This window comes from Siniperca chuatsi, linkage group LG12 (assembly GCF_020085105.1).
Source record: "Siniperca chuatsi isolate FFG_IHB_CAS linkage group LG12, ASM2008510v1, whole genome shotgun sequence".
NCBI lineage: Eukaryota > Metazoa > Chordata > Actinopteri > Centrarchiformes > Sinipercidae > Siniperca > Siniperca chuatsi.
The window spans coordinates 11,969,067-12,030,471 of record NC_058053.1 but is presented as its reverse complement, the minus strand read 5'-3'; the positions used below and the strand labels follow the sequence as shown (position 1 = coordinate 12,030,471).

At 39.1% G+C, this 61,405-nt stretch overlaps 1 protein-coding gene across 5 annotated transcripts; it reads right to left on the bottom strand.

The window, feature by feature from the left end:
- Positions 1 to 729: 729 nt before the first annotated feature.
- vwc2l (von Willebrand factor C domain containing 2 like) lies at positions 730 to 23,712 on the bottom strand. 5 transcript variants are annotated; one of them, XM_044217285.1, is made up of 5 exons: positions 22,996 to 23,712; positions 21,615 to 22,151; positions 16,592 to 16,708; positions 10,322 to 10,451; positions 730 to 4,818 (listed from the first exon to the last, which is right to left on the bottom strand). In XM_044217285.1, the coding sequence occupies exons 2-5, from the start codon at positions 22,026 to 22,028 to the stop codon at positions 4,667 to 4,669; spliced, it is 813 nt and encodes a 270-aa protein (XP_044073220.1). In that variant the 5' UTR covers positions 22,029 to 22,151; positions 22,996 to 23,712; the 3' UTR covers positions 730 to 4,666. The 5 variants fall into 5 exon arrangements, with proteins under 5 accessions (XP_044073220.1, XP_044073221.1, XP_044073223.1 ...); XM_044217286.1 differs by having other exon boundaries at positions 23,288 to 23,712; XM_044217288.1 differs by having other exon boundaries at positions 16,592 to 16,693; positions 22,996 to 23,711.
- Between the last annotated feature and the right edge of the window lie 37,693 nt (positions 23,713 to 61,405).

The following is a 61,405-nucleotide window of genomic DNA, read 5'->3' as shown; positions in this document are numbered from 1 at the left end:
GAAGAGATGATTATCTCATTATTTAATTGAAAATGCCTGTTTGATATAAATGGAGAGAGTGGGTCCCCAGAAAAGATCGATGGAGATTCGACATAAAGTGTAGAACAGGAAAAACAAAGCAATTCATTGTTCCATCAAGGCGCTTGCTGTGTCCACCGTTTGTGTGTGTGTGTGTTCCCCACCACCAAAGCTGGGGTGGAGGTATGCGTGCTTTAGGAGGTCTTCTACTGGCCATCTCCCAAGATGCCATTTTCAGTGGGATTAGTCAGAGATGCACCTAATTGCTATTGATTGCTATGTGCTGCATAAAATTGCTTCCCTTTTCTTGTCCACGGTGGGAGGTGGGAGAAGGCAATTAGTAATGCGGACGAGACAGAAGCCCAGACTGACTTGCAATGAAAAAGAACGGAGGAATGAACCTGTGAGTAATGCCCTTGAACTCACTGAGCATAACAAAACCATTAAGCACTGGCATCTTCTTATTTTCTCTCTCACACAGCCTTGAGCCAGGAAAATACTGTACTTTTATTTATTCTGAAATGTTCCGCTTATGGAATGGTTACCTGTTTCATAGTTTCGTATCGTGTATTGTTTGTTGTTTCTTGTATGGTTTTAGAACATAGAAAATGTGGCTAAATTCAAAGAGATTTGTCCAGCAGCATCCTCTAGGGTTCAATTGAATTTCACCTCACATGCTGCACCCACCACACATTCAGCTGCAAAGAAAGCTGTGCTTTTCGCAGTTAGGAATTTCACATTTTTCTTTAGTTGTTAATGTGTTTTCATGCCATCTCAAGTGATCTTGTGTCCAGAAACATCCACATAATCCTGAGTGAACAAAAAGGACAAACATAAAATATTAATCCACACTCACTTTTGCCGAATAACAGACTTCTTTTCAAGTCTATTAAACAAAATAGTTTTTGTCTCGATGAATGATACACATTTTCATATTTCGTATGTCTTTTTTTTACTCCACCTCAGATTTCAGAATACACATTATACGTTTGAAGATATTTACATATGAACAACACGGGGAACACCAAGGGCTGTTTAACTTTTTAAAATTTGGACCCTTTATTTCTTGTAGAGCTTAGGGTGAACCTGTGCGAGCATGTAGTCATATACAATCAAAGATGCTCTTAATTTTAAACAAATTAAACACAAATTTCTTATAGAAATGATACTATGCCACATTTGAGTCCCTCATGAACAGACCCTTGGTGCCCCAAAAACTAATACAATTGATTGTATAATAACAGTGTTTCTCTTTTCATATTCCAGATAGTTGGTTTTCAGGCACACTTTATGTAACAGTTTTGTTGCTGAAAAAAAGGTAAGGGGAAAAAAAAATCTTTCATAGTTTCCAGCTACAGTAAATCGGTGTCTCATGGAAAGGGGTGAATGGTATACCTTTACAAAATGCCTATGTACAAGCCTGTGGTTTGAATGATGAGAGTACAGATGGGGTCATTTGAATAGATGTTCACAGACAGACAGAAAGACTTGCGTTTCTTGGCAGAAAATGAACAAAGGCAGACTGCTGCTGATCTGTCCTTGAAACTGCAGCTTCACGTATTTGAAAAGATAAATGTAATTTCCGCTGGTTTGCCCAGGCAGAGGCTCTCTCTGAGATGCGTATAGTGGATGTGTGCCACATAAATGCCTTTTTTTAAATTGTGTTTTTAAATGCGGCCTATTCTTTCAAACTGCACACATAGGAATCTACTGCATGTTAATCCACATGGCTCCAAACTCATACTGTGTAGTTGTCAATGAGCGCTATAAAAGGAATTTTCATGACTACTGTCAACCTATTTACAGTGCAGAGCAACATATGCACCGCATCTCATTTGCTGGGTTGAAAAAAAATATCTTCTACCTGCTCTAAATATATGATTTCCTTATTTGATTTAATCCCTGTCTTTATTTATTTATTTATTTTTTGCTTCCCACTAGCAGCTTGGATCAAAACTCAGCTCTTACGTATAGGGACGGTTGAGCATGATCTTGGTCTGGATGGTTTGAACACTTCACCCACTGCCTTCCTACCTCTACACCGAGTTGATGACGGCAGCTTATAGCTTGCAAATTAAGGAGACGAGCAGCCATGACACCCCAGTTTAGTTTAACAAATACAGAGCACCTCAGAACCATGGAAGGAAACCGTATCAGAACAATCAAACACTACAATGAGTTGCAATGTCACATTATTGTAAGGATCCTTAAGGATACTTCTATCTGCCATTTTTGCTGCTTCTAGATTTACTTGTATGAAAAAACACTGTATTTTTTTAGCAATCTGTGAATTCAACTCCATATATTTTTAGCTGTGATTAAACTGTCTTCATCCATTCCCTTGTACTCCTGCTAATTCACCCTGCTGGAATGTCGAAGGGTAAAACAATAACTAATTTGGGATAATACATAATGGTAAACCATTGCACAGAGGAGTGCCAACAAAGTAGCACTTAAAGCAGTCTGGGCTGTTCATACTTTATGAAGCCAAAGGCCATGCTTTGTGAATCTTATCTGGAACAGTAGCACTAAGGCATCAGCGGTGGCAGCAATGCCTCTGAGCCCTGTCAACTGGCATACTCATTTCAGTCTTTCTTTGTTGCTACCCAGTAAAGTAATTCCAATATATTTTTGGATAGATGTATAGGCTGAATAATTATTTGGCATTTAAAGTAATTAAGATGAATGAAGCTCCTTTATTAAACCTAAAATGTCTGGAGCAGTGCGGCTGTGATTGATAAACCATAGATGTCAGTTTTGTTTTATGAGTCTGCAGACCACAAGCCAGATAGATGAGGTCTGTCTTTTCACATTGAAAGACACTAAATCACTGTAGCTTAATGATGAAAATGACCCAAGCTCCATTGTTGCACCTAAGATTGAACTCCACCCACATTCTCTCCTTTCTGTGATTCCTCCATCACGCATTTGCTGCAACTTAAGACTGTGCAGCAGACTTTGCAGACTCTTCCAAAAATTAGTTTTAGTACCTCTTAAGGGAATATACCTCTTTAGTCATCGGTCTTTATCCTATGTTTCTGTGTGCTGGGAGCTGCTATTAAGCAGCCCATCCATCACCACCCAGGAATAGGGTCTAAAAGGTTAACAGGAACGGATTTTCTGGAAATGGAAAAAATTCTAGTGATGAATGGCATGAGCTTATTGGAATTCACCTTTGAATTAATGACTGGTATTTATCATCTCAAAAAATATCGTGTTTTGGGCCTTGGTTGGGTGCTTTTTCTTTCAGACTGGACCACTTGAGGACCACTCTGCTCTGGGAAAATATCAAGGCAATGCATTAGCTTGTCTCTATGTTATAGCCCTGGCCGTAGCCACGCCACATTGGATGAGCTATTCTAACATATCGGGGAGGGGAGGAACTAAAAATCTGTTACATAATCTATAGCAGTGGGATAATGTAACAGCTTTGTATCTTAAGAAGCCTTATATGTTTTAAGTGCTTCACCGTGCAGATCAACATACTGTGGCTGTGAGATTGTGGATGAATGGTGTGCTTGTGTATGCTCACATGGACGATGTGCACGTGAATGCTGCTTAAAAGCATTTAGACATATGCAGATTCCCTCCTTTTGTCTGCTGGTTCTTGTTGAGAGTGCCCAGCATGCAGGCTGCGGCAGTGCCAAGCATCCAGCTGGATGATTTATCACAGAATACTCCTTGATTAAGGGAAATTAAAGCAGGCTGCTCTTGGCTTGCTAATTGCTTTGATAACAAGTTCAAGCAGTTAGTTAGTGGGAATATTTTGGAGGATATGGACCTCTGAGAGAAAACAATAACGACAATTAAGCTGGAAGGGGGGCTGCCGAAAGTTGTTGCTTTGATGCAGTACTGCAGAATTTTACATCTACCCTTCTCATAGTTGCTGGCTACCGCCTTTCCTGCCCTTCAGCTAATTCTACAGTACCAACTTGCCCTGCCTTTGCTGCTACTATATATAGACATGACTCAGAACTGTGGTATGTTGATCAATGAAATCAGCGTTTTGGGGTTTTATAAAATTGACAGTAGCATCATCTTAGTGTTAGAGGCGTGTTCCTGCCATAGCGATAAAAAGTCTTAAAGTCTTATGAAGACACAAACATTTATGTGTGATGTACATCTTGTAAACAAGCTCTTAGAGTGAAGTTGTGAAACTCACACAATTGCAGTGCTTTCACCAGTGTGAATCCTCGTATGACGGGGGGAACAAAGCGCCGTTAAGTGTGCTTACGGTTTGTTTTTCCTGCTGTTGGAATTTTACAACACCTGCGTGATTGTGACAGACAAGTACAACAAGCAGATGACATACATACAGAAATAAACATGAGCAATTCAACATTGTCAGTGGTTAGGAAAGAGTTCAAGGAGCTTAGAAACTTTTCGTGTGAGAGCAGCAAGTTGAGCAAGTCAACTTCTGAAAATGTATAGGACGATTAAAACTGGAGGGTGGAAACAGCCATGAGACAAGTTCTGTCTTCTTCTCAGTGGCTAAATTTGTATTTGTGTGAAGCTTGTGAGAGCATCTCTTCGATGCTATGCTGTCTTAGGTTGCTTAGGAATTGTGCTCCTGCCCTGTCAATCATACAAAATGGTGCAGTAGGCAGGGCCTTGCCTGAGCTTTTCCACCATCCCCGGTGGAGTCTCTCTATGACAACGACTGGCCGTTGAGGCACTCCCGCCGCAAGCACTGCGCAGGTTTCCACCAGTCTCCGTTGTGGCAGCGGCAGATGGTGCAATCGTCCACCTTTACTTCAATTCCGGCTGGGATGATCGTTGTTCCAGCAAAGCAATTTGGACCTGCCGCATGGGAAGGGAAAGAGGGAGAAAGACAGAAAAGAAGGAATAAGAACGACAAGAAATGGATGTGGCTCTCCTGAGAGCTTCTCTTTTCGGAGGGGTGGTAGAGTGATGCAGAGAACTGCAGGGAGTTAGGGGAGTCAGAGCAGACGTACAGATCTTTTCACGGGCATGCACCGATGGGCTTGTTTTTGCAACACTAAAGCGCTTTTGTTAGTCTCCCCTTCTCCCTCGACATGGAGCGCTTTGCATCCTAATGCGCCGCGAGCAGAGAAGCTTGCCAGGCGCTGGCATGGCAGTACAGAGAGGCTGGAGTACTGAGAGAGACAGAGGAAGAGAGAGAGAGAGAGAGAAAGCTGCTTTGAGAGGCAGTAGGGAGGATGGTGTTAATCACTTCAGTCTGTATGAAAAGGCCACAGAACTGCTTAGCAATTCCTTACATGGTTTCTTTCCACACACACACTCGTACTCTGTACTGACTTCCAAAACAAAAAAGAACTCGGATTAATTTTGACGTCTGATTTATCCTTTTAAAACACTGTAGGATTTTCTTGTGTGGATTCCTTTTTGTTGAAAGGAAAGATTCCTTTAATTCTAAAACATGTTTGATTGTGTACCACTGGAACACCCCATGTATTTGATAATCTCAGCAGATAGAGAGACTGATAAGCCTGGGTACATTTTAGGATCTGTACTTGAGGAAGCCAAAAATGCTCTTACCTTTATGGAAATAACAGTGCTTTCATTTTTGGTAAATACCACACAAAATTATTATATCTAATTTGTTCCTCCCTGCCTCTGGGGGATTTGAGGCGGTGTATCTCTTCCTTTACTTCTTGTGACAGAGGAGCAAGAAGGTGCCAGGAATCCGCACCAGTTTTAATCATTTAAATGAAGCAATCAGCAGCTCAATTGGTGTGACGGTGACTTTGCTTTGGATTGCTGTCAGTATTCAGCTCTGTAAAACCTACTAGATTCAAGACTCCTCTATGAGTACTCATAAAAACCTTGTATGTCTCATAACTCTTGAAGACACAGTAGCTTTCACGGCTAATATTCATGGACATCTTAGTGTCCCAGTGAATTTGATTTAGTAAGTCAGGCCAACTTAATGCTAGCAATGTAAATGTGAAACAGTATTGTTAGTCTACCTGAAGAGCCTAGTTACACTGGGTACATTTGGGGACACAGGCCAGCTGCATGCATATCTGCACAATTACTCAGCTTGAGCACAGAGCACAGTAGGCCTTTTTCATGGAAGACATTTTGACATGTCATAGTAGAAAAGGCACGGGTGTAATTAATAACATTAATAATGGCTGAATTCCATTTAGCTGCTTTGATTTCAGGGTCCTGGTATTGTGCATGCTGGCTCGCTGTCATGACTTACTGGGACACTTAAATAGAACAGAGCCATTGTTAATTTTATTTGTAACACCTGTGCTTTTTCTACTTTTGACAGGTCAAAATGTCTGCTGTGAAAAAGGCCTATCTGAGCTTCTAAGACACCCTGTTTGGAGGCTTATATAATTTTTAGCAGCTCTGCTTTGCATTCTCTTTGTTTTTGCAGTTGACCCAAGTCAACACTACAGATTTGCACAAAGAACAGAGCTTTTTCAAAAACACCACTCAGCCACAATTTCTGCAGCCCCATTAACTCTGTCTTCTAAAAAGAGTTTTGTGGGAAACATGAGCATGATAGGTCTTTTTTCATGGAAAAAAAAACCCCAGGTGTAAATTAATGATGTCTTAATTCCATTCAGCTGCTTCAGTTACAGGGTCCTGGTATTGTGCATCACACTGTCATGACTTACTAGGACACTTGAATAGAACTGAGCCATTGTTGATGTTATTAGTAACATCTGTGCTTTTCCAACTGTGACAAGTCAAAATATGTTTAGGCAACTCAAAGCACTTGATCAAGGTCAGGTAAAGATCATGGTCTCGGTTAAATATTGAAAAAGTCACATTGACTCAAAGCATGAGACAGGGCGTGCTCACTTTTTCAGTATTTAACCAAGGCCATGACTTTTAACCTTAACCAAGTGTTTTGAAAGCCTAAAGATAGGCAAATAGGGCCAGTAACTCCAATGTTTCACAAGCTTTTGCTTCAGATGTCTAAGGGATTTTGTTCAATTTACTGCAGTGTTTATGAGTGAAAAAAGGATGCAGGAGGCCATAAATATCCATGTGACACTGACAAAGGGAGCTGTTGGCTACCTAGTATCCCCATCCTTTACCTCAGCATAGATGACTCCCATGCTCTATTCGGACCTGATAAAAGCCCTTTGATCTGAGCTTAGAGGAGACATTGAGAGTGCCTGCCAAGTCTTAACTCTCATTGATCTGCCTCTGGACAGCTGGCACAGGTTACAGGACAAACTCAGTAGAGGTTGATGAGGGAAGAGGGCGACTGGTGCTGCTGCCAAGTGTGATTGTTTATAGCCAGATAGATTTGGAGCCACAAGGACACAGTTTCAGCTACCTGTCACTATTTGAAGGACACACTGTCACCCATCTGAGCCTGTGATCAATTCATGGCCAATAAAATTTGGTGACGTTAGAAAATGTTTGTCTTGTGTCAAAAGTGTCTCAGCACATCGTACTTTCCCAGCTTTAAGGAATGAATGCATATTAGGACTCATTAAAGTCTATAATACGATAGACAGTTCTTGCCTAGAGGTAAGAAATGCTTCCATACAAACTCACCCTTCCAAAAACTTCTTATTCACAAAAAACTGCAGCTTGTCCATAGGCAATCTGAATATGTTGCTAACTGTAGCCAGCTCTGTGGCACTGCTACTCTATGATATGTCTGTTAAAAAACCCACAATGACAGGCTTCAGACAGATAAGACCTGGCAGATCTATAAATGGTTTAATCTTATCATACTGAAGAACACTGACCATTTTCAGACTACTTTTAATTTTCTTCATGAGAATTATATAATTACATGTATCACCTGATTAATTTACAGTATATAATTCATGATAAAGATTAGAGCTGAATCAGTCGGACTCAATGAATGTGGAGCTCAGAGATAAGTACTCCCACTGGCTGACGATTCCATTGTGCTGCCTCCTCTCTCTTGCTGTTTTCAGGGTGAACCACCAAGAAGCAGAGGAGCTAAAAAGCTACATTGTAATAATGGAAAGCTTTGACAAAAGGTTGGCAGCCATAAGCACTGATTTGGTGATTTGCAGGTTAAAAAAAACATCCACACATCAAGGTTACAACCAGAATACATTTAGCTGAAATGTTTTTTTGATGCTGAAAGGTAGTTAGGACCTGCCTTAAATTGAAATATAGTCATTAATCCTCTTAAAAATGTTAAGTAATCAACCACATTTAGCCCCATTTTAAACCAAGTATCAAGGTGTATTTTAAACCTCAAAAATCAATGACTAATGGGAGCTAATGCCATGTGCAAAAACATTAGCAATTAGGCCAGCCCTTGACAAAGTTTGAAAGTTTTTGTTTAACTATCTCAGAATAAGTGGGTTCAGCCAGACCTTTCAGTGCTGGAACAGTGCAAATGCAGTGTGGCGATACTACAGTTGAACTTCCTACACAGTAGAGTTTGTCTGCAGATGCAACCACCCCTTCAACGGCAACACTGTGTCTAACGTGAATAACCCAGCAGACATACAATAATCCATATAGAGCTTATATATGCTTCTTTGTCTCTGGAATTAGACAGCCACATCAAATTTTGTGAAATGAGCATGATCTCTAAAACGCACATTTTGTTTTTTGGATGTATATTCCTCCACCATAAGAGAATGATCTGACAATAAAGCTAGAAACAAGACTTCTTTAAAAAAAATAAAAACGAATGGTTAACTACTGGCATTTAAAGGAAAATTTTCTGTGTTTAATTTGTCCAATACTTTGGTTTATGGCTGTACTTTGTGTTTAGTGCTAATTAGCAAATGTTAGCATGCTAACACACTTAACTAAGAAGGTGAACATGGTACACATCATACCTGCTTAACATCAGCATGTTATGTCACTGCAAGCATGTTAGCATGCAAATGTTAGCATTTAGCTCAAAGCACCGCTTTGCTGCTAGCAACTGCCCAGACGTTACAGCGCTACATGTTGCTATTCATGTCTGTGTCTCATAATCCTTCCCTGGTGAGAAAAGGTGGTGCACAAAACACACTGACATTTTAAAAGGGTTGTGCTCATTTCACACAATTATTTGAAATGCTTGCAGCACGTAAAGTAAAAGACAAATGTCTGACTGTCTTCCACTGATTGCATGTCTAACTGGAGCACATAAGTGGAAGTCTTCCTTTCACAGGCCCTTGTCCAAAAAATGAGAGCTAAACAGCATCCTTCATTGTCCTCTCCCCACAGCCCTCAGCCATCCACTCCCATAGAGATTTATCTGGCTGCCAGAGCCTGACCAGGCACCCTTGGGGAGCCCAGAAACGGCAGGCCTACCCTGAAATGCCAAGGGTGTCACTGTGTCCTGTCAGCCTGGATTAGCTCTCTCCTAGCAGCTTCCGCAGCCTTGTTAGTGTGGGTGTTTGTGTGTGTGTGTTGAAATAAAAAAAGAAAGCAAGGGGGATGAAGAGAAAATGAGAGAAAGTGTGAAAGAAAATGTGGGTAGTTGTGGTAAAATAGCCATTTAGCATCTGCCTCAAACTAAACTCCTCTCTTCACATTTATAGGTCAACCGCTGCTCGAAAGGCAAAGAAAAATATTTCAGGATATTTGTTTTGCCTTCTTTCATCAGGAATACATATAAACAATTTCTCCATTTTCGGCGTGACACTCAACATAATGAGAAGACTGAATGCAATAACAAGGCATATAAATCATGAGAATACATCTTGCTGTTTATCAGGTTCTCATTTGAGTTCAGGACAACTTTCTTTGCCAGCGCTTTCAGCTCTCAAATGATCTGAAGCTTACATTTGAGCTGTGTAAAATGACGAACTAAAAATCTTTGATTAGAGAATGCAGCATTCTGTTGTGACTGTGCATTTAATATTACCCACAGGCACTCTTTGCTATTGATCATTCCAGCCAGGATCACATTGCAGATGAGCAGTTACTGTACTTTGGTCATCTGTCCCCCAGGATTGGTGCTGGCAAAGGGAAATCTCCCACCTTGCCTTGTAAATACCCAATGAACCATTGGAATCCTATAATTCTAATTTAGGGATTGTCTGTGTGTGACAAGGGCGTCGGGGCACTGGGAGATAAAAGGCTCTCTGAGGACCCATTAGTCCCTCCTACCATGCCTTTAATCAATGGGCTAATGTTTACTCTGCTTAGTGTGTCATTTATAATTAAAACTAGTACTGCTCATTAGTGTCCAACGGGCCCAAGGTAATAATTTTAATTCATAAAACATCAATTACATCCTCATCCTCTAAAGGCACAGCCATCAAATGGTGATACCACAGATAAACTTGCCGTCATTGGTTTAATGAAAATTTAATGACTTCTGAGGAGTGTGCGTTGAATTCCAGAGGAGATGAGTGTTTACCGTTTTTACAGATGGGGCAGCATTGCTCCGGCTCGTACACAGGGTTGACACACTCTGGGACGGCGCAGTCGGACACCACACAGTGCACCTCATTATTTGGTTCGCAGCGGCACCATTCACAGGGTGACGGCTGTGGGCAGAGGGGGGAAGAGAAATGGGGAATCTGGGTTAGATGATTCAGTAGGTTTCACCTATATGAGTGTGCGTGCTCAACATGATTACTACTGGTCAGTTGAAGAAACAGCCTGCCCATTTTTGCTGATATTTCCCAATTAAAAAGGTTCCTATTATATGCATCTCATACTGTCTTCATAAACAAAGAAACAAGTTAATAAATTATTCACAAAGCCAGTTTTATTAGGCTTATTGCATCTTAACAAACAAAGCCTGTAGATGACTTTGAATAAAATCACTAGAAATAACTAATAAGGGAGTCTATAAGGTGGTGTTCATGATATTTAGTATTTTGCTGTATTTTGCTGCATTCTGCTGCGGCCTGCCTCAGGAAACAGTTCAGAGGCTTATCTTACCACCTCTGCAACGTGTAAATCAGTGCTATGCAGCTCTCTGTGCTGCTGCCTCTTACTTGACTCTATCTTTACTATGTCTCTTGACCGGAAAATGAACTGTAATGCAATTACATGGAGTGGAAAAATACAAACTGTTTCCAAATCACGAAAGGTCAACTGTTCCTCATATTAGATTTTCTTTCTGCTCATCACAGTAAACAGTCTTTTGAGGGCCTCTCTGTACAGGGTCTGCTCTATCAGCGACATGGTACTCTATAACCTTAGACACTACAAATGTTTCATATTTGATAACCCTTTTGCAGTTTACATTTGATGAAATATAGATTTTTTTTGGTAGATAGGTCAATATATGTGGCGAGCAGTAACTGCAACCAAACAAAATGGTTTGGATGAGTCAAAATAAACTGGGTGAGTTATCTATTTGAAGGATTCATAGTCCAAAACTTTCCCAAATTGCAGCAGTCAATATTTTAATGCATATCAATTTAGATTCAAAACCAGTTACTTTGTGAGCAAATGTTCACTCTTGAATGACACTGAGGTGACTAAAAATGTACTTTACCTTTGGGTATAAAATATCGATATGTACTGTATGCATTTTTAGAGAAAATATGCTTATTCACTTTCTTGCTGAGGGTTAAATGAGAAGACTGATACCACTCTCGTAAATACAGTATCTAGCTGGAGCCAGCAGCCGTAAAATGGCAAATTGACATTTTTACAGTTTCGTTTTTGTAGAGATTAAACAAACGAGATAATGGGTTAATTATTGAGGTTTAGAGGTGCTGGTAGGCGGATTTTGTCACCTTTGGACAGAGCCAGACTAACTTTTCCCCCTTGTTTCCAGTCTTTATGCTAAGCTAAGATAACCAGCTGCTGGATTATGGGAGTGGTATCAAACTTCTCCTTTAACTCTGCAAGAAAGCAACTAAGTCTATTTTCCAAAATGTCAAACTGTTCCTTTAAATGTTTGATGTTCTGCTTTGGAATTAATGATTTTTGTTGTCATTGTGCCATCAACTATCCCAAATGCATTACTTTCAGAAAGTTTGCTATATTTCCATTTTCTACAATTGTAGGAACAACAACAACAACAACAACAGTTCCACTGTGCATAATCCAGTTTTGTGTAGAGATAAGTGAAAGGGCTGTGGTAATGCTGGATACTTTAATCTGACTTTTAGCAGCCAATTTTGCCAGGATGCAGTAAGTAGCACACAATGGGAAGTGGTCCAGCTTGTATTTTTATTGGAATTTATGGCAGTCTGGATGCAGCCACAGACTGAATATGAGCAATACTAAGAGATGGAGAAGGGGAAACAATAGAAAGGAAAGCAAATGCATAATCCATTCTCTGATTGTGGCCATACTTCCTGAACCATCGTAGAAAAGAACACTCCTGGACGAATGAGGGACTACACCGTCCCATGCTTCCTGAACTTAAACCAATATATATGTAGAATGAAATCTGTCGTGTTTAAATGAAACATTTAGCTGTAGCCAAGGATGAGAGCAGAGATAATTCAGACTGCTTCACCTTCCTATTATTCTACTTTCCCAAAATTTACCAAACTGTCTCAACTGTTTATCAGATATACTTCCCCTGATATGTCAGACAACTGGATTAAAAAATCTATAGTCTATAAGTCTAAACTATCTATTAGATATGGTTTTTATAGGGTGGAAATGTCTGTAACGTGTTTGTGTCCTGGTATAAAAAGCTATGTTCTATAACTTTAAAAGATTGAGTCTCTTAGTGATGTTAATTATGATAGATTTCATCTGCTCGTTCATTGTGTCTTTTGCATATTTTAGAGCTGCCACTCACTGATGTAAAAGCACATCTCAAGGCCTTTGCTTTGGCTGCACTGAAATGATAAAAGCTTTTAAGAAATACACACATAGATGGTACCTGAACATTTATAACTCTCTTCTCATATCTTACCCACACAAGTAGACACCAGTAGACTCACGTAAACAAACTACGGCAAAAATATTTCTCTTTCACAGAGATAAACACCCCTACAGTTATCTGCCCCTCTGTCAGTTTGAGTGCTCACACAGAAATGTACCAATTAAACAGCAAGATGCTGTCCCATACATATGGAAGACTACATTTTCTCGACCTGACAGACTTATTCTGTGGGGGCCGGCAAGGTGGGATTCAGCAGTCAGCAGTGGTGCATATAGGGCTGTGTCTTGAATCATGATGTCATGGCTGCATTCCAGGTTTATGATGCTGCAAGTGTCTCCAACAGGAATATCTGGCTTCGTCTTGTGACTATTAGTTATATATATAAAGCTCACTTAGCTTTGTTGTCCATGAGCTTTCTGGGTTGGATGAAGATGTGGTACCTAAACCTTGGACAACATATAAAAGCAATTACACCGTACTTTAAATTGACACTGCTAGCAGCAGAAACCCAGGTTCAGTCAAGATTATGTTCGTACTGTGCATTTATTACAGTCTTTAAATTGAGGTTCTAACTCACAGTGTGTTTACATGCACACAAATATTTACAATAATATGTTATGATTTTGTAGAATCCTGGTTATGTCTTTTTGCATGTAAACACAAAAGAGGAGGTGCTCTAGGAACTACGTGGTGCAAGAAAGTCTGAAACCCTAACACAGAGGATAAACTGTATTGTTGCTCTCGTCCTTTATTGCTGCTGATAAGATGGAGAAACTAAAACCAGAATGCAGCAGAGTCCTGGCAGCCAGAAACAAAAATTGTCTCACTCTTAAATGCTGAAAGAGCTTGGTTGGTAACGACATGGTACAGAGTGGCTGGATGTGGTAGAGTCAGACAGAACTGCATTGACCCAGACAATCAGAAACCTGAATATTGTTGAAATAATATATAAAAGGATATGAATAACCTTATGTTAGATGTAAATTCCATATCCAAAATATGTTCATTAAGACTTCAAACCTGTCTGTGTAAATGTGCAACTAATCTGATCTCTCGGCACAGTACAGGTCAGCTGACCTTCATAACAAAAGCAGCTACGAACAAGATCAACACAAAAACATGCATCTAATAGTTATCACTGCTTGATTCTGGTAATAAGCATTTACTTAGCAGTGCAAGGTCGATTACATGTTAGTTTGAAGTATCTGATCATGGGTAAAAGCAAAAACATGAATTCACTGTAGGGGCGAGACAATTAGTTAAGTGGATGGTAAGGATCCAGCTAGCACCAATTTTGATTAATATATTTGATCAGCTGCCAAACATACAGAAGGGAAATGACTCAAAAACATAACAATGGGAACAGTTAGACACAGTTTCACTAAAGTATGCATCTGGCACAGATACAGTTGTGTGTGTGTCCCCCCCCCCAAGGCATATTACTATCTTTAGAGGATAGAAAATGAGACTATTAGACATCATATAGTAGTCCGTAAAGTACACATTAGAAATGCATGACTAAATCTTTTTTTTTCTTAGCAAATGCATTGTCTCAAACAGTGTCTGCTGGTAAATTGTAGGAATAAATTGGAATTAAATTCAACATAAGAATTAACATATATTATTCATTTGGTTTGAGGCGATGCAATCAATATTTTTGAAAATGAATGTGTGTGCCAGAAACAACAAAACTAAGATTTGTTGTTTATGTCTTGCATTCATTTTTATCATTGTTGAACTGACACAATATGGGCAGCTGGCTTCTCGACGTACTGTATGCAGTGCTGAGAGTTTTCTCACCCAAAGGTGTGTCTTGATCTCACTTCATCCATGTTGTATTACAGTTTGTTTTTTTTACAGTTGTTAACACGCATTTCTCAATACTTTTTCAAATCTCTTCACACAGTCGGCACAACAGAAGTCACATGTAAAATCTTGATCTGAAAAGTAACTAGTATCTATAGCTGTCAGATAAATATGATGGAGTAAAAAGTACAATACTTACTACCCTCTGAAATGTAGTGAAGTAGAAGTATCAAATAGCATAAAATGGAACTACTCATTTAAAGTACAAGTACCTAAAATTTTACTTGAGTAGAGAACTTGAGTAAATGTACTTAGTTACATTCCACCACTGGATCCTGAGATGTGTATGAAGTGTTTTGGTTGCATTAGTGCATTTTGGGTGTGAGATTAACTCTTGTTGTTGAGCTGCATGTTGGTAAAGAGAACTGTTTTGAAAAAGTGAACTCAGTATGGAGAAATGTGTGTTACCAATTGGCTATGAGATACAGTGGTGTTTATTCACTATCACAATTGGCCTTTAAAAAGAAAGCATTTCAAACAGAAGTGGCATTTCTCTGTTGGTTAATCTGGCAGATTGACCTGAAAAGCAGCTCAGATGGAAGCCTGCCAGTGCAGATGTTTCATAGGCATAGGTATATTAAAAATGTAATTTGAAAAAGAAAATAACTCCATGTACCTATGACACATCGCAGAAACGTTAAATGTATTCAGTGGTGCCTGGTGCTTTCAGTGCATCCTTTTGTGTGAGGTCTAGCCTGAAGAGGATCAGTCGTGCCTTAGCCCAGACTTACAAAGAAAATGGAGCACCAAACTTAGACATGCTGGCACATGTTTTGGTGAAGAAAAGTCTCCTGTTGTCCCCGGCTTACTGGCTCGGTATTAAATTGGATTGGCTGCCATGCTTTTCATTCCCACTCTGAGACAAATGGAGACGGGGCAGGGAAGCAATGAATAGTCAAATAACCTTCAGCGGGGCATATGGTAATGTAAAATACTTTGAGGCTGGACAACAGGGTCACAGGAATCTCACCCATGCGTTTAATAGGAGTGACGGGAATGGGTTGACAGTCAAACTGCATGCTGCTGTTGTCCAGGTCAAAACAATATTTTACCAGTGGTCAGGGAATACAGAGAGAGACATGAGGACTTGTGGATGAGGGGAGTTGGATGCTAAAAACACCCTTGAACAGGGGTACTTTAAGTGTAAGGAAGTTGATGCCAGAAAAACTTGTATGAGAATTCTTTGTGGCCCAATTGTTTGCACTTAATACTTTATTCTAATTAGGACCATTGTTGCCTCTGGCAAATTGGATAGGAAAATCAATTTGAGCAATAATTTTTACAACTGTTATGGCTGTTTTGTCTCATAGGTGTCAGTGCTGAAAAGTGGAGTCACTAATTACTATTTTGTGTAATGTGTAGGCAGCACCGTGAGTATGTGTCTATGTTATTTTAGATTAATTGTGATTGTCTGTACATGTGCTTTCTCTATAATTATGGTACATCAAGTTCTCTAAAGACTTCTTTTAAACAATTAAAAGTTATGAGAAACAGATAGAAATCACACAAAATCCTCAGCATTTTCTATCATTTGTAGCTATTATAGGTGCAGAGTGGTAAAAAGCAATATGTTTTTCTCTGAAAATGAAATTGCCTCAACATTTAAGCCCTACTCAGTAGTAGACCTTAACTCTACTGCACTGGATCGATTAGTACCTGTCTCATGGGGATTTAAGGAAAGGTGAGTAGAAATGATGTATTAAGGCTGCATGTTTCAGCTGTTATATTACTTGAAAATTAATCACTTAACATTACTTGCCTCTAAATGAGAAATTATTCAAGATAGTCAGATGATTGAAATCTACTGTGTGTACCTTTGTCACTGAAAATGTTGGAGCCCGCCCCCCCTTTTCAACTCTGCATCCCTTCCCTAGGGGGATCGCAGGAAGCACGGACGGGATTGTTCACATTTGAGTTCACATCCCAGCCCTAGCCTGTCGATCTGGGATCTGAACTCACCCTATATCTCCTGGTTCTTGATTGCAGTTGTGCTGGGGGCAGAGGCACGCCGGCAGCCATGCTGGGCTGGGGACTGGTCCCTTCCTCATCTGATGGGGAACCCTGTAGGTGAAACACCTACTAAGGTTGAGTGGCATGACTCTATCACAGGGCAACAAAACAAAAGAGTAGAAAATACACCCAGTGGTAGTAAATCTACACCTACAGAATCTACATTGTATTAAATACTATATAGCGAACAGTAAATATTTAAGTGGACAAATTGGTACTGGGAAATGTACTTTAGACTTATTTGTGAGGTTGCTGATGCATGAGTTATACCAGCATTGGATTCAACAAATGACTGATTAGCTAACTTTGCACTGCTTTTCAGCGTTAAGTGTTGAATGAATGCCCGATACCACTTGCACGACAATGACTGCATACTCTACTTACATGGGACTTAATGACTGACCTATTGCATTATGGGATTTTCAGCATAATGAAACTGGAAAATTAAATTAAATTATGCTGGTTGGTGCCAAACTACGTATACTTATATCAATTCTTCATTCAAACTTAAATCCGAGCATCTCTGATGCTCCAAACTGACCACATCTCTCCTGTTATCATTCTGAGATGCTGTGTCTCTGCATTTGTTCTCCATCATCTGCTACTGAATATAAATGAAAATGTCTGCACAATGTAGCACGACTACCGCAAAGGAAATGCCAATGAAGCCCACACCAAAGGTTAACCTGTCGGCGCCTCTAAACAGGGGTCTGTATACCAGATACTGACGCCCTTTGATTTCCTTGAACACTGCAGGGTTCCAAAGCTTTCATGTCCTCACTGAAGAGACCCAACCTTCACACAGGATGTGGACTAAAACATTAGAGTGACTTGTGTGGTCTTAGACAGGGGAGTGGGATCATCCTGCACCACAAATTTCCTGTATCCTTATTACCGTCATATCATTATCACTGAGATAATCAAAAAGAACAAATGGATTTTTTTTTCTCCCTCAAGTACGAGGAAATGTCCTTCCCTCGTTGGGCCCTCCAGTCAAGGTTGAGGGTGAGCTGCACTATTGATGGATTTGATCTCACATCAAACTGCGAGGCTTATGCACTCACAGCAGCCCTTACAAAATCTGTGGGCTTGCATCCCAAAGCATGACTGAGCTTGATGCTGCCTGACGTGCAAACACACCAATCAGTACAGATTAGGTACATAGGTTTTAAATGGGCTGATCTAACACATGCCTTACTAGCAGCAACACCATGTCACTTTCATGCTGATGTGCCAGCACATAATGTAGGGTTGCTAACAATTATTTTCATTATCAATGTCTTGTTTGTTATTTTTTGATTAATTGACTAATCATTTAATATAAGACATGTCAAAAATGGTGAAAAATGCCAATAACAATTTTCCAGAGCCCTAGGTAACATCTTCAAATTGCTTGTTTTGTCCAATTAATGATTTAAATCCCAAACACATTCAATTTACAATCATGTAAAAGACAAAAAAAACAGCAGGCTGACTGGTTGGAACCAGAAATATTTGACATTTTTGCTTGATTAATGCCCTACATGATTAATTACATATCTAAATCGTTGTTGATGAATGTCAGTTATATCAGTTAATCAGCTAATTGTGTCAGCACTAGCATAATGGCCTCTATAGAGGCATAAAAATCTTTGTTAACAATGGAAAACCAGAATGCTATGCCTCCTCGCTAATCTGAATGTACTAGAGGCAGATACATGGCAGTGAAAATGAAAAGCAACTAAAGAGGTTTTACCTTAATAAATGAAAGAAAATTGCTAGCCACTGTTTTTTCCCCTTTCTGGTTCTTTCGGTTTTGTCTGATTTTTCAAAAATTGCATTACCACAGATAAACTGTAGCGTGATGATTAATAATGATGCTTGTCTACATTTTGTTTGGCTTAACTCACTGTGTAGCCCCCTGCCTGCTTCAGTTTGTTTCAGTGTCATGTCATGCTAATATCCACAGGTGCAACAACATCTCCCAGCACAGGTTTCTTTGCTTTGCCATGAAGTCATTATGTAAACCAAACTGAAACAAACATCCTACAGGTTACAAAACATTCTGCTGAAGCCTGGCAGGGCAGGTAAAGCGAAGTAGACGACAAGACATACAGTGTTTCTTCATACTGATGACTAACTTAATCAGGTTGTGATTTTTATGTAAAGCACAATTTACTATGGATTCCCTTAAGGGTTCCCCTCAGCACTACAGAACATTTTAGCATCTTTGAGCTAATTGTTTTGTTTTTCCCCCTGCAACTTTAATGTTTTGGTTCACTGTCAGTGCTCTCATCAACCTCATCTCAAGTCACATCACACAACAGTTTATAGCGAAAAAGCTCTGTTAAACCAACGGTATGCTACTTGTGAAACTTCAAACAGCAGACAGACAAAGTTAGCAACTAGCTGATGAACATAGCGTAGCATTTAGCAGCTAAAGAGTCAGATATTTCCCCAGGGATTGGTAGAGACCACAAACAGAGCTAAAAGAATGGGAATATTGGACTTATATTCATCAGGTGACTAGAAACACAACTCAAATGAATGCTAATGCTGCTCTGTGGCTGCTGAATTTGTAAATAGGCAACTGTTTGCTAACACATTCACCATAACGACTTCACAAGGTGATAATATGTGAATGTTGTTTTTACGGTTTCTTCTGCTGCCTCCAAGTGGCCCCAAAAAAAGGACAAAAAGAAGCAATTGACACTGCTTTAACTGAGTGGTTTTAGTCTTAAGACTTTAACCATACCATAATGAGTTGCTACTCGTATACAGTATATTGTTGCAGTATCCAGTTGTAAAATGTTGGCTATGAATGTTTTGCAGATATGAATAAAATGTATGTTATGTCTGATACTTTGAGGACATTTTTGAATCCAGTGTTTTTTCTTACAAAAAATGTTCTTACAAATTTCTATGCTTTTAATAGCTCAGAAGAAGGCGTGCTCAGACTCGTTCTTTGGGTTTTGAATACATGTTAGGAGATTCAACTAGCATGAAGATGAGTAATTGCTTACAAATTTAGTCTGTTGTTGTTTTTAGGCGATATTTTTTGTCAAATTTTGATGTGAAAAGGTTTTTGTCAAAGCTCTGAAATGGTTCTAGACATGCATGAATTAGATGTTTCCTGAATAGATGTAATATTGCGTATCTGTTTCATTTGTTTCTTATTTGGACTGACACATTGTTTGATCAGTGGTATCTCTGTAATGTTTACCAATACTGCTGAACACTCTGCTAATCTGCCACTGACAATGCCAATTAATCTTGGAGATGCTTTTTAAAGCTTAGTTTCAAGTGTTCATTTAGTTCTGAAGTGCCGATCGTTTCAAGTTGGCTGCACAAAATAGATGATTGAGAAGTGCTCTTCTTCACTGACATACATATTAACCTAAATCTTGTGCCTTAAAATGGTGCATCCAGTGGAAAAAAATCCACAAAAATCAGTTTCTGAATAAACCTGAGGTAAGAAATAGGCCATGCAGTTTTAGAAAAAGTCAGAGTTTGAAAAATCAAGAGGAAATTGGCGATGTCATCACACTACCAGTTTGCTGACTTGTCTCAAATGTTGGGCTCACTAGAGGTAGGTTTTCTACCTCTAATATTATGTCTTAACACGTAATTGTTAAATCCAGAAAAGGATAAATTCAGGCATTATGATAGATATGAAAAAATATGAACTACAGTAGATCCAAAATATAAGGAAGTTTATAACATTTGACTGACACAACTATAATGGACGCACTAATGCTAACTTGTTAATGATATACTTGCACAGAGAGGAACAAGTGCCATAGAGCTATACTGTTGTTTAGGCCGCATTGTGTCATTTTACATTTCAGTCACTTACAGCCCCAATCCACATGTGAGGGATTTTAAATGAGAAGGTTTCCTCATGGGCAGCAACAGTTTAAACAGACTGTAATTGTCATGCTCGTATAGTGTCATTTCAGATCAGGCAGTACTGTCATGCTCTATGCTGAGACAATGGTCTGATGGGTAAAAACAGTGCAGGAGACAGGAAAACTGAATCTGCGAGCAATGACTCAGTGTCCACAAATCAAAGCATTAAAATACTGCTATAGCATCTGTCACTTTAGTAATGCTGGGTGAATGTTCACTTGATGGTGCAGAGAGGGAGTGGGGGTGACATCACTCTGGCAGCCATCTTTGTGCCCTTGGCCAATAAACACATTTTAATGATACTTTTACAGTATGCCAAGAACCGATATATACTCACACCAAAAGCCTCGCTAACCCAAACCCTAACCCCCAACACAGGTGTTGAGCTGTATTATGCATTTTTTTAAACAATAAATAGAATTTAGGTCGATTGCTGTCAACAAGTTGCAAGACCAAAAGCATTGTGTAGGTCTTTAATCCACTGTACTTAATATTCCTTAAGACTGGCCTTTGTTCCCAGGAGACATAGTTGCTGCTACCAAAAATGACACCATCATGACATTAGATGTTTGAATTGATTGATGTCTATGACCTGTCAAGAACATGCAAATCTAGGATGGGGTGTTCATATTATTGTACGTGCAATTTAAAACAACTGATTAGCCCATACAGACTGCCATGTAAGATGGCTGCTTTAGTGGCATCCAGACTTTTGACTGTGACTGACTGAAACAACCTGGCAAGATGGAACCAACTCATGATCATCAGTTAGGCACTATAGCTCTTAAAGACGTTTAAATTTGATCTTGTATAAACTAGTTTATCATTATACTGAAAGACAAGATCAAACACAATACCAGCAATTAGACTGGAAAGAGTATCTTGATAAATGCTCCTTCAGCTGTATGACACGGAAAGTTTATTGCATATTGGAAATGTTGAAGGCACATTTTCTCAAGTGCTAGAAATATGCCACAACTTTGGTTTTTGTACGCTGACTCACCTGAACCAACTGTTTTTAATGTAAAAATGTAAGAAATACATTGAGGATGACCCAGGTTGGATCTTAGAACTCAGATCTTACCTTGAATTCTTCCAGTATTTTATACGTTTTCCCCCGGTACTCGCAAAAGTTTTTAACCTCCTTGCACTCGGGGCAGCATCCATTGTGCTCCACTTTGGTGCACTTGGGGTGCAGTTTGGGGCACTCGGGCTGGTCGCACACAGGCCCGTCCTCCGTGCACACGCACGGACAGTTCGAGTGTCCCGGGTAGAAGCGCTCCCCGAGTTTGTAGACGAAGCCACTGTCGTCCACGCATCCTTTCCCCCGGTAGTCATCGAAGACGATGTTTTCACTGGCGGTCCGCTCCGCCTCGTCCGCGGCGTAATCCTCGGGGTTACCCACCGAGGCCGGAGACACGGCGCGCAGGGCCAGCAGGAGCACGAAGGCGGCCGAGAGGAGAGGGCCCATCCTTCGCCGCGGCATCGATATCCACATTCAACAAGATTGTGTGGATGTCATCCCTAGGCTCCCGGTATCCTCTCCGGATCCGTCCTGCGCTTCATTATCATCATCATCATCATCATCATCACCATCATCATCATCACTTGAGGAAATGGGCTGCAGTGGAAAAAATAAGAGATGATATGGTGGCTGATGCTTCCACTGCTGTTGTTTTGCACAACCTCAAACCAGTAAACCTCACATTCCAAATACTTTTTTTTTTTTTGCTTAGGCCTGTGTATTTGTCCCACTGCTGCAACCAGTTGTCTTTATAGGAATCATTCAAGTTTCTTTAATTGTTATTCTGTCTCCAGAGACAAATGGGATTCCCTAATGCAGCTTACTCAACAGGTTAATGCCATTATTCCTGAAAGAAAAACCTTTGTTAACATAAGAAGCGTGCAGTCTATATGTGCGCTTGTGTGGTGATGGTGGATGTGCGGGTGCGGGTGGTGTTCAGATTCAAATGATTCTCTTCGTGCAAAATCTCAGCAATAGCTGAACGTCCAACAACAGAGGGAACGGTTAAAACATCAATTATCTGAAGTGGGTGGAGTGGGCTCTTCACAGTATTCTTCTCCACATTCAAAAACCCCCAACCCATTAGCTATCTTTGTACAATTTCAAACTCTATGAGAGCGCCAACAGACAACAGGTAGCTATTAGTCTAGTTCAAATTCCCTTGAATAATTATACAAATTACTGCTCAGACATTGTACTTACAGTGAGCTGTTCTTACTCAGTCAGCCATGTAACATGCAAATGCCCCGAATCATAAATGTGCAATGATTTAACCCAAGCCACAGAGCAGAATCCAGACAGTTAAGCAATATATAGCGGGAAAAAACCCCATTCCCCCTTGTCTTGGAATCGTTTGGTTTCTAAGTGCTGCGTGTCTTGACAGATCAATTGAAACGCCAGTGACAACGGGGATGTATATTAAACGAGAGGGCAAACTCACCGCGTTGAAATTGCTTGATATCCACTTAGTGTGAAGCCAGAGAGCCCAACAAATAGAGGGCTAGAGCAGATTTAATGATAGTCGCCTAGCCTATTGGAAACTTCACTTTATCCACAGGGTAAATTCTCCAGACTCCACAAGATACTATAATCCTCCCTCTCGGTCGTGATGGTGGGTTTAAAAGCAATTAAACACCAGCGTTTTGGAGGTATGGTCCCCCCCTCTCCAGAGCAAAGAAAATGACATCCACGTAAAAGTAGGTCTGCTTCATGAACATCCTCATCGGACTCACCTTTTTGAGACAATATCACAGTTCACGTCCGAAGGCATGCGGTACGGAGAGAGAGGCAGAGACCGAGAAAAACAGCTCGAAAAATCCTCTGTAGCGTTCCCTGAGAATCCGGAGTCAATTCAATATTTCCCAACGATGCAGGTGAATATGAGAAAGCGGCAGTCAGTCTTGTTGCACATGTGTGTGTATACATCCAGCGGTTGAATGAAAAATAAAAATCCAGAAGGGTAGAAGTTTAGAGTATTAAAAAAAAAATAAACCAAACGGGATTCAAGCCAGTCAGTATTTGATTTTTGGTCGCATTCATCGTCAGTAGGGGAGAGTGAGGAGGGAGCGCTCCGACTTTCAGCACCTTGGAGAGCGACTGTCTCCTGCGTCCTGCACTGAGCAGAGCAGAGCGCCCCCTGTCCCCCTCTGTCCCCCCTCTGTCCCCCTCTGTCACCCACAGACACAACAACGCTCACATCCCACGATCCGAGGACAACTCCCACTGCATTTCTTGAACCGGTCCAGCAAGAGTTAAAGACTAAAATCAAGTCAAATGACGAAATAAGTGGTCAGTTGTCAGAGAGGTTCCTAGAGGTATGCTACATCTGTCAAATGTGTGTGAGTGCCTTTTTGTGTTTGTTAACGGTTGCGCCCGTGTGCATGTTTTTGTCATTACGGGACTGTGCATGTGTTTGTCTGCGTATGTGTGCGTGTGTGCCCGTGCGCGCCAGAGTGTCTTCACACATGACCTGCAGCACAGTTTACCCATTTGTATTCCACGGTGCAACGCAAAAAGGGAGTCTGACTTCTCGGCCCCCTTGACAAGATAAAAATACAGTATGGCTTTGCAGAGCAGCATCAGCTTTGTTTTACAGATGGTAGCCCGTAGGGGCCACTGCCTGACTACATTCAGTCTCAGAACAGATGACTGAGTGAGACCCCAAAGACCATCACTTAATTAGTTACTCCGGTGAGGGATTGTACACGTTATCAACGACAACCTTATGGCCTGTCTTGTTCAAATATAACTGTGTTCATGGCCTTTATCTGAGTATTGATTAAAACCTATTTTATAGGAGCTAGTTTACTTAAAACAGCTGTCAGTCCTCAATGTAACTCAGCCCAAAGCTCACCTTTATAAAGTATTTAAAATGATACAGTTACATCTGCTGCTACTTGAGGGTATTTTCCACACCATTTTCTACCTGACTGAAAACTAGCTTTAAAAAAATGTAAAAAAATATATATATAAAAATATAAGTATAAGTATAAGTATATGGCTATCCGCTTACAGAGTCATATACACAGGTCAATAACACAGCGCAGGTATGGTTTCAGGCACTCTGACATGACAATAAACATCATCTCATTATGCACATAGAATGTAAAAAAAAAGTAAGAGGGGCATTGCATCAACTGATGAGGTGAATTGAGTTAAAACCCACCATCCCACCTTGACTTCCCTAATTAGATCTTCACTAATCACAGAGGAGATGGACATGAAGAGACGCAGACACATTAGAGACAGTCTTTAAATGTTTGAGACAGCTAAGATGTGGATTGTGCAAAAACGGCTGCAGCTCAACATCAAGAAGATGTCCTAAATATATCAAGTGTATATGAATATGAACATGATTCTGGGCTGCAAACAGCAAGCCTGGTCTCTGGTAACATTTGTCAAGTAAATTTAGCATCAAGCTCAGGCTTGATGACATTCAACCTCCATAACTAACACTCTATCTAAAGAGCAACGTGTTAGCCAGTTCCTGTCAGCTACACTCTGCTAATTATTTTCCTAATCCCAGAGCGTCTAAAGGGCTCATAAAACTGAATCATAATAAGTATATGATCTCTATAATTAGACTAAATATAAAGCATATAACATCTGAGTGCAGTGCTAAGTCACTCAGGTTATGAGACAGTGCAGCCAGTGCTATTAACAGGAATCATGCAGGGGTTGGTTATCTCTAAAAGGTGGCAGGTGTTTGAAATTCAGATGCCGGCAAAGCTGCAATCACAACAAAACCTGTGGCAAGCGGGGGTTTGTCAAACTCCTGGTAACACCACAAAGTGCATAATTACTGTGTCAGCTGAAACATTTAGCAGGCAAACACATGAGGGCAAATTGAGGTTGCACTGTTAACTTTTCTCCTCGACTGAATACAGAAATTTGGAAGGCACATTTTCATTACATTTTCATATAGTGTTTGCTGTGCTCTTGTTGGCTGCTGTCCTCTCATCATTTAAAATCTGCATTTGACTTCATCAAGTTGCATTTCCCACCTCACTCTAACAAGACTTGGTTTCTCTTTCTGACTTTGTTTCCCCTTCAAATCATGCCTCCTCCACAAACAGATGTGTTTTGTGTCAGATTAGGAAACTGTTAATGACACCAAACGAAATAACTTATGGTTTCTAAAGCCCTGTCTTTCTCCCGGTGCATGTCTGTCGCTCAGATTCTGTCCAAGACATGCATGTTTGTCTGGAATAAAAACATGCATTTTCAAGCCTGCACTACACTGTGTGCTTCACTATTCACCACAACCCCCCTACCCACATCCCTTCTCTGACTGTCTGTACAGAAACATCTTGGCTGTTGACCTGGTTACAAAGACAAGGAACACTTATGGTTCTTAAAACCTTTCATCTTCCTACTACTTCTCACACCACTTTCCGCAATGGAGCTAGAACAAGTATATATATCATTTATTAAATCTGACATTGCACTTGGGTAAATGTTGGATCCTAATGTGAGATGTGTTGTCTACTGCAGCACGCCATGGTCCATTAGGTCTTCACTCTGGCTCACGAAAAACATGGGGTGGATGATATAACAACACCGGTACTGAGAAATGAACTAGAGTAGCCACCTCTATTAACAGACTGACTGTGCCTTACTGCTGGGTGGTGAAGTAGTCTTATTGGTTTGACAATGCTTTCATATGACATTTTCCTGACATTTTCATATGACATTTTCCTGAGCCCACTAACAGAGGTGTTTACATCTCAGTTGTGTTTGATGTGAGGCAAACAATTCCCAGCCCACAGGACTGGGTTCCACTTCAATCAGCTAATGGAAAAGGAGCTCTTCATCCCCCTGCCTCCTGGCTTCCACCACCTCCGTTTTCCTGCAGCAACACATTCACTGCGGCAGAGTCTGTACCAAATATTATAATGGTTTAGCCATTAGGGCTACATTTATAGCCTGCTAGCAGGTCTTAGGCATTATATTCGGTCACAGCTATTCATGCTAACTTATTAAACTGAATGCCAGAGAGGGAGAAAGCAGAGTGAGCTGAAGCAAGCGAGAGAGAGCAGAAAGAGAAGAAACAGATAGTAGGATGGGAGGTGGGCCTCAGGCGAATCAAGACTTTTGTGTTAGTGAAGCATACATTTTCCCTCTTCCATGGAAATGGGTTACGCTTAATAAAGCGAAGGCTTTGTGCTAATGTCTCTAGCAGTGAAATTCACGTTTAACAACACAGTTATGCCTCTCACTTGCTAAGTATTCTGTTCGTGCCTTTAAATTAACACTAGTAGTACAATTTTACTGTGACAAATTTAATCCTTGGCTTGAGCTCCTGCAATCCCCTGCTGATTTGACAACGTAACAATGTGAATTCATGTCTCTGACTGATCCACACACTATTTAAGAAGTCTTGCAGATTCTGCTTTGAGTCACTAAAGTAATTTAGTCATCTTATTATGATTAACGTATTATCAATGAAATTATCTTGATTTTATAGACACAAAAGTAACTGTGAGGATGGGGATACACTGGTTTGCGTTGGACTACTATGACTACTATGAAGAAAATGATTTGGCCAGAGAATTGGTTCCTAGAGGATGCTTCTCTGAAGGGACCCTCATGTGACCACCATGTTGTCTTGGGGACAGGGTGGCATGGTTGAAGGATGCTGGGAGGGAAGATAATTAACATTATTACTGTCCAAATGCGCTACCCAATATGGCTCAAAGGACCAATGTGAGGATGGGGACATCGGGGATACACTGGGTTGGACTTCTGTGAAGAAAATGATTCCTGCCAGAGAATCGGTTCCGAGAGGATGCTTTAGTTAAAAAGTGTTAATGTGGAGCATTAACACTTTTTAACTAAAGCATCCTCTCTAAACTAAAGCATCCTCTCGGAATCAGATTATGTCGTGGAACATACAGCACAATTCTTTTTCAAATTACAGTGTAATTTTTTCACAACAGTGTATCAGGTATCCATTCCAATATTAAAGATTGCAGTATGATCATTACTGAGGAACAAAGCTAGAAGTTTGAGGGAAGATGGGGTAATTAGTTCTGTTGCATTTTATAAATCTGCTGTGATTTATTTCAAAATTACCATATGCTACTTACATGGTAGGGATACGGACAATAACAAAAATAGGATAGGCAAACCACATTTACTCTGGAACAAACAGAGGTCCAGGGAAAAGACTATTGTCAGGAACATACTGTAGGCCTATTGCCTACATGTTACTGTATATGTTGAATGTTAAAGTAGGTCTGCTTACAATACGGTACAACATTTTACAGAAGCCTGAGGTGGTTCAGGTTCATGTAGATTGATACTGTTGATACACAACATGCTGTTCATTATTGTTATGGAGTACAGAAAGTAGAAAAGCTTTTTTATGATGAGGCAGTTACAGAAGGTGATCAATTTTATGTCTTGTCACAGTGTAACTGTCATGAACAGTAAAGGATATGAACATTACAGTCATTGCAAAACTTTAATGAGAGTCATTGCGCAATATCAAAATTAAAACATGGCACAAAAAGCTATGGATTATTTCATAACTTTCAAACTCAGCCCGTCTCTTCTAATGGTAAACGAACTTCAAGCTACTTGTTTCCAAAACTGAGCAGACCCAATGCCAAAACCATAGGCAAACATCTCTCTCCATACAAAACATATCTCTAGTATCCCTTAACAACAGCTCCATGGAACACAGTCACAGCTGCCACACTCTTCACCAGCAAACGTTGATGGTGGACGCTCATTTGTGACCTGTGTGCAGCTCTAAAGGATGGCCTGGCTCATACTCATATAGGAGCATGACCATCCTAATATTCAAAAAATAGGGGAATAGGTAGTTAAATCATTAAATTATTACCCCCTTATTCCCTAACTTCACCTTTTGTTCCCTAGTACCTACATGTGTTTATTGGTATGTATTGTATTGGTATACTGTTAGTACAAATAATAACATTGTAAATTGGAAAGAATTACGCTGTACATCACGAGCCGTAATCTAAAATGTTATTGACACTTCCCACATTATTCTACACATGGTATATGAAGTATGGTATCAATATAAAGAGGCATAATGGAAAATCAGACATTTGTTACAGTAGTCAGAGAATAAAAACAGTTCCTTAAGATTGTTTGATTTCTTGATTCCAAAGTTTTCCAAAGTATAAAATGATGCACAAGACATAAAAAACATGGGTTTGAATTTTTCACTCATGTAAACATCATATAGATACAGAATATATAATATGATACTGTCAGACAGTGAGGAATAAGATTACTTTAACATCCTTAAAGCTATGTAATGGGAAACAAAAAGGTAAACTGTGTGTGTTGAGTGGTTAAGAAAAGTATAAAACAGTGTAATACATTCAAAATGGAAGCTTTTTGTACTCTGTGTGCTATGTGGATTGTATGCCTAAGTATTTCAATTCAAGCCTGTCTTCCAGAGAGTGCATCTCATAGCCCCACACTGTTTCACCCCATCCACTTTCCCCTGTGGTCCTATAAGCCGCATCCTGTATTACATGGCATACTGATTCAGACATTCAAATGGCCCTCTAAAGCAAGGTTGAAAGACATTCATTGGCTTTTGGCTTGGATGAGTCTGCTTGGTGGCAATGGTGAATAGGAAAGAAATCCACGCTCTGGTCTCAGTTTGCTGGTGGATCGTGGGTCTCCCTGTGATACTTATTATCCCAGCTGTGTGTAACGGTGCCCCTGGGGGTGCTGGCATTTTCCACCAAGTTAGAATAAGAGCTCTCTTCTCCTCCCATAGGGGACCTGTAGAGACTCTCTGATTCGCTTTCTCCAAAGGCTGACAATGCTTCAGCAGCTCCAGAGAAGCACTGCGCGCTGAGACTGTCTCGCTGTGGTTGGTTGCCTCTTAATGACTCTGCTGCTTTAGACATGCAAATAGAGTTGAAGTGGAGAGAAGGCCCGGAGGGACAGTTGAAGACAGTGGCATATGAATCAAATGTATTATACTGGATTTACAGTGTAATATGTGACAAAGTTACGTGTGTGAATGAATGAATGAATTTTGGAATACCAATAACATCATCAACAACAGTGTGTGACAAACCCTCTGCTGTTTCTGTTTCTGTGCCCTAAAAGCTGCCAAGTTGTTGTCTATGTTCTGGAGCAAATTGTTGGACAGGCCAACTGATATCACCATCCTTAGGTTTGGGTATAAATTACTGACTTTGTATTCCACAATTCAGAATTCAGTGTGGTGGTTGTCACTTGTTTGTTGTGTAAAAGACATTAGAATACAAAGTGTTACTTTCATCCTGGTCCTCTCCTACATGTTGCTATTCTTGAGCATACATTTGTTCCACTCCTTAGAGAACACTTGGCCACACAACAACATGAGGATCCTGTTTTCAGTTTGAAAACCATTTGCCACTTCCTCATGTAAACAGTTGTCCAGATGTGTACATTCATCTTTGTTTAATCTTTAGCAATGCAAATATTGGAATGAAAACAGTGTATGCTAAATGTCTCAGCACCATGTACAATAACTCATTATAAATTGAAGCAATGACAATCATTATAAAATTAACTTCTAGGACTTTAATTGCTCCTGTCAACATACAAGACTGAGGAGAATTTTATTGTTGTAAAATATTTATCTGTAACTTGTAGAGTTGATGTGACAAAACCTCTGACAGACTTATAGTATTGTCACTAAATGTCACAATCAGCCCTCTTTCACTTTGTACACTTTCCTTCATGATACTTAAATTACATGCAATCAGTGTGGGTGTAGCATCATTCTAATCACATGTGACAATCATTCAAATTTATTTGCATATGTGACACCCCTATCCACTTACTGTACAGTCTGAGCGCTACAGCTCAGGGATAAGTTATAATGATTACTGGTATTGACTGCTTTGAGTTGGCTTTGCACAGTGACATGGCATGGACTTCCTAAGATTTGACAATACTCATAAGGCATGAGGGGGGTGTAAAGCTTCCCAGAATCTGGCAGCCAATTAGATTGATTGTCACTACATACAAAGGCTGTCAAAGGGTGTCAGTCATGAGCGTAATGTATTCAACGGTAATCATCTACAATTACACTAACCCCTGGGGATGTGAACTACTAAATTGTGGCCTTTGCTGTCTCAGACAGAATTCTCAAGGTTGTTGTCACAAAAACTTACAGTGCCTGTAATCAGGATCCATGTAAATCCATCCATGTAAATCTCATTGCTAGGCTATGATTGAAGATATTATTATTTTATTCTTTTTTATATGTTTTATTAACCACCAGTGTTATAAACCACCAATATTAATGCCTCCATATGACAACTTTGGTGGGGACCTTTGAATGAAACACTCACAAACAGTTTTTTATTCACTCTAAAGTACTCACTTCCTATGAATGTGACCACAATGATACTAGAATTAGATATCGACAAATCTGCAGAGAACCAACAGTAAATCAGTTGTAGTGGTAATCTCACACTACTGATCCCAGATCAACTTTGCATTATGATTGTTGAGGCGTACCTTAACATGCTGTGAAAATCTTGTACAGTCGAAATATGATGAAAAGTACATATGAATCATGCAAACATTATACAGAACATTTGGATCACTGACTGAACATTCTATTAGACCTTTAATTACAGATGTGTGTTCACAAGCATATACAGTAATGACAAAAACATACTAATTCAATAGAAACAATGTTCTTTGTCCTTGTAATGAGTCTGCTTATATTTCCACTTCTCCACAACAGAATGATACAACAAAATAGGTGTTGTCTGAGAAAAAGACAGCCCATCTAGTGACCATAATGCTCTTAGATAATGATCAGGGGCTGCTGCCACATCTCTGATCATCCCTCTTGTTTTCACGTTTGTCCACGTGCAGTCCTCATGGGGACAGGTATGCTGTGCTTGAAGAGAGAAAGTTGAACATATGGAAGTGTTTTCTTTCATACTAAGTGTAATGTCTGACCCTCATTAAAGCCGACCAAAGGCGAGAGGGAGGACAGCAAGCTGCTGCTGTGGCAACAGAGCAACAGTCAAAACAAATAAAAATCAAAACTCATCAACAGAATATATTGAAAGAAAACTGTGAATACATTAAATGTGAAGCCTACACTTACTTATCCTGTGTATTTTGACTTTATGTTTGGTCTGAATTTCAATGACTTTTCCTTATTATCTCAATAAATTAATAATTACCTGCTACCCACATTAAAGCATCTTTTCCCTTTGATTATAGTGTAATTTGAATAAATAATAAAGAAGAATGTTAAAGAAAGAATGAGTCATACTGTTTAATGTATTGTTTTGAACAAGTATTACATGTCTTTCTTTAATCCAATACATGCAATATGGGACTGTTAGTAACCTCCCAGTGAACTGACATCTGATCAATTTGCAAGTCCATATGAGTCCTCTAATAAGATGACAGCATTAAACATGTGCTTTCTGCTATTTGACCAATACTGCACAAACTACAGTTAGTGGTTGGCCATAGCGGCTACATTTACTATTTCCCAGCAATGTAAATACAAAATCAAAAGCCATCTACATTTATTTGAAAAACAGGGACTTATTTTAATCCATGATTAATGTTGCATTAAAAAAAAAAACAGGCTTAACCATAACTTTCACTGGTTATTCACTTTTCATAGCAAAACATTAGCTGGAGTTCTGGTCATCATGTTCAGTGGCTGCCCTCGTGTATTTCATTCCAGGAGTGAATCAGGTTGGAACCAGAGCTGATGGGAATGATGTGGACTTGCAATGCTGTTTAACTCAGAGATATTTTAAGTTATCTGCTGGCTTAGGGACTGGCAAAATATGTGCATTCCTCACAAAACACTTCAGGATAGCCTAATACTGATAGGTGAGCACAATTTCTGCACACACTTGCGTCATTTACCTCATATCTACAACACGTCCTGTAAGACTGATGATAACGTGAGCTATTCCAAACTTTGTGTTGAAATCTTAAAACGCCCACCCAAAGGTGACAAAGCTTTTTGTAGTTATCTGTGTTTCTCAGAGATTACCCATGCCTCAGTCATAAGGCTGCTAAAATGTTTTTAGCATGTGAAAGTACCACAATGAGTTTTATTAAGGGCCATATTCATGGAATATAATTTACAGGATGATTCTGAGCAGTCATTTAAATGCTGAAATAGACGATGCACCAGAAAACTGTAACTGACAACCTTATTCACCATGTGTGTATCACAAAGAAGTATATTCAGGATGCCACTTTGATTTGTGTTGTTAAAACAAGAGAAGGAATATCTTACCTAAGCCTCTCTTCAAGATATGTAATATAAATGTACCCATCAGTTGTTATGAATGCTTCTCCTTTCTGAGATGGCAGGTGACTATTCCTCATCCTAATGCGTGATATTAGTCTAATAGTGTGTGGTGGATGTGAACAGCTGGTTGTTCCTTGTTGAGTTGATAATTAGCAAGTATACAGAAGAGTTACTGCACATGGCCCTTCTCCATCCTCCCCATCCCTGCTGCTCACACACTGTTTCTCAAGGCAGCGCTGGCTTGTTGCAGAATCAAACCCCTCTCTCTGCAGGGATTTTCATCTCCTCCATCTCTCATTCTGCTCATCCTTCCCCCTTCATCAGCTTTCTTTCTTCCATCCAATGTCACTGATTCTGGGAGATGTAGAGGTGGGAATAGTTACCCACTGAGGTGCTGACATCACTGCTGCAGATGGCAGCATGTGGATTTGTGCACTATACTAATAAGACCAGGTGTTCCACCACAAGAGACACTGCATTTCAAATGGGCCTGCAAATGAAATGCAAACCCATTTAACTGTTAAGTGCGTGTAAGGTGCAGCAAGCATCTGGAATGCTTTCAATTATCATGCCCTTTTCCGTTTATGAAAGTACTTTCCAAACATACACACCCACTGATTCCTGATTTGCTGACTAATTGTTCAGTGAATAGAGCGATGACAAGAACTAGAGAGCAAACTGTGACAAATAGATTTTCGGCAGACACAGCATACTCTATCCACATAATCAACAAGGTCAACAGGCATCCTGATTTATCTGTTATTATACAAGTAGAGTTAATTGTGGACTAGTCTACACTGCTGTAAGTTATCACATAATATACTGTACATGGAACAACCTGCTGCTGTCACAGTGGCACAGTGTCAATATATGTAGTTAGTCAGTATAGTGTCAGTATGTTGTTGTTGTAAAAATGTTGTTTATTATGGTGTATACTTTAGAATGATTCATTCATTTCTTTTCGTGTTTCACTCTACAAGCTCAAGTCCAGCTTTCTTGTGCACGGACCTCAGTTTCACTACATGTCTCCCACTGTGCTTGCTAGAAGTCCATTGTAAGTATTTTTATAAAACGTACTCATGAAATTGAAAGTACTTTAGAGTGAGACTTCAAACTTTTGTAGAAGCCTACAGTGCTGTGGCCAATAACAGGACCCTTGAAACTTTGATTGTTGAGCTACAACAAACATAAGAGGTTGGCTATCAGCCAATGGCTGGGGGTCAAAATTCAAGATTTGCCTCTGTGTTTGTCCATTAGGCCACAGCAGCACATTGCTGCTATCATGACAAAAAAGAAAAAAAAGGACAGGTCAGTTTCTTGAAAAAAAATCAAGGTCAGTGTCTCATTATAATGAAAACATGGTTATACAAGATCCTTTTCTCATATACTAATCTGCATTCATTCTATTATTGCTGGATTTTTTGCATTTTAGATTTGTTAATGAGATTTACAGTGGATGCTTTGGTTAAGTCTCAATGGGAGGCACATCACAGTGCTTCATGATGATGCATACAATGATTCCACTAGTCATTAACTGAAAATAAACAGCTGCACTTTCACATAACCCAGGGCTAAAAATAATCTTCAATGTAGAATAACCTTCTCTTCTTTTGACAGTGTACTTTTCTCCATCTGTGTCCCTCCAACTGAAAAACCAGAATTGACACCACCTCTGCGAGGTCAGACTGATTCTTTCTACTGCGCAGGCCCCTTATTTAAAAATTCTTCTTATTGTATGCATGCTTGGATCAATACTGTGCTCAGTGATAGCAAACTCTTACCATGTCTCATCCCACGCATGAAGTAAAACTCAATCAATTTGTGCAAGCGATAATTGTCCATTTCTCTTACACAGACTTCAGTGTCTGCTCTTTAATTTCATCTTTCTGCTGTTATAACAAGAAATTTTCCTCGTTAGAGTGAGAAACTCAGCACTTTTTTTCCCCTCATGGAAAAAGTAATACGCCCCTTTAGTCTGTTCTTTGCTTTGATTTTACTGGTCAGTGCTGGCCTACAAAGCCAATTCATTTTTAATAATTGAGAGACCAGAATCAGATTTTTTTACATTTATTTTCCCTTATAAACTGTATTATGCCCTAGAGAAGTAGGATTTAAATGTGCAATAAGTACAAAACTACTGTACTTTACTGTAGTTTCCTGTAATTGCATTTTGATAATTAAGTTTGTTATTCCACACTAATAAGGCACTCAAATCCAATCTGAAGGGAGAATGACAGTAACACCAGCTAAACTGAAGCTAAAGTTCCTGCTGAAAGTTCCTGCCTGGCTTAGCAGAGTAGCAGTAACTGCCATCGAAGAAATTCACACACTTTGTTGTGGTTAAGCTACCTTTTAATTACATATTAAATTTTATATTAATTTATTCTGTCAATTTCAATATAAGTATTAATATTACAAATGGTAGATGGAAAGAAACATGGCAAAACATAGATATTTTTAAACTAGTTTAACATGACTTGTTTGTGTATACTGCATTTTCCCCTTATTTTACTGCTCTGTTCCCTTGTAAGGCAACATACTACTTCACTTCCTTGACCTTTTACTCTGCTATTGAGAGGGCAACGTGGGGATAGTTTTGTGTGTTCTTAAAGTTTTGGATGGCACATACACAGGAGCCTCAACGTTAGCTTCCAAAGGTTCAATCTTTGCTTGTTGATATGCACATTTATAATTAATCAGAATTTGGGAGACATCTGCTACCAGATTCCTGATTTTGTTCATTCATCAGCAACCATTCCTAATCATCCATATACAGTTTACAAAATACATGTTCCAGTTAGATTACCACCCAACGCAGACACACAGATTGATGTTGTTTGCTTAATAAATGTGCACCCATTAATATAACAGCTAATAGAGTGGACATGGAGTTTAATTTTTCACTTGGCCGTACAATATGCTCCTAATGCTGTTTCCTGTGGTGTATCTTTTACGCATGACATGAATACTAATACCATGTGAGAAAGACCTTCTCTCAAATTAAGAATATTATCTGGGAAGTCCACCTCAAAATATATTTGATATACTTCTGTGGTTATCTGAGCTCTGAGGAATCTGTAATACTGTTTATCAGTCAAAGCAACATTTTCCAGTCTGGAACTGATCCATTCCACTAAATGCTCACAAATATCCCAAATAATCACCACTGGTACTGTCAGAGCGCATGTGATGTTTTTATCAGTTATAAACTGTATCGCTCTTTGCAATTGGGATACTGCCCCAAGATCACAAGAATAGCAAATGTGAAATTCGTTTTGGGGTAGACATCTGCTTTCATTTGCATCACAATTACCCTACAAATTAATTCTTAATTCCTATTTTGGCATTCCACAGCTCTTGTGTTTGTTCTGAATAATTTGATGCAGAACCATTCACAGGGTTCTAATAAGAGGTCTGCCCGTGAATAGGGCCAGTCTAATGTTTTGAAGTCAGTTGAAATGAGTCTGCATGTTATAAAAGCCAGACTGGCTGCTTAATTATTCACAACTTTATCGCCTTAATGAAATAAAGCTCTCAGTGCTCCTTCTATATAGTAGTAATGAAAAGGAAATTAATACATTTTTCTCTTTAGAAACATTTTAAGAAGAATATCAATATAACTGCCTACATGAGTAGAAAAAATTTAACAAAACAATTGCAACATGTTTATGAGGCAGCCTATACTAAATTAAATGCAATAAATCATCATTTGACAAGAAAACTTTGGTGTAAAGAATATGCAGGTCCTCAAAATTTGAGACAGGAGCGTAGCTACCTGGGACCAGAAGAATGCGCCAATGCACGTCCTGTTGCAAATGACCCCAAAGGACACCATAAGTTGTCAGAGCAGTCAAAATTGTAAATAATAATAATATAACTATTTAACTATAATATAATAAAAATGGAATGATTCATTCTGTATCCATGACAACTGAAAGATTACAGTATGAATCACATGATCAGTCCACTGGGAAAAGATAATATGCTTTCTTCCTAGACAGAGTGACTTGTTATTTGAGATGGATTTTTTTTAGGTATGCCATCACACATCCCAGTGGCATAGCTTTCCTCTGTTTTTATTGACGCAGATAAAACATTAAGATCAGACAGATGACGATGACCAAAATGAGAGCGCTGCTGATCTGCAGTCACAGAACAGAGTGAGCCCACAACACAAGCAACAGGCTCATCAAAACAACAAACAGAAAGAGAAGATTGGCTCTTCTTCTGAACAATCCCTTAATGACAGACTGGCTGGTTTATTGCTGCTTTTATTCTCAACAAGCTTCTTTGGGACATGGCCCGTTCTGCAAATAAATGCAGATCAGTTGAAGGGCTATTTATTATATAAATTTGATGCCAAGTTGCTCAATTGGAAGGATTTCAGAAAGTGTTTATTGATGGAAGCCAACCAAGAGCAAGTACAGGCAAGTTAGAAAAATGCAGATGTTTCATAATAATATGTAAAAGCTCTTTGGCACTGATCTCATCCATGAAATCAATGTGTAAAATGCAGACAATTCAGAGATTCCTGAGAGATAAGCAGGGCTTTGACATTGGTGTCTTTAAGGTGGTAGAATGCAAGGACAGCAAAAAGGAGTAACAGGAAGGTGGTTTAGATGTCCTTCAGAGGATCACTGGTTGACAGAAAACCCTGCAAACATACAGCGTTCACTAAATAACTGCGGAAGAGACTCAGTGTGATGAGGAAATTCAATGACTGACTTAACTGCGAAATATCTACTATTTTACATAATGTTTATCGATATGTGCACTGGCCTCAGGTTCATACCGTCTCTCTACATGCCTATTTGCTTCCAATGTGCATAAATAGCACAGCGTTTACATTTTTTGAATTTTAAAGAGCTCACAACCAGAAGTCTTTCTTAATGTAGTACATGGACATGTTTTGTATTATTTATTTTGTGAATACATTTTTTAAAACACATACTAACATTTTTTAGATTGCAGGATGAGTAAAATACATTCAGTTGATGGTGCTTGTGCATTTAGCTTAATCATTCATTTGGAGTAAATGCTGTTAAAAGTGGTTAAGAAACCACAAAAAAGCACTTAAACTCAGCAACTTCAAGTGATGATATTTAACTTCTATTGACAAAAGCAATAGGAAGAGATCGCATGCAGCCTCGAAACAAAAGAAAATTAGAACATAAACATCTGGGGTGTCCTGGTGATCTAATGGTCGACATAACCACAATGTCCTCATTTTGAACCTGTCCACGGAACTTTGTTGCATGTTACCCCCTCTCTCTCCTCATGTTTACTGTCTCGCTATGCTGTGTACTAATAAAAAAATAAAAATACAAGTTTCTGAAAAAAATAAGTAATCAATGTGTATGCAATGACAATAAAAATAACAGCAAGAATAATGGAATAATAATAATAATTTGCAAGATTGGCGATTCAATCCCCCAGCTCCAAGTGCCCTTGGGCAAGACACTGAGCCCCAAATTGCTCCTTGCTCAGGCCGGCACCTTTCATGATAGCTTGCTGCCATCTGTGTGTGTGTGTGAGTGGTGACAACTGAAACACTTTAAATGTTCCAGAATATTGTTCCTGCAAAAAAAAAAAGCCTGAAACCTTCTGTCTAGAGCATTGAATGTAAGAGCTGTCCTGAACCTCTATAAATTGGACCCCTTTTAATATTTATTAGTGACAAAAGAGTATTGCAAATTAATTTTTAAGATTTTGCGAATTATTAAATAACCAAAACATATAGAAGTGTTCCTTGCAGTGTTCCATGGGACTCAACTCTACCACCTACAGTAGATCAGTCTATATTTGTGAAGGGAGAAGACAGGCCGGTGTGTTGCCCTGTGAAAGTCACTTGGCTTGTTAGTGCAGATGCCTGCCTCCCCTGCATTCACATGCATAATACATCTCAGCCTCATCTTTCATTCCCTTGTCTAAATAGTAGGCTTGCCCCCCGCAACACACAGAGCAGCATGGAAACAGGCTGAGCTGACAGGCCCTGGCAGTGGACATCTTGGACCCATCTCATATCTGCCTGAACTGTGATCCTGTCAACTCCACTAAGTCTCCCAGGTAGGGGATACAATACATCAAGAAACTGACCCTCACCACTGTAAACCTGCAGTACATATGGAGAGAGTCCAGGATAGAAATACAGAACATTTACATGTACATAATTGTCAGTGTTAAAGCACGTAATGACTAGAATTATGATAAACTAAGGAGGTAATGATGATTATCTCCTTACCATAGCTGTGACACTTTCTATGTCTTTCATGCCAATAACCGTTATTGCCAAGACACAAGACAGAACTGGGGTTAGTGTCATTTTAAACTGACAGTAGAGTAGCACATAGTGGACTGTTGGCCAAGCTACACACTTATGAAATAACTCAGCCTAAGCATTGAGCTATTAAGGAAGCACTGTCCTTAATGAGATGAAGACATAAACTCTTTAGATGAGTCGATAAGAAGGAGCCGCCTAATGTGATCTCCAGCAGATTGAAAAGCATTTAAGGTAAAGTACCAGTGACTGCTCAAATGGGATTGTGGCCACTGCTTTGGTCCCATCAGCATTCATCTGCTTTACCCCCACCAATGTGGCTGACCCAGGGAAAAAAGGACATGCACACAGAAGGGCTTTCAATAACTGGGTAGGTATTCCTTACAAAATTTCCTGTGCAAGAAGGGCGGAAGGCAGAACACTCAACTCAACTGAAAATCTTAGCACTCTTTTTTAAAGTCAACGCAATTATACCTCAATAAAAAATACAGCTACAACATATTGTGCTTTAGTAGTGTGTAACTCACTCTCTGGAGCTTTCTGGAAAAACGTATGTCTTTTCATGAGGTAAATTAGAAACTGCTCTATCACTGTGTCTGTGTCACTGTGTATATGAATGAACACAGCTATAATTATCACAGGGATTCATTTATGCTATCTAAAATAGTACTAAGTAGATGTATGGCGTGTTGAATTATTGTGATTACTGTGAAGTGTTACTTAACCTGCCAGCAAAGAAGGGTCTACAGCCATGCTGGCGGCTCTGTGAGGCTGTACTTAGGCACAGCGTGTTAACATGCTCACAATGACAATGCAAACATGCTGTAGGTATACTGTTTACCATGTTCTGCACCTTGGTTTAGTGTGTTAGCATGCTAACATTTGCTAAGTAGCACTAAACACAAAGTACAGTTGAGGCTGACGGGTCAGTATTGGACAAATTTTGACCTGATGATGGTGGTCGATATAAAGTCAGAAGATCACAAAAGTTATTACAGTTCATTCTGAAGGGCACATGAATGTCCAGAAAGGCCAGATTTTATGGCAATCCATCCAATAGTTGTTGAGATATTTCAGTCTGGAGCAAAGTGGCGGACCGACTTACAAATTGACATTGCTTTCCCTAGAAAAATGCAATGAAATGGTGGCCTGGCAACAGTCAAAGGAGCTTGGAGTCGAGGATAAAATCTAACATTCAACACAGAAATCCCAATAAATGACTAAGAAATGAATATATTTGCAATACACCAAGCTGAAATTGCTAGTACATCATGAGTCAAATACTACACAAATGTTTCAGTAAAATTAAATGACAAAGCCAGGAGAGAAATCTCATCAGTGATATTAGCAGCATGACAAATGATTGATTTGCATGCTTGTTTATCCATTTACAGGAAACAACACAGGCCTCCTGAGAATCTCTGTCTGACAGCTTTGTAGCCTGTCATGTGGACCATGCAATAGTGACCCTCTGCAGATACACAGTTGTAACCCAATCTACTAATAGTTCAAGCCACAGTTACAAAGCACTGACTCCACATAACTGAACACACCTCAGCATTAATCAAAAATGCCACACTTATCTTATAGCAGATAAATGTTTCCAATAGTAAGAATTCATTATTTTTCCATCACCATTTCAAATGAACCTGAGCAATCATTTTATATTTTAGGAATGAATTGAAAAGTCGCCAGCATGCCATGTTAGGGAATACCAACTCATGATGGAAAAGGAATAAGGGCTCTCAACTGTGTCCAAATTGCTTAATATTCTCTATATACTGCCTTATCTTATCTGCAGTGTTTCCTAAATTGGAATATGAGTCTTGGACAATTTGAATCAGTTTAATCTCAGACTGAAAAAAAACCCACACAAAACATTTCATTATCAAACAGCATGGATGATGAAGTGTTGTGAGGGCTGCTGAGTGGTTCTGATACAATTGGAGTGGCAGCTCACAAAAATACAAACACATTTTCATTTTGCGTGGTGCCAGAGATAAATCAGAGATACAATATATCAGGTAGATTTGATACATTATAGAAACCAAGGCATATTCCCTCAACTTCAGCCTAATGGCAGTTAAAAAAAAATACTTCATTAAATTCAGAGTGGAAGGACAGAGAGTAGTGAGAGAAGGACATTTTAAAGACCACAATTGTATTCATCAGGCATGCAGTTTTTGCTGTTCTTATGATGTTAAGATGAGCACTATATTGCATGGGGCTTTTTCAAGTGTAACATGGTGGGCTATGTAAGAGAGTCACTTTTCAGATTATTTTCCTGTGCAAACATGGATGATGATTGGATGCATTTCTGACAGCTTTCATTCTCTCCCATCCCTGCCAAGAGTTTTTGTCTAGTGTTTTTTTTTAACTAAATTGACAGTACTGTTATAATATTTATTAGAATGTTAGAGAAGCCATGCAATATCAATAAAGATGGTGAGACTGATCTACAGCGTGAGTAGCTCTAGATTCCATTATTGTTAGGCCAATGCTATTTCATCGGTATGAGTGATGGAGAGTGCCATAGTAATTGTTTGGGGATGTAGTTTTGGTGCAACAGCTTCTCACCACAAGGGAGTGTGGGATAATATTTTCTCCTCCTGGATCAGGGATGTACACTCCTCCATGCTACGTTGCCTTCTCTGCCGGAGCTCAATAATAAGCCTGTCAGCTTGATTTAAAAGCCTGTGGCAGTATTATGAGAGACACCATCAGATTTACAATAATTCATAAATCTCAAGCAATAAAGGATAAATCAATAGAGGTGTGAGTTTAAACTGTTTTCACTCTCCTTTCTCTCCATGTCATAGCTCAAAGGAGAGACACAATTCAATTGCAGAGGCAGTGCTGCACATTGCACAATATACTTATATTGTTGGCAGTGCAATGAGACATATCACCTTTGTGCATAAATTGGCAGCATAAAACATTCAAATCTCTGGATGCGATTGGAAAGAGTTTATGATATAATTCAGTTAATTATAGTCCAGTTAATTTAATAAATTGTGGGAACCATAGTGCATTTGTCACTCCTCAATTAAAGAAAAGTGGATCTTTACATTTAGTATTCTACATGTATATTTATTTTTATTATTATGGTCCTATAACATGAAAATGGTTATATGGCATATTTTTAAAAATTATAATAAAGGTATTAATGGGTACAGTAATGTAGTTTTGATGTATTGTAGGAAGGTTCCCAGGGTAGCACCCACAGTAAATACTGAACAGAAATCACCTGTGTCCATCTGATATGCCTGATCAGAGTCCTCACTTCTCACAAAGTGGTGAATGAATCTGTAGAATCTTGGATTCCTGACAAGTTGTAGGGGGTTTAAGCCATGGAAGGTTAGTGATGTGTGCTAGCATCTACAGTATGTGATTATGAATGCTATATTTCATTGCCTGGTAATTGCTGGGAAAGAGAAGCCATATCATAGTCTGTCTTTTGTTTATTTCATGCATCAGTTGATTTTTTAATTCCAGAGGTGCAGTTAGCACACTTATCAAACACATACACGATTACTACTCATGCTGATGAACAACCCACACTGCAGAAAGACAGACAAAAGAAGAAAAGCAAATGACTTTCTTAGCTCACAATCAGCTCATGCTAAATGATTTCCTTGATTTAGCAGCATGCAATAAGTAAGCTTTGCACAACACAGGTTTGGTCACATTTGGAACCATGCTATTGGACAAATATCCTTCTAGACTCCACTTACTACCAAACATGTTCAACTTTACCATCTTACAAACCATATCCTTGGAATTTGTGAAAACACATATTGCAATACAAAATGGAAATAAACAACAAAAGAGGCATTACAGGGGAATGCAGTACTTGTATGGCAAAGGTCTTCCCTGTGCTCTGATATGTGACTCCTATAGTAAGTACAAAGCTTGCCTTCATTTTAAGTCAGTAGAGCTGGTTTGCTGACCTAGAGAGGTCATAACAATAACACTAGTTCTGCTAAATAGGCTGGTGATTTACACAAACAAATGTATACTTTCTTGGCTTTTTTCTATATTTAAAGAAGCCACAAATGTATTAATGCCTCTGTACCTTTTCAGATAAGAGTACAGTAATCTATTAAATGTGTGTACAAAAGAATATGATGCTTACAGGGATTATCAACAGTGTAAATAAATGCAGTTCTGACTTTGCCCACTGCTACTCCAAAATCGGCACAGCACTGTTCCTGGGGGTTTGTCTCCAGCCTACAGCTGTACTATAGCCACAGCTGCCTATCACCCCCAAAGCAGTGGCCAGAAGTAAACTTCTGGGTGTTTGTGACCCTCTGATGTGAAAAGGAACATTAGTGCTTTGTTAGCACTTTCTTCACTTTTTTAAACTTGTAGTAATGGAGAAATAGTGCAGTTTTGGATTAAAATGGGGCTTTACCACATCCAGGAGAGTAATATGCAGTTCATGCAGCTATGCATTTTGGTCTAACAGAAAGAAAATCAATAAAGTTACAATAGATGTGCCAACTGACTACCCCTAAAATATTTTGCTTTTTATCAGGCAGCTGTCATTGTTAAACAGCCTACAAAGCCGTCTATTATAACTGGCAGGCGGCCACCTTGCAGACCATCCGTTGCTTGAGGCTATTGCTGCTAAATACCCAGTCCTCATTTCCCAAACCTCTTTTGCTTAAAAACAAAAACAAACATAGACAGAAAACACCAAAAATATTTCCTCCAAGAGACTGTTGACTGTTCATAACAGTTAAAAATCTCCTTTGATTAATATCACTGTTGTATTATATCAGAGCTAGAGAAGAAATAAATCCACCCTGTGGTGGACAATGGACATAGAACGTGAATCGCAGTCAAGTGGTGAACTATGACTCAACTTTAAGTTGAAATTGCTCATTATACTGAAAGTACTGGAATACTGCTGTTAAACATTATACACATTCAACAGTACATTTACTTACATAGTTACAATTTCCAGGTACTGTTCCATGGGTTATCATTGTCACCTTAATATGAAGACCAGAAAAAAGGACTGCCTTTCTTTTTTTTTAATCAGAAAGGAAACTAATTAAGAATTATATCTCCTATCCATTTTCTCTGTCAATCAAGTTGAAAACGCAGTCCCTTTCTATTACCAAAGACAACAATGTGGGCTTTGTCTCACTTGTGTGTGTGTGTTAAAATAATGAGATGTCTTCATAAACTTTAAGTGGATTCTCTCTCCGTGTGAATAAATTATGATCCACTGTTGATTGGATTTCTGTCAAGAGATTGAACAGGAAATGGAAGCCTTTGCTTGGGAAGGGGTTACAGTAGGAGAGAAAATTGTATGCTGTGATTAATGGTTTTGTGCAATTTATGCAGCCATTTTCTGGCTTATGAATACAGGAAGTAAACAAGGCTATGGCAGAGACAGCTAATCCTCTGCATCATTCAGTTCATGGTATCTGTCTGAAAGGGTCAATGATTGACTCTGATTTAGCCTGTACCCAGTTCAGAGGAAATGAATAGATGCCAATCACACTCCTGCAATTCTGTCAGCAGGACTGCCCAGCTATGAATAGATGGTGCACAATGCCTTCTTTATACCAGTCCTAAGTTATAATTATATGCTACAGTCAGTGGTGGAGGAAATATTCAGATCCTTTACTTACTACTTAAGTAAAAGTACTAATACCACACTGTGAAAATACTCCATTACAAGTAAAAGTCCTGCATTGAAAATGTTGAAGGTTGAAGTGGAGCTAATTTGTAACTATTTTGTATGGGACTGCAACTAATGATTTTCATTCTAGAATGATTTATTGACATTACTGTATTCTATATTATACTCCCAATCAAACAGAGCTCAAAGTGACGCCTTCAAGTGTCTTGTTTTGTCTGACCAACAGTTCAAACCTCAAAATGATTCTGTTTACTGCAATTTAAGACAAGAAAAGCAGCAAATCTCAGAAACCATTAAATGTTTCAGGCGTTTCTGCATGACAAATGACTATTAATCAGTTATCAAAACAGTTGCTAACTAATTTTTTTGATAATTGACAAATCAACTAATTGATTAATCAATTAATTGTTTAAGCTCAATTTTTACATTTATATTTTTTTATATACTGTGGGGTAGTTTAATTTTTTACAGTACAATGGAAATACTCAAGTAATGTATAGATACCTCAAATGTGTACATTACATGTACATGTCATTGCAGAATATACAAACCATATGAGTGTGCTGTAATGTAACACAATACAGGAATAATATGAAAACTGAATGTTAGGTGCAGCATCAACTGGATTGTGTGGAGCATGTCCACTCCAGAGCATGAGTCATGATGATGAGGTAATCTAGGTAAAAGAAGATTCACAGGAATCACAGGAGCCCTGGAACATTTACCAAAGGGCACAGGGCCAGGGTTTAGCTGAATGAAAATGTATTGTATTCAAAAGCCTAAAAAAGCAGATAAACTTCTGTGTCTCGGAGTCACTAGAAGATAAAAGCATCTATCAAATCTATTGTGGCTACACGCGGCCATGCAACCATTCACAGGTACGTAGGTCTATTTTATAAAAAATGTTGGACAGTGCTGTTTGTACATCACCATTGTGTGTACATCACCTTTTGAATTAAATGTCTTTAAATATATTAGGTCTTTAAAGTCAATTTCCGAACCTGCTTTAAAGATAAATCGTATAAAGATGAAAATCACTTTGTTTATTTTGTGTCAGAGCCACTTTGTCTCATTATGCGACATCTCTGCAGAGTGTGAGGAGCTGACTTCATATAGTCCTTTTTAGAAGTCTCATCACTGTGTCGGCAACTGCTCCATCCCACTGTGATTTTCACTGAAGACCTTTGTGTTCCAAGTAATCCAATATTTTGTATTCTGGTCCTGCCAAAGCACCTCATACATACATTATGCCCAGACAATTGCAGGCATACATATTAGGATGAATAAAATATGGAGCCTAAGGTAATATAAAATGCTCTTTTCAGTCTGATAATAAAAAAATTAACAAACTTTGACGCTGGAGGTACATAGCGTTGTTTCTGGGTGCACCCGTCTAGCGCCAATCAAAGTCAGGTGATGTAGTATAAGGAGCAAAAAAGTACATGTAGGGAGGAGGTCAGGGTGGTTGGATTTAGACTTGATACCACCTGACGAAGATCACTATTAGATCGGAACATTGCTCAATAAGCATTGATGGTAGCTATTAGTATAGTGTGCAGATCTTTTGTTTGATCCTTGCCTTTAGATTGCTTTTTGATCTAGCACCTGTAAATGTTTTTTTGGATGTGCATACCCTACACCCTTTTTGTCTTGTGGTCGGATGGGTCACACACAGGACTTTCACCCAGGTGGCCGCTGTTTGTTTCCTATGTGAAACCAATAGTCAACGTTGACTTCTTATTAACTTAGGTACATAACGTAAATTACGTAACTTAACTTAAGTAACTAACGTACTTATTTTAACCCAAACCATGATCTTTTCCAAAACCTAACCAAGTAGTTTTGGTGCCTAAACCTAACCAAACTGTGACCATTTCACAACGTTAACCATGTGTGATAAAATGTTTCTCAGCAAGCTTTATTTTGAAAGTCTAACTGGACGTTCCATTTTTTAAAATTTAATTATGCTAACTTGACCATGGAGCCCTGCACGTGCTGATGCTAACCGTGTGCTCACACCAGAAGCTTCATGAGCTACAATACCTTCATTTTCAGTGGGAGCTGGTGACAAGAGGCGTCCGACGCCGTGGCAGCAGTGAGTGGCGCAAAGCTAGCGACCAGAACGATGAGTTGAAGTGAACTTTATGCAAATTAGCAGCGACACACTGGAGCAGCAACCAATTGCAGATCAGGGATTTGATTTTCTTCCCCCTGTAAATGTCTCCCTACGTACTGAAGTTCCTAGTAAATGTTTGTTCCATGCTCACAATGGTCGTAGGTTTCCTGGAATTTCCCACCCCGCGCCCAGCAGTTCTCACGAAGCTTTTTGTGTGAACGCACTATAAGGGGTACCCACGGCGTCATAGTTTGAAGCGTACGGCCACCAGCCAAGCAGCCATATTTGACGAGTTGGGAGTGAGAACGGGTTGGTTTAATTCTCCAAAGCTTTATTCCTCCAGTAGACATTTTGATAACCTACGAAGAAAAGATCTGCAACCCCTGAAATTTACTGTTAAGAGCCCACACACTGTGATGGCCAAAATGTACAACATTTTCTTTTTTAAGTCAGAATAATGGCATTTATTAGGCTTTGCTGGTAGCTGAATGAAATCACTGAATGGGTCGCTTTCATAAGCCCCATGTGTGTTCAACCAAGCCTATTACCTTTTGGTCCCGAAAATGTGTTTTAGACCAGTTAAAAACAGGGTAGCACTGCTGTTTGGAGGTTCACTAAATGGTTTCCATGAATCGCTGCACCCTTTCTTCTTCTCCCTTCATTATCATGTACTGATCAAAACCCTAATGAGAGGGATCTAAGGATGAAATTGCTGCCATTCATGTCTTTTTTTAAAATCATTAAAAATTCTATTGTTATTATGGGACTTGCTCTGTGCTGAGGAAATTACACAGGTTTATATAAACAATCAGTGGCTTAAATAATAATGCAGAGAATGTAGTAAATATCTAAAACATATAAAGAATCAATATGCTGCAATTGCACCTCATAATGATGGAAAACAAACACAAAGCTAAAACGAGATTTCAGCATTCCCTTTAAAGATGGTTGGTCTTAAACTGCAGGGTAAATCTGAAAGCAGGGCAAGCATTACAAAAAAGATTTTATGAGCAATATTTGTATGGCAACACTCCTCACATCTGATTCTTCTGAGAATGAATTTTCTAGATCTGGTCTGTATTGCTGCTCCATTGATGCTGCATCTCAGTTTGCTTGTGATGTGAGAAATTTCTTTCATTTTCTTTTGGGTCAGGATTTTTTTTGTCTCATCCTGAAATATGTGTAGTGGTTTGGGGGTTGTTTTTGTCAAAGCCTTGAGAACAATGCATCGCAGTTGTTTCATCTGCATATTTCAGAATTCAGGGAGACTGCCCTCCCAGAGAAGGGACATCAGATCAGAAGAAAACATTCTTGAGGGCTTTATTTCAGGAAAATAGACAAGAATGATTTGTGGTCGGTATTGAGTAAAAATAATAACAGAATTTTCTACTTGTTCTGCAATGCTGGTCGAACCATGTCAGTATAACTTTAAGAAATCACTTTAAATGTGTATTTTTCAGGGCTGTGCTTGTGTATACAGCTTTACCTCACCTTTCAAAGTGTGCTAAGCGAGCTGATGATCTAGCCATGGGGTGTGTAGACACAGTAGGACTTTGTTTTCCTTCATTCTAAAATCCTTGACAATCCACAACAGCTATGTGTACTGGGCATCACAAAAGGGGCATATGAATGCAAAGGTTAAAGTCCCTCTTAGAAGTGCTGGGTGATTCATTCACCCTGTCGTTTACTTGTTCTTTGTGTTGTTGATGTCAGCAAGACCTTCACACCTCTGCTGGAGCTAAATCATTGGTTGATTTTGACACAGTAGACTTCCAAGAGAATTTATTTAAGGAGGTTATGCTAGTTGAATTTAAAAAAATCCTGAAACTTTTCTTGCCTTTCCTTACACTGTCTCTGATGAAGCTATTCTGCAGCAATTTAGGGTGGATGCCTTGGACACTGAGGATGCACATATTTTTCTAATCTTTTATCCATTGCTGGGCAACATAAAATAGATGTATGTGTGAGAGCGTTTGGTAAGGATGAGTGATTACGGGAGTAGGTACAGTCCTTGATTAGTTCTTATTTCCCATAAACACTGTCAGAGGCTGGAGTTTGGGAATGCTGAAGGAAGTCTTCTAACTTCTTGTTATGTTTATAATTTCTCTTAGGTGTCTTCTTTTGGTGATTATTTAAGTGGTCCCAACAGCTGTTGCAAAAAATATCTAATTTTAAAATTGACTTAATTGTCTTATTGGAACTAGAAAAGCCTACTGGTTTATCCAAAAAAAGTTATTAGTGTTTGAGCTACTGCAGAGTTGCAGCTAAAGGACATACAGCAAACTATATTTTTTCATTCTTTTACCCCTTCACCCAGCCAAAATAAGTTAATTTTTTTAAGCTTTGGAGAGCCAGCATATCCAATTCATAAGGGTCACTGCCCCTGCATTTCAGCACAACACAGGAACACCACAGTCTCTTTGCCCTCTGTTTGCCCTGCTGTGTTTGTGCAATTTTCCCCCCATGGTGGCCTCCATGTTTGTCACCCTTATCTCCTGTGGCCAGGCCGCAGCTTACAGGCCAACCTCTAGGGAAGACTGTGGTTGACCTGAGCTGTGAACACACTTGAGTGACCTGTGAAGCTTGTCAGGACCCTGAACCCACAGCCTACCTCTTGACTTTGCCAAAGGCACTGACTGCCATTCACACATCATTCATCAAGATGCTGAAAATGAAAATGAAGTGGAGGATTTCACTACACATGTGCATATACAATAAGCTAAATGATAAAATGGAATGGAATTCACACTTGGCATTGGAATAACAATACCGTACATTAACCAGTGAATGCTGTGAAATACTAATGGGCATTAAGAAAAAAACATTAGTATGTCTCCAAATTTGAAGCACATCATGAATCCCATTTAGAATACAATGGACACAATTCTGTATTTTAATGTGATTATTATTAAGCTCTGCTGGCCCATTATCTGCTGACTGATGGGCGGAGGGAGACTGGGGGTTTCACATTACAAGACAAGGCACTGACCTCACCCAACCATTGCCCGAGCTGAATGACGAGCTGAATGACAAGCCACACATCAGCCCCACAAGGATATTTAAAGAAAAGTTTTTTACTCCAGCCTTGGCTTTGACATTAGATTTCTTTGGGATTCTGATTTGTATGCAAATGTTTCATACCAAAGCATTGGCGCTGCATGGAGATTAATAACAGCTTGGCAGCGCATTGGCTGTTGAATTAGTATTCCCCTTCCTCTGGGCTCTGTCCGGCTCCTGGCTGCCAGAGAGATGATCGGTCTGGCTCCGCAGACAGGGACATCCCTGAAAATGTGACACCGCCATCTCCACAATACAGTACTTGTTAATGCCTAACAATGGCTCAGGTTGGACTGATGTCTGCATTGTATAGTAACGTCAACAGAGCACTCACCGGCATATACAGATGTCAAAAGAGGGTTTGGTGGTACTAAGTAAGTGCATTATTGACATTACTGTTAAATAACAACCCAGCTGCATTAAGATGGCCTAGTCATGAGATCCCCTTTGGAATTTGTCTTCTATGAAGTTTGATTTTGGAGGCAACACTACACAGAGTACTATACAACTCCAACAATGACCTCCTCCATTTGTCTGTGTTGGAAGACAGTGTGAGAGTTTCTTTTTGTGCAACACAATAAAAGTTTAAGAAAGAAAAAGCCCATTACTTTGCAATCGATGAGACACTGCAGGGAGCCTTACAGGATCCTTTCACAGGCTTTTCAGTCTTTTTAAACTTTAATCCATATTCATTGTCCATTTTCTAATAACCCTGTGTTATAATTCTTTTTAGAGCATCTCTTTTTTTATTGCAAAGCTTGGAAGACTCCTACATGGACCTCTTTTTGTGTTGACTGTGATTTTGGTATTCTGCAGAGGCAAAAGTCAGTATTAGTAGCCTGTGTACTTAAAATAGTGCATGAAACATTGTCAGTGTGGTAGGTTGGCCTTGAGATGAGAGGGGGACCAGTACCCAGAAAAGTTTGTTGGTTTTGTTTTGTTTTCTTGCTGAGCACCAATGATATGCAAAAGATACAAATCACCATGTGTAAACACTGGCTAATAAACCAATAAAACAAATCATCTCTTTATGAAACAGTAAAGACATGATTCCATCAGCTATTAGCTGATTAGAATCATCATAATTGTTATAATTATAACCTTTTTTATGAAAGGGTAACACTAAATTACAGTGTAAATAACAGTGAAATTATTTCGTAGGCCTATATGAGGTATCAATAATGCGTGTTGGATACCTACTGTACATGCAAGTACAAGAGAAGAAGACAAGAGCTTAGAGAACAAGGAGGTAACAACTTTGTGTTTAAGAGGGACTTAGAAATAAATTACAAAAAAAATGTAATTTATTGTAATAAATTGTAAGTATTTTTTAAAATTACTGAGTACCTATTTAATAATTCCAGGGTAACAAGACAGGAAAAATGGTGAAAATGGGGTAACAGTGTTGATATTACAATGAAATTATTAATATTAAAAAGTATTTTAAAATTATAGTTTTAATATAGTTTTTTTACATTATCATAGCTCACAAAACAATTTAAATTTACAATTTTTTTGTTGTTGCTGGGGAACAAAACAAAGACGCATGTGCCTTTATAGCTATAGCTATAAAATAGTTATATTTATGTTTTTAAAATGACGATAAAATATTGGTGAACTACGGCAGCGCGTTGCTGCCACTATGACAAAAAAATATTTGCTCAGGTTCTTGTTATAACAAGAAACTTTCGTTGTTTATCCTTTTCATGTTATTAGGACACACTTTCTTGTTATTACCAGATACCAAATTTTTCAGTTTTTACAAGAACCTTTTCTTGTTATAACAACACATCACTTTATCTTATTATATCACAAAACATACAGTACAAAGAGGAGTGAGGTGAGCTATTCATAAATTCAACACCTGACATGTCAATTTTCTCTGTTTTCTACTTTAAAAAAAGCATGCATCAGGAATTACAACTGTGGTAATTGGTGTTATGTTTGGGTGAAAATATATGTTCAGGACAAAACACTGAAAATGTGCGAGAAAACTATATTATTACAGTTTAAGACTGGGTACACAGGCTGTAATATAAAGTGATCCCTTGTTCACCCCTTTTTCTGTAAGGACATAGGCTAAGCCTACTGGTACCCTGTCTGTACCCTGTAATTATTTAATATGTGCTAGGTAATTTAAAAAGTGCTTACAGTGTAATTTAGTTCCCCTTAAACACAGATTTGTCACCCCCACACTCCCTGTACTACTTGTCCCTTGTGGTACCCAGCAAGTATTTCATTCGTACTAGATATGTCTGAAGTATTTACAATGTATGGGCCGTAATCTAAAGCTTTACCAAACTCCCTTCATAAATATCGTATCGCATTACTGGATTATGATATTAAATTGGCATACTGATAATGTATAGTATATACAATAGTCCCCTCTCAGGGCTGACAATGCAATAGAATCTGTGTTTGTCTTTTAGCTGCTAATTTCCTCTGCCTTTTGTTTCCAGTTGTATCTGGCTGGTTTCTGAAACCACTGTGCCTCTTCTTTAATTACCAAGTCAGTAAAATTTTCAGTCCTTCATTCTTCATTAAAAAGCCAATTACACCCTTAACAAAAGGATTTATGTTACAAACTTGATAGTGCATATAATATAAAACAAGTCCCAGATGATTCAAATGAGCGTGCTGGTCATGCTAGTCATATTTCTGTTAGTGGATGAGCACCTCGCTCCCTTTATGTTGAATTTTGAGCTGACCTTCTACAAAATGAAAATATCAATAGTTATATTTTCAGTGTACCTTGAAGATTGTTGTCCACAACACACTCTTTAAACTGCAAAGTAAGGACAATACATTTTCTGATGACATTGTCACTCTGCCATAACAACAAGTAATTGACACCAACTTGGTAATGAGAGATAAGAAATAAATAGCAGATAAAAGGTTTTGTTTTTTTCTGTTTTGTATATTTTGCTTGGAAAACAATGTAGTACAGCATGTGTACGTTTTTCATATACAAAACTCTCTGCTGAATGTCCCTCGGCCATCTCAGCAGCAGCTTCAAACTGAACTTGGTCTCTCTGGAGTGGAACCCTACCTATTATACGATTTACCGACTGGATCCTCAAGGGAGGTTGTCTGGAGGATGTCTGTTGGACACAGCTACAATCTTGCCGTTATGATCACCGCTGAAAGGCTCAAAGCTCAGACAGTGAAGGACAGGGAGAGTATGGCACTGTGGGACTGTAGTAAACACAGGGTTGTGTATACTCTGACCAGTGGGAACACACTCTGGGCAATCCTCAGAGAGTTGGCATCTCAGCGCCATAATCCTGAATGCATTACCTCGATCCTCAAACTTGGCTTGCTGCAAGAAACAGGTGAGGAGACTGCAGTGAGGTGGTTAGAAAAATACAGATGCTGTACTGAGCTTTGTCTTGTAAGAACTGGAAGGTTTGGTGGACTAAAATACAACCTAACATTACCAAAATATAGCATTGCTAATATTGGATCTTGATCTAGGCAAACAGAAGTGCAATCCTTTCTTGTGAGGGCCCTTCCGATACAGACTTTGTGGCAATGGAAATGAAGCAAAACAAACATTAACCACAATCAGCGTCCCTTGACTAAGCAAATACTTTACCTGGGGATACAACGTCCGAAGGCCTGACTGAATGTGTATGCACTGCCCTGTAGCTGAGCTCACTCATCAAGTACTCAGAAGAAAGCAACATTTTGTGAACAAGCTTTACTCCTCAACCATTAAGTCCGTGGTTCCTCTTTCACGTAAGACCTTAAATAGCCCCCGGCTTGGGACAGGTGCTGTGCAAATTTCCTCCCTTAAATGATTAATGAGGGAAGCTCTGTCCGTGTTGAGGCTAAGACTGAAGCCTTTGTGTAACAAAAGTAGGAGACTTAGATTCAGCATGGAGATGATGAAAAAACTAAGACCCCAAAGGAGAAAATTGCTTTTTTTTCACTCTTCATACTAGCTTTGAGGTTCATTAGATGTGCATAAAGCAACCTCTGACTGATAAACCTCAGCTAATTGACTCAAATGGCCTCCAAATATGAACTGCTACAGCAGCGACAGGTCTCTAGTGCAGCCTGCCCCCGATAAGGCACAGAGCCTGTCACTGCGTAAAATATGAAGTCAAAATTTAAGATAGTGATGATTAAGCTAACTGTTTTCAACTTTTTATTTTGTGTTGTTTTTATCACCTCCCTCTATTTGTTGAGCAGGTGTGATAGCAGGTGATAGCAGGTAAAGGAGTTTTGAAAGCCAGAAATCCAGTACTTCTTGATCACTGTTTTTAATCGAGTACTCTTTATGCAACACTGCAATAAAATTAATTTGTGCCATAGCCTTGTAGAATGTGAAAATATGACAAGCTGTTATTATTGAGCTTAAATTTAAATGCATTGTCTTCCAGTAAACAGCATACTTGTTGTTATACTCATTCCCACTTAAACCTCCCTCTTCTTCTACTTATATTGCAAATTTAAAACATATTCCAGAATACTTTTAGTGAATGCCAGAACATAAAACCATAACTGTTGTTTTATTGATTAGTATTTTGTTGGCTTAGTTTATATAGTATAGTATATATAGTATGTGACTCAGAGGTTAAGGATTAAATTTAAGTAACTACTTAAAGATAACAAAACCAACATTGACGTAGAAGACGTGACTCAAAACCTCTGTCCACCCGGTGTTGACGTCACATGTGACTTTTCCCTGTGCAACAAGACTGCTTTTTGTACAGTTATAGGCTGCAAATCAATCAGTGTGCTCCATTCCCTTTTTTCCCCCCCTAGGAAGTACATTACACTACTTTTGCACTTAATGTAAAGATACAATAAGTCACTAGAGACTTTATCAACAATCAAACAAGGCCATTGCCTTTCTTAAGAAGATAGCCACAACCTTGCCTTGCCAAGACTGTCCACCCAAGACAGCATCGTCATTTCAGCAAACGTCCCATAGTGACATATGTTTACGTTGAAGTGACAAAGCCCTCTAGACGGCGTAGTAATTATGACAAAGTCATCGAAGCGAGGAGGTCGAGGTGGATGAATGGGACAATAAAACAGACTCAAACACCGGAGGCCGTTGCATTTCCCATTTCCTACCGACAGTCAACACTGGTTTCTTTTAACCATGACCACGGTCGCTCTGTAACCAAGTGATTATTACTGTAACCATAGCGACAAAGGTCCCCCTAACCTTGACAAAGTATTAATTTTAACCCAAAGCATGATTTTCCTCTAGCCTAACCGAGTTGTTTTTGTGCCTAAACTTGACACAACATTAGCCATATTGTTGTCACATCACAAAACAGATTTATTTTTCTGGGAAGCACAGACAAACAATGTTGTCCTGTTGATGTGTTGTTCTTGACGGTATGGACAAACAACATATTTTTAAATGCGAGGACTTGTTGCTTTTGCCCGTTATCCCAAACACAACTTCTCTACTGGCTGCATAGTATTTTGCCATTGTATTTTGATTGATGGATAATTTGTATCTCTTTATGCTAACATGTCACTTTGTCAATTTCTGACTGGTCATTCACAACAAACAACAACAACCGAAACACCAGAAACACCAGACAGCAGCTCTTTGTTTAATAGTAAGTAAGAGTACAATTTTCTTTCAAACTTCTATGTACTGTAGATCCAAGGGTATATCACATTTGTATTCTTCCATTATATTTCAAGAGTTGAGGTGATGTCTCCCATCAAGTAGCTGTCACCCCCTGCTGTCTTCAACACCTCCATTTCTGCAGTAACAAGAGGGCAGACTCTGACCATTACCCCTTTTTATGTGTGTGCCTGTGCTCAAATGCGAGGGCTTTGTAAATGCTGCCATTCTTCTTTGGCAGGGGTTTTATCTCACAGACACAAGCCGTCGGCACAGTCTGCTCTGGTGACACCAGTGTTCTCCCCAGCACAGCAGTGGCCTGCTGCACTCATTTCCTCAAATTATTGATATATTGACATTGTTATGTGGACAGTTTGTTTTAGGAAACCCCATATTTTGTTTCCCCATAGCCTATTACACATGCCATAAACATATCATAAAGGTGATTCCACGGTTTATGATGATGACATGGGAAAACCTCATAATGTAACTCAACAGTGCCCACTCTCTTGTATAAGAGGGAGCACTGCTCCAATGAAAAAAAATACCTAATTTAGATTTTTTTCAGACCTATATACAAACTTAATAATGTTTTGGTATTGCATAAATAAAATTTAAGAATCTAGGTTAGAATTTTATCCCAGGCTATGAAAACGCTTCTATTTCCTTATTGATTTGCTCTAATAGTTCTCAAGTTATATGTAGGTTTAAGGCTGACAGAATATAGCTTCCTTGGCGCAGTGAAAGCAATTTGTCCCCCAAAAAGGACAAAACTCTTCAGAATGTCATGAAAATCTTTGAGGTCCTTAGGGAAATACTGTCCTGATCATAAGCTGTCAAAAACACGAGTTGAAACAGTTTTTAAAGGAAATACCCCTCAAAAATTACTTGTCAAACCTGGTAAATCATCTCCATTATGCTCAAGGTCCCAAACAGCCTACTTACAATGAGGCTCCATGGACCAATGACTCTCACTTATATTGGGAATGTCATTCTCCAGACATACTCTCTGTCTCTGAGATAGGCCTAGGCTGTAAGATGGCAAAATCCCTAAAATAGCAGCATCAAATACACCTTAGTTATTAACCTTAATTGAAAAAACACTTGTGAAGGATCTTTGACATCTGTTCACTTTTCATTAAGAGATGTTGTGCAGTCTATCAGAAATGATGGCTCTTAGGTAAGCACTTTGTCTATTAATTCCCTTTCCATGCAAATGCTATTAAGCACATGCTGTGTGGTCTGAAGGATCTGCGCTGGGTAGCAGTCACATTAAGACAAATACAACTCAGCAGAGCAGGAAAACCACGGCGCACCATATCCCAACTGTATCATGTAATCACTTTCAAATTGCATTTAGAATTACTGGGAGTACTGTTACCACACTCCCATCATCATCATCATCATCATCATCATCATCATAGCTGTCATCATAATCATCATCATCATTATCATTAGTATTCCCCATTTATATCAAAATAAAACAAATGCTCATGCTCATTATTAGACTGGAATCAATCTGAAATCACTTTAACAATCATCACCTGGTACTGATGGACTTATCAACAATTTAGAATCTAAACAACACTCTTACCTCACCCACTCAGATAGCTTGCTAAAGGAGCTCAGAAATAGACAATGCTAGGAAGAAGTGTTACTGCTGATGTCAGACATAGATGTGTTTAAGTGCATGCAGTGTCTTCCACGCCATCGGTAATTATGGCAGTGTGTGTATTTGTGTGTGCTTGTGTATGTGTGTGTCAGGGTGTAGTGGTCAGGGTGAGGTTTTTCTCCTTTTTTTCTCCTTGGGCTAGTAATCACAGGATAATGAGTGAGCTGCTCTGATTTTCTGCTCCTGCCAGGAGCCTGAGGAAGCTGTGGTGACTCACTATTGAACAACAGGTGATAGATGATTTAGAGACATGGACTGCCTCAGACAAACAAAGAGAGCAATCAACTCTGAGTCGCAGGTCGCTGGTGATGAAACTACTTTAAGTCTCATCACAAGTTTTCTCTTTGGCTCTTCATTTCAATATGATGGGACGTTCCACAAAGTGTAATTGTAAATTGAAAAGCATCCCATCACATCACATTCCATTTTATTTGAATTAAAAAGGTCATTCTTTTTGTATTCTAAGACTATGTAAAACAGGAAACAGGATGTTGCTGCCTCATAGCCCTGAATGAACGAATGTGTCTAAGGGGGATTCACAGGTTTGTTGATCAATACCAGTGTATTAGATTACTTTTTCCAAGTACTGGGTTTTCTGTCTTTTATATTTCACTTTCCAGCCTTTAATCATGTTTAACAATAAAGGGCCATGTGCAGTTTTTGCAGTGACAACTTTAGATGCTCCTCATGTTAATGCTGTTAAGGACAATGGAAGCTTTCACCCAATGAACATTTTGTGCTGTGCTCTCAGTGCATACATTTACACACAAAAGTCGAAGAGTGTTTTTATGTTTTAATGATCTATGATAGTGATGCATTCTGGTACTGTGCATAATGGTGGATGATAACAAATAGACACAGCCAACCAGCCATGTTAATCGACAGCCAGGGCGTGGAGTGGCAAATGTACTGAACTCTTAGGGAAAACAGACTCAGGTAAAAAAACAAACAAGAAAAATCTCTCCCATCAGCCCAAGTGTGAAAACACTATTAATGTTGTAGTGTTTCTTTTGTAAAAATGTGTCTTTTACAGGCTCTCGTCACAGAAGCAGATGAGACTTATGTTGAATTTGATCAATGATGCATTCCAGCTGGTTTCCAAAACATAATTATGGGTGTGCCAGACTTACCCCCCAAAAACTAGTTGGCATTTTTGTTGGAGAAAAAAAAAATAAGAGAAGGCAGAAATGTCAACAAAGCAGCTTCATTTATCAGATCATGTGAAATTTAAACTGCACTGACATTTCCTCAGCAGCTTTTAAGAGCCACAGAGGCACCAGTCATCTGATTCAGCTGTTTGTTCCACTCGTTTCGAGGCAGGGTCCGAGATGTCTGGGAGCATCAAAGAAGCGTTTGGATTAAAGTCTGGTGATCAGAACTACAAAGGACTGCACACAAACCACAGCAGGCAGTGATGAAATCACACAGAATTGTCACTGAAGAGAAGAGGCTTTGAAAAAATACAGTCACACAGATTGAGCGGAGGAGAGCGAGTGTGACTGTGTTGCTAAAATTACATATGGGCTGAACACGTAAAAAAGTCATTCTTCTCTGAACTATTCTCAACAAAGACATAGCATGTAAAATAATACAATTAATTAATTAGGTTTTCAAACAGTCCCCCTAAAATTAAAAGTTTCAACGAGTGACTGGATTTCCTTGTGCCTGTTTCTGACAAAAAATTATAGCACTGTAGCAATGTAACAACATTGGTGCACTGAGATGGATATATAGTTGAATTGCTGAGAAGGCAAGATCAGAGATAAATCCCTCCCAAAGCCCATGTGTCCTGGCACCTGAAGATCTCTAGTGTGTAAAATCCTGCAAGTCTAGCAACTTTGTGAGCAGCTTTCCCTCTGTAATACATTACTCAGTCCACACTGAGCTATCTCTGGTGTTGTGCAACATGCAGCCTCATGGAAGGGATCTGTGATGACGTGATTCAAAAGTTGCAATCCAAATGTCATTCATTCCGATTTGCTTAGAATAGTGAGCAGTGTGAAAACCTTTGATTCTAGTATAGCTAGACTTAAAAGTATTGATTAAAGAAAAGCTTTTGTACAATAGTATTAGTATCTGCTGTTGATGTCATTGTATATGTTATGGTTCATAATTGCTCTCTTAGTTTGTTGCTGCCAGTCTCCTCAATGCAATAGTTTTATTTTAAACTATTGGTAATATAGTCAACCTCTGCCCTCATTGGGTATTTCTGCTGCCAATACCTCTGATGATTTAAAGGTCCAGTGTGTAGGATTTAGTGGCATCTAGCAGTGAAATTGCAGTTTGCAACCATTTGAAAAGGCCCTATCTAGAGCCAGTGTTTGGTTTGTTCGTTCTGGGCTACTGTAGAAACATGGCGGTGCAACATGGCGCCGTCCATGGAAGGTGACCCGCTCCCTCTGTAGATAAAAACGGCTTATTCTAAGATAATGAAAACACAACAATTCTTATTTTCAGGTGATAATACACTAATGAAAACATACTTAATATTATGTTCCATTTCTGCCAATAGCTCCTCTTAAATGTTACACACTGGACCTTGAAGTGCAGCAACTGACTGAACTGGCCGTCGCATCCTTATTGATTCTGAGACACTGAGAATCTCTGGGATCATCCTATTCTCCTCCTTCCTCCTCCTTCAACGGACATTTGTTTGTTTCCATAAACAATTATGTCGCTCCATTAACCAAAATAAAGTTTGGATTGCCTCTAAGGTCTGGGTGCTTCTAATTTCCATATGCTTCCTCTGCTGCCATGGCATCTCATTTTATTTTTATGATACAAAATTATACCATACATGCTACATTCATTGCAGGGCTGTCTGATGTACACAAGTGTATGGCAAATCTTTTTTTTTTCACTCATACTTTGACAAGACAGATTCATATGATTAGCCTTTAACATTCACACCAAATCCAGGATTTTATCTTGCAACGTTAAACCTGTAGCTAAAAATATTGGCGTAACATTTCATCCCAACTTAAAATTAATCATGCAACTGTAGTTCAGTTCAGTTTTTTCATTTTCATTTTATCAAGTCCTGATAATGGCAGTGCTCATTTTACCTGCCTCAATCAAAAACCCTGCCACAAGGCTGTTACCGAGAACTAAAAGATCTAAGGGATCTAATGACAGGGACATAATTTAATGACAGGTCTTATTTTTCATATTGAGATATGACTTTCTAAATGGTCCTTCATAGCAACAACTCAATATCTGACACTTCACACAGAGCTTAGTCAGGTGTAAACTAACAAGACCATCTTGCTATCGGGCAAAGACTACTTAAGTAATAGAATAGTATTCCATTTTGCCATTAAAGTTCATTCCTGTTCTACTATTCTAAGATCATTCCTCTTTGCATAGCCTGTGAAATACATATTGGCATATTATTCATTCTCCTTGAAATAAACGGACTGATGTCCAGTAAGCCTCTGGGAGTATTGCAAGTGGGGTGCTACATGTAGCACCTTTAAAATTCGAAACCACAGACGCAGCTGCCGTACAGCTGACTCCAGTTGCTTCCCAGTGCAGGAGATGTGTTTTGCTTGACAAAATCTTGCTTACTGTAAGACAGAGAAGTGTGACTGCACTCACTATTGCTGAATGCATCTGTCATTGCTCAGACTGTGCTGTCATCTCTCAGAAATAGAGCACCATTAGAATATGCTATTTCATAGCATGCTGGCTTTGGTGCGTCTGTCACCTTCCTAACCCTGTGGCATTGGCAGAGAATCAACATTATTAGTGATGCACTGAACATGATGAGAATATCTATTTATATATTTCTTCCTCCTAGAGAAAGGGTCTTTGCTTTGTGCGGTTTAATTTAGCATCCCGCCTTGAGTAATTAGGGACTTTTATCATTTGGTGGTGATTATGCCTCCTTTGTTTTTCAATTTCTGTGTCTTCTCCTGAGTAATGTCTGTCATGTAACATTAGGTAGCTATTGATATTTTAATGTAATAAATAAAAATGCTGACAGGACAATACATCATATAAATACAGCAGATAGCCTTGTAAGTATTCCACTCTATGTCTGAGTGTATGCGCGTTAGGAGTTTATAGGCTTACATGCTTACTTAATTCTGGAGTTATTTGGCTTTCTTTTTTTCCTTTTTTTTTTTTTACACATTTTAGGAAAAAGCGAAGTATTAACACACACAACAGAGCACTGTGGTACAGAA

Coding starts and splice junctions, on each gene's coding strand:
- vwc2l (XM_044217285.1), bottom strand. CDS start 22,028: ATGTGGATATCGATGCCGCGGCGAAGGATGGGCCCTCTCCTCTCGGCC. Junction 10,452..16,591: donor CAAGAACCAGGAGATATAGG/GTGAGTTCAGAT, acceptor CTCTGCCCACAG/CCGTCACCCTGTGAATGGTG. Junction 4,819..10,321: donor CTGCCCCATCTGTAAAAACG/GTAAACACTCAT, acceptor CCCATGCGGCAG/GTCCAAATTGCTTTGCTGGA.